Consider the following 72,089-nt stretch of genomic DNA (forward strand, 5'->3'; position numbering starts at 1 on the left):
AACCAACATGTCGTTCTACCCCATTTACCAGAGGCTCACTATTACGACCCCGACAACATGCGTACCGAACAACGAGAAGCTTTCTACGCTTGGTACCAGATTCACGCCTCGGACCCTTTCGACTTTCAGGAAGAAATGCTAAAGTATTGTCGTTCCGACGTGGACATTTTACGGCGTTGCTGTGGAAAATTTCGAGAACTGTTCATGGAACACGGAGGGGTTGATCCTTTGAAAGAAGCTTGCACCATTGCCAAAGCGTGTTCCTTAGTGTATCGACAACGATTCATGCCTGAAAAGACCGTGGCTGTCATCAGTCCTCAAACGACCCACTTTGTCAAACGTCAATACTCGGTCAAAGCCCTACGCTGGTTACATTACTTGTGCGACAAGGAAGACAAGTGGATTCAGCATGCCCGCAACGGAGGAGGCGAAAAGACCATCGGAACGTATTCGGTCGATGGCTGGGACTTAGAAAACCCCAAGATCGTGTACGAGTTTAACGGTTGCTTATTTCACGGATGTCCCGTCTGTTACCCTGACCGTGGCACTAAAAATCAGTTTTTGCAACGAACCATGGAAGACTTGTACCAGGACACTTGTCAGCGACGCCTAAAGTTAGAACAGCAAGGATACCAAGTGGTGGAAATGTGGGAACACGAGTACGATCACCGTATGAAAACCGATCCCGAGTTTAAACGCCTCGTGGAAAGTTACCAGTTCATGGACCCGCTGAACCCGAGGGATAGTTTGTACGGAGGAAGGACCAATGCCACCTGTTTGCTGTACCAAGCCGACGAAGAGAAAGGAGAAGAAATCAAATACTTGGACGTGTGTTCGCTGTATCCCTACGTGTGCAAATATTGTCGCTTTCCTGTAGGGCACCCGCAATTGCTGACGGAACACATCGACCTGAAAAACATTCGACAATACGAAGGCTTGATCAAGTGCAAAGTTTTGCCTCCCACGAACCTATACCATCCCGTCTTACCTCACCATTGTCAAGGCAAACTGATGTTTCCCTTGTGCCGTACTTGTGCCGAAACGTGCAACCAAGACCAACCTTGCCATCACAGCCAGGAAGAACGGGCCTTGACGGGAACTTGGGTCAGCGTAGAATTGTTCAAAGCTCTGGACATGGGATACCAACTGTTAGAAGTGTACGAAATTTGCCACTTTCCCAAGACACAACAGTACTGCAAGGGTGACCCCACGCAGAAAGGCATTTTCGCAGACTACGTGGATGCCTTTTTGAAACTGAAGCAAGAAGCCAGCGGCTATCCTTCCTGGTGTCACACTCCCGAAGACCAAATACAATTCAAAGAGAAATACTACGAACAAGAAGGTATCACTTTAGACCACATCGAGAAAAACGAAGGCAGGCGATCGTTTGCCAAAGTGATGTTAAATTGCTTGTGGGGTAAAATGGCACAACGACCGTGTTTACCCAAGACGGAATATTTGACAGAACCTTCCCGCTACTTCCAGATGATTCACGACAAAACCAAATACATGAAACACGTGGACGTCGTTCGAGAGAATTTGATCTTGGTCAATTACGAAGAAGATCTGGACTTTGTACAAGACGACCCTTTTGGAAATGTCATCATTGCGGCTTACGTGACAGCCCATGCTCGCTTAAAATTGTACGAAGCTTTAGAACTGTTAGGGGAACGCGTCCTGTACTTTGACACGGACAGTTGCATTTACATCCATCACCCGATTCAACATCACCCTAACATCGAAGGAGACCGTTTAGGAGCCTGGACAGACGAACATCCCGACGACAAGATTCTAAGTTTCGTCAGTGGCGGTCCCAAAAATTACGGCTACGAATACCGGGACAAACAAGGAGAAGTGCACACGACGTGCAAAGTGAAAGGACTGACTCTGAATTATCGTACCAGTCGAGTGGTCAACTTTGGGGTATTGAAAGAAGCCTTGCAATCGGGAGAGGATGGAAACTTTAAAGTGACCACTCACCAACCGAACAAGATTGTACGTTTACCCACTCACCACATCGTCAGTCGACCTTTGGAAAAAGTTTATCAAATCGTGTACCAGAAGCGAGTTCGACTTCCCAATCATTTCACCTTACCGTATGGACACGTTGGTATAAAACATTGGTTGTAAGAGTATAGTTACCCCACCAGAAAGATGACTTCGCCACAGCAAGAATCGAGTGAGAAACCCGATGAGAACTCCAAGTTCAAACCCTACCATTTTTCAGTCTTCTTACCTGACTATTGTGATTGTGCCCGTCGATTGGACACGTTTCAGAAATGGTCTACGGATAGGGAAGGATTACCTTCTTCGCATGTTTTAGCTAGAACAGGATTTGTCTACTTGGGACCTGAGTCAGGATTGGGATACGAGGTACAGTGTTTCGCTTGCGGACTGAAGTTACGAATGGATCTATGTATCTATAAAGATTCAGCTATTCTGGAACATACTCGATGGTCTCCGCACTGCCCTTACCTTTCTATGGCCTTTCCACCCATCACACTACGGTACAATGTTGACGGTACCTTAGAGACGGTACCTTCCAGAACAGGACACAAAAAACGTAAAAAAGGAAAGATGTACAAGCTGGAGACTGCATTGCGACTAGTATAAAAAGGGGGCTATGGTCAAGATCGATAGTTCATTGTGACTACCAAGACCGAGCAAACAAGATGAATACTTTGAAAGAGACATCGTTCCAGTTTGGGGATTGTAAAAAAGTTGTATCTTCCTCTAGTGTGACTAATATTGGATGGATAAGACCCAGGCATTGCGACGGAAAATGTCCGGAAGGAAACTGCGATTGTCCATGTGGTTACCATTGTAATTGCGTAACGGAGTTTGCAGACGAGTGCGATTGTGAGCCTTGCGATGGGACCGATGCTGTACCTTGTGACCTGAGCGATGCCGTAAAGCATCATGGGAACTTTAGTGCCCCTACCCCTATCATGGAAAGTGATGCTGTGCGTGTCAAACCTGTGGGATGCGAAAGCGATGCTGCTCGTCCTCTTGGACATTTTACTGGGTTTCGTTTTAAAGGGGAATGTCCACCTTCACGTCTACCCCCTTACGGCCCTGAGCAAACTCCTGCCCATGTCACTCAACCCTCATCGAAACGAACCTGTGAAAGACGAATATTCGTTTCCTGTGCGTTCGTCGGAATACTGCGACTTTGAAAATCGTCTTCAATCGTTCAAAGGAAAATGGCCAAAGTATCTGGGAGGACCGACCCCCGAAGAATTAGCCAGAGCCGGATTTTTCTACTTGGGCGAAGGAGTTAAAGTCAGGTGCTTCAGTTGCGATGTGACACTTCACCACTGGGAACCGCAAGATTCGGCCTACGTAGAACATGCTCGATGGTCACCGAATTGTCATTACTTACCCTTAGTGGGACCGAGACATTGAAGTAACTTCTTACCATAATAATCTGTTCATGGATACTTTACAAGAGAACATTCGTGCTTTGCCTGTGGAGTTGAGAGAACGCATTTACCGAGAGCTGGTCAAAATACAAGTGAAACGTAAAGAACAATTGCATCCGTTACGTCACCGGTGTTTGAACCACTGGTACCTGAAGGCTATACAAGGATTGATTCAATTGAAAGTGTTCCATTGGACAGACATTGATCAACGATCCTCTAGTTTTAAAAAGGATTGGTTTGGTATGGACGATTGTAGTTACATCATTGTAAACGTACTGCATCGAATTCCAGAGGAAGAGTTAACGAATTACCAACATCTTCAACACAATGTCAACTTGGTGAAAGAGGAAACTTCTGAACGAATTGTAATGTGTAGATTAGTGACTCAACGATTTAAATTCGACACTGAAGTGAAACCATGTTTGTGCAAAGAGTACATTTCTTGTGTCAGACCAAAGAGGAATTAGTATGACCTATTCATGGATACTTTGCTAGAGAACATTCGTGTTTTGCCTGTGGAGTTGAGAGAACGCATTTACCGAGAACTGATCAAAATACAAGTGAAACGCAAACTCAAAGTGATTCATCCGTTTTTAAATTATGCTCTGTTCCAAAGTACAAGAAGACTGATTATGAGTGGATATTACATTAGGCACAAAGTTAAACGAGGCTATTGGCTACCACCCAGCGATTCCAAAAACAGTGTATATACTTATGGATACTTTACAAGAGTACATTTTGGGCTTGCCTGAGGAGTTGAGAGAAAGGATTTACCGAGAGTTGGTGAAAATACAAGTGAAACGTAAAGAACAATTGCATCCGTTACGTCACCAGATCTTTAACCACTGGTACCTGAATGGTATAAGAGGACTGATTCGTCAGAAATTTTTTCACTGGTCAGACCTTGTTGAATACTTTCAGTATATGAATGATGATGATGGGCTAGACGTTCGTAATTTTGGTTACTTGGAGATTCACTTACTGCAACGTATTGAGGAAGACGAGTTAAAGGATTACCAACATTTGTTACATGGAATCTGCTTAGAAAAAGACGAAACATCTAGACAAACTCTGGCGTTTCAGTTACAGTATGTAACATTTAAATTCCCTACTGGAGATCGAACGTGTTTGGTTAGAAATTACCTTTATTGCTTCCGAAACAAAGACACTATAAAATCAAGTTGCCATGCCACGGATTATGTCACATATCATTCAACAGATTCCGTGGAAGGAACTCAATGACCATATTCAAACCGTGGATCATTACCATCAATTATTACAAGAACTGTATCCGTTCAATTTGGGACGACAAGTGGTGTGTGTCTTAGTGACTTGTTTTTTGGGATTTCGTTTACCAGCCGATTCTTTGTGGACTCTTTACGATCAGTACTTACCACCTCCATGGCCTTAAATGGTCACGAAAAACTCCTTTTGCTCAAAGCCTTGCGTTTTCATCTGGATACTTCTCGACCTCAACAGGAAAAAAAGATTCGTCAACTTTTAGCTACCCAAGACGTGTATGACGATGTGTGTGTAGCTTGTGACTTACATCCCCATTGGACAGATGTCCGTGCCTGGAAAGAATGGGATTTTGAGGCTTGGACCCAAGAAGTGGCCCAGTATGCACGAGAGTTGTTCAAGGAAAAAAGTTACTTTTCAACCCGTGTTAGTGACGGTGCCAGAAGAACCCGTCACCCAGGACAGGACTGTCGTGGACAGACCTGAAAGACCCTTTCGGGAGGACACTTGTGTGACCTTACCCCCTACTATAGAACTGGTTAGAACATTACCCAAAACATGTGGTTGTTGTACAGACACTTGTGTTTATTCCACATTCATCGTTATCATGTGCCTTTTATCCTTGTACTTAAGCCTTTGGCTTTTATGTATGTTTGTCTTTCGTATTCATGTTTGAAAAAAACATTCAATAAACGTGTTCTGAAAAAGTATATAAACTCTTGTCTTGTTTGTTTTTCGTGTCACAAGTGACATTTCTCACACCATGGCTACCTCTACTGTCTCTGCTCCCTCTTCCTCTACTGTCAAAGTCATCGACGAACACTTAGATCGTGCCAGTTGGGAGGCTTTGTATCTTCGCCATCCCTTTAACATGCTAATTGCTGGACCTAGCGGTTCAGGCAAAACCGAATTCGTCAAACGTTTGATCGAACATAAACATCATTTGATCGATCGACCCCCTCAACGGATCGTGTGGTGTTACAAAGAGTGGCAATCGGCGTACAGCCTCTTGCGAGAAAGTCAAGGCGATTCCATCGTGTTTGTGGAAGGCATTCCTAAAGAAGACGACGGCATCGTCTCTGACTCCCGTCTAACCCATTTGGTCATTTTCGACGACATGTTAGGAGAAGACGAAGAAGAAATTAAATTGTGGTTCACGCGCAAAGGGCATCACCGTAATGCCAGTGTCGTTTACATCACCCAAAATTTGTTTCAACAAAGTAAAGCCCATCGCACCATCAGTCTCAATGCGCATTACGTGGTCTTGTTTAAAAGCCCTCGAGATAAATCGCAAGTGCAAGTCTTAGCCAAACAGTTAGGAACGCCTTGGCTGACTCAGGCGTACGACGATGCCACTCAAACGCCACACGCCTATTTACTCGTCGATTTGAAACCAACGACCCCCGAGGATTTGCGATTTCGTACCCACTTGTTTCACCACTGGTGCCAAGACGGAGGGCCTGTCCTGTACACGTCTCCGTCCTCGACTTCATTTCACTCCCCATGAAAAAATCTATAAAAACCTCAGACCCTTTTTCGTCTGTCTCACACAGTGTGAACATGACGTCCCTTCAGTCGCATCTTCCCGTCAAATTGATTCGTGCCTTGTATGGCATCAGTCGAGAAAAAGATCCACAAACACGAGCCCGTGTCTTAGAAACAGAGAAAAAGTTCTCAGAAAAAGAAAAATCCACAGAAGAAGAAAACTAGTCGCAAGAGAGGCACTTCGGCCAGGACGCAACCTTACACTCGCAAGCCACGACCTGCCACAGCGTCTCCGGCAGCCTCACGTTTGTCCACTTCTCCGTTGATGTCACCAGGAACTGAAGAGTACTTGGAGACGTTGATTACACCAAGAACTTCTCCGTTGATGACCCCCAAAAGAACTTCCCCAGTGGCAGGACCTTCCAATTTAGCGGCAGTGGCTGCTGCTCACAAAGTACCTTCTCCCAAAATCAAAGTTCAAGAAAGATCGGGCATGTTACAAAGTTTACTGGATTTGTCCAAGCAAGAACTGGCTCGATTTAGTCCGTTACGTACCCCTGCACGACGTGTCATGCCTGTCCTCAAACTGATAAAACGTAAAGACAATCAGTGGCGACGCGTTCCAGTATAAAAAAGGCCTGTGACCCAGTAGGATATCAGTGTTTTTTTCGGTGCTCCTGAAGACTCAAAGATGTCACCCTCCAGAAAACCCCAAGGAAAGAAAAGGAAAGGACTGCCACCACGTTTAGCCAAACATGGGGACATGTTATCTGTCCTGTCCAAAGCTTCTCCACCCCTACGAAAAAAACTCATTCAAACAGCCTCCAAAGAGGTCATCGATACCGTGTGCGAATGTTGTTTGAACGTTTTGAAAGGCACGATCCCTTTGTCCAAACACCAGAAACAATGCTTAAGCAAACATCGTCACGTTCTTCGCCAAATGGTTCGAAAGAAAATTCCCATTCGTCAAAAAAAGAAGATGTTAGTGCAACGTGGAGGCATTTTGCCCCTCTTGTTAGGTCCCATACTGAAAGGAGTCTTGGGAACCATGTTGGGAGGACTGATGGGAGCAAGATAAAAAGGCCCTCGGAAGTCCCAAAATCTCAGAATCGACCCCTGACAACCCCATGGAAGGACGAAAACTAGCTTTAGTGCCTTACAAACGATGGATGGAATACCATCGTTGGCAAGAACAACGCACCCCGCATTTACCTCCCAATCCCAATTTGAGCGAGATGTCCCAGTTACAACACGAATTGCAATCCTTGATGGATCGTCAAGATTTGTCCGAAACAGAAAAATCGCAAAAGTACGGTCAACTCTTGCAAAGACTGCAACTCTTTCACCAGAAAGCTTTAGACGAAACAGCTCTACCCACTTTGAAAGATTTTAACACCTTGATGAAAAGTCCAGCACCATCACCAGTACCAGTACCAGTACCACCAGTACCCGTGACCAAGACAGAAAAAGGAAAAGAAGAAGAAGAAGAAGGGTTTCAAACTCCACCAGAAAAAGTACGCAAGTTAACAACACCACCTACCTCCAGAATTGGATGGATTAAAAAGATGATGGCCACCCCTTCTTCCTCACAAGAGAAAAAGAAAGTGAAGACAGAAGTGAAGACAGAAGTGAAACAAGAACCGATATCCCCCGCTCAGACATCCTCCTCGTCTTCGACACCTATTGCTGGCCTCACACGCAAAGCCTTGCAATCCAAGAAAATACCCCAAGAGAAAAAGAGTAGCCTCTTCCAAGAGTGGGTACCTTATTAACACACCAACACAAAAAATGGAAAAAGTCTTAGCTAGCATTTACTACGATCCCTCGCATCCTGCAGGTTACGCAGGAGTTCAAAAATTGTATCGTGCTGCCAAAACGCGACTGAAAAGTCTCCGTTTACCTCAAGTGCAACGATGGTTACAAGAACAAGCTACCTACACTTTGCACAAACCCATTCGACGCAAGTTTGCCAGAAGTCGCACCCGAGTGGAAGGCATCGATCATCAATGGCAAGCCGATTTAGCCGATGTCTCTCATTTGGCCAGCTACAATCGTGGTTACAAATATTTGTTTTGTGTCATCGACGTCTTTTCCAAATTTGCCTGGGTCGTGCCCTTGACTTCCAAATCGAGCAGCGAGTTAGTGCGAGCCCTGCAACGGGTGTTGAAACAAAGCGGTCGTCGCCCTCTTCGATGGCAAACGGACAAAGGCACCGAATTTCTGAACCAAGCTTTCCAAAAAGAATTAAAGAAACGTGACATTCATTTTTTTACCACCGAGAATCCCGAAACCAAAGCCAGCATCGTGGAACGTTTTCAACGCACTTTGAAAGAACGCATGTGGAAATATTTTACGCATCACCACACTCTGAAGTACATCGACATCTTACCGCACCTGGTGCAAGCGTACAACCAATCTTACCATCGAAGCATCGGACGTGCCCCGCAAGACGTGACTCCCGACAACGAAGTGCTGGTGTTTGAGCGTCTGTTCGGTACGTCCCCGACGAGGGCTGTCCCCAAGAAAAGTGGAGAGTTGACCGTAGGAGATTGGGTGCGCATTGGCAAAACCAAACGCACTTTCGACAAAGGTTACTTACCTAACTGGACGACCGAATTGTTTCGCGTCACTGGACGAGTGCATGGCCGTCATCCTGCTGTCTATAAATTGGAAGACATGAACGGAGAAGTACTCAAAGGAACGTTTTATTTGCCCGAGTTACAACGTGTCACCAAAAAAGAAGACGACGTGTACGACATCGAAAGCATTCTCGAACGCAGAACCCGTAAAGTGGGCAAACGACGTGTCAAAGAAGTCAAAGTACGTTGGAAAGGATATCCACCCAGTTTCGATTCTTGGATCGACGCTTCGCAAGTCATCGACTATAAAAAGAAGAAGTGACCATCATGCCCTTTCACACATCAGACGCAGCTACGTCGACCAGTCCTTCTTCCCCTAGTTCTTCTGTGCAAGATTTACAAAAACAACCCTTGTGGGTGTGGTGTGGAGAACGTGTGCCTAAAACGCAAATCGTCTTTTTCTGCCAAATCTTCGTGGTGTATTGTGTCATCGGGGCAGCCATCGCCAATTTGAGTTTGCAACAAGGAGACAAACAATTGTGGACCATTTTATTGAGCAGTTGCATCGGTTACCTGCTTCCCAATCCCTCCCTGAAATTCTCCTCAAACGGGAACGTTGTGTCCAGTGTCAGTGCCAGTCACCACTCCAGCAACCACAACCAGAACCCCATTTTGGGCGGAGACACGCCTCTGACGTCCACTAACCCCTCGGACAGCCACAGAACTCTGGAATTATGAGTCACCAAAACCAATTTTACTTAACTTTACCCAGTGACAGTTCCATGGAGGTGTTTCCCAACAACACGTTGTGCTGTTACACGGCCAAATTACCTCAAGCCATCCCCTTAGATCACGAAGCCCATTGGGAAGTGGCTTTAGTGGAAATGATTCACCCAACCCAAGTCCACAATATCATTGCCCAGCAAAATTGGTTTAAGGTGGAAGTTCATGACAAACAATTGCAAGAGGAGTTGGATAAGACTAGTAGCACATATACCAATAAAACCTATGATGACAAACTTAAAACGTGGACCTACAACTTGTCCATTCTCCCAGGCTATTATTTCAGTGGTCATCATTTGGTCAGCGCCATAGCCTCCAGGTTTAATGGCGTGTTCCATAAAGCTTTGAGTAATGTCCAAAAAAGTGTCACCCTGGAATACCACAAAATAGCTCGTCGCTTTCTGATGAAATTTTCTGAGGGGTCCAAAAAATTCATATCTTTCATATTTTGTCCTGAATTGTTTGACATATTGGGCGGTGACACGGAGCTGAGGAAGATAGGAGAACAAAAAAAAAGCCCCGAATTGCCAGTCATTTTCGACAACGATATTTTTGCGAGGTATTTTCGTTTCCCGGTAGAACTGAACCAAGGACTGAATTTGATCTTTGTGTATTCCGATGTGGTGGAATACAACGTGGTGGGACACACCTCCGTACCGTTACTGCGTGTCATTCCTTTCAAAGTGGATTCTGCCACAAACGCTGACGAGGAAGGTGGAAACACTTACCACGTCCACCGCGAATTTGTCCATCCTCACTATTTGCCTGTCAGCAAGTCGTATTTGGACACGGTCAACATTACTATAAAAGGAGATTTGGGACAAAATATTCCATTCACCAAAGGAAAAGTCACGGTGAAACTCCATTTTCGAAAACGGTTTTCTCACGACTCGTAAGTAAGTAAGTCATGTATCCAGTGTACCGAGGGGTTGCACGACAGCGAGGACACGGTTTAGGAGACATGTTAAAATCGGCCTTTCGTTCGGTGGCCCCGGTGTTGAAACCGATGGTGACACGCGGATTGCACGCCTTGAAAGATGCGGCACTGACGCAAGGCAAAGAATTTCTCCAAAATGTCATCATCGACAAACAAAACCCTAAAGAAGCCTTCATGAGGGCAGGCAAAAATGTCTTGCTGCAAACGGGCAAAGACATTTTGGGCCGACGAGAGACACCTATAAATGCCCTGCACGCTACCGAGTCAAGCATTCAGCAAGGACAAGGCAGAAAGAGACGACGAAGAAGAAAACACCCTTTCACCAGACTTCAAGCGAGAAAGGCCAAGAAAAGAAGAACCGTTCGAGACTTAGACGTTTTCGATTATTGAAACACAAAACAAAATGATGCACCGAGAGTCTTGCGCCTGTTCCAAGACGGAACTGGATCTGTTTGCCATGCCCCCCACCATGATGACCATGCAAGAATCCCAATGGGTGGAATTTAATCCCATCTCCTCATTGACCGATTCCGCTCCCATCGAGTTTGAAATCAAAGGACAGCCCGAAGATTACATCGATCTGAATAGCAGTTACTTGTACTTGAAAGTCCAAGTTCTAAAAAAAGATGATAAAGGAGTAGAAGACGATGATAATATAGCTCCCGTCAACAATTTCATGCATTCCTTGTTCAGCTCAGTGGATTTGTACTTGAATAACAAACTGGTCAGCAGCAGCATGGATACTTACCCTTACCGTGCCTACCTGGAAAATCTCTTGACGTACGGAACAGATGCCAAGATAAGTCATCTCAATGCCTGTGTGCTGTGGGTAGATGACACACCGGACAAGTTCGACACAATAGATATAAGCAATTCCGGCTTTGAGGCAAGAGAAGAGAAAATCTTAAACAAGAAAAGTTTAGAACTGATGGATCGTTTGCATTTGGACATGTGGTTGCAAGAGAAATATTTGCTGAACGGAGTGAATGTCCGCTTGAGACTGAATCGCAGCAGTTCCACTTTCCATTTGCAGGCTGCTGATCTTACTAAGGCTCCTAAAAGCACAATTTTAGAGGCCAAACTCTACGTACGACGCGTAGAAGTGTTACCCAAAGTGGCAAACGACATCAGTCAGACGTTGAGCAGAACGACCGCCAAGTATCCCATCCGACGCGTGGAAGTGAAAACGTTCACCATTCCCGCTAACCTTCAATCCATAACCCAAGATCATCTGTTTCAAGGACAGCTACCCAAGCGTTTAATCCTTGGTATGGTCGAGAATGAAGCCTTCAACGGAGCCATCGCTAAAAATCCTTTCAACTTTCAACACTTCGGCGTGTCCAAAATCGAAGTCAGTCGCGATGGCAAGACCTTGTGTACCCGACCCTTTGAACCTAAGTTTGGTGACGAGAAGAATTACTTGAGATCGTACTTGTCCCTGTACGAAGCCACCGGCCAGTTAGGAACCAACACCAGTCACGGTATTTCGTACGACGAATATGACGGAGGCTATACTTTGTGGGCTTTCGATTTCACTCCAGACCAAGGCAGCGACGAGGGACATTTCCACCCTATAAAATCTGGCCAGATTCGTGTGGAACTTCAGTTTGCAAAGCCACTGGACAAGACAGTGAACGTCATCCTGTATGCATAATTCGATAATACCATAGAAATCAACAGTTTGAGAGAAGTCATTCTAGATTATTAGAAAGCCATGGAAGACTGTTGTCCCTCTTTACCTAGTGGAGAAACTTTGGAGATGGAATGTAAGGAGACCATGGAAGGAGAAGAATCTCAAGACAAAGACGAAGAAGATATCATGATGAAGTCGAGATGGCCAGAACAAGAAGCCCATTTAGTCTGCTGTTTTGCCAAACACTTGGTCGACAAAATGACGGAATTGATCAAGAAAAATTGCTATGGATGTCAAAACGATCATCCCAGTCAAATTCAACACGATAAATGCCTGATGTTGAGTCAAGAAGAAAAATTGGACGAGTATCTGGACGAAGCTTGGAGCCTCATCTCGAACAAAGACGTGTTGCACCAGTGGTATAAAGACTTGCGTGAACATTCTTGTCCAGCATTAACCACTCAAGAGATCCATCGTATCGAAGCTCTCCTGAATCAGAGTGAGGAAACAGAACGAATAACCGTTTATTCGTCAGACATTTTCAAGCAAAAAGTCAGGATCGAATTGACGACTTATTATTACCTGTGAAGAAAAAACACAAAACAATGGATACCTGGGAACTTTATTACCTTTTGAACCACAGTTCGTATACGGCTTCTTGGAATCCCGTCGTCTGTGCTAAAGATGAACTCCCTCATCGCAAACCTAAAGACCATCAAGCTTACGTGATCAACACGGACGACAGTCATCTCCCAGGAACCCTCTGGGTAGCCGTTTACTTTCCTCAAGAAGGATGTGTGGAATATTTCGATTCGTACGGATTGCCCCCTTTGGAAGACGATATCATTGACTTTATGAGAAGAAATGCTCAAACCACCCGATTCAATAACGTGAAATTACAAGGCACAGATTCCTTGGTGTGTGGACAGTACTGTGTGTATTTTCTGCATCATCGCAGCCTGGGCTATTCCTTAGAACATTTAGTGACTCATTTCGATCCTCGTTCTTCTGCTAGAAACGATGTGAAAGTAGATCGATGGTTTTGTGACCATTATGCTTATCTTTTGTCTCAAGCTAGGAAACGTAGTGTCCATCAATGGCCTAATGATTTCCAACAGTGGAAATCACAATTTCATTCACAACGTTGTCAGCCTTGTTTAAAGTAGATTGTATTTTGAAGAAAAAAATGTTTGTGATTTGAAAAAAAATTGTTTGATGTTATAGTGTTGGATTATTGTTAAAAATGTTGTTGTTGTTTAGTGTTAAGTGATTTTTGAATAAAAAATGTTGTGTTTAGAAAAAAATGCCTTTGTCTTTTGTTTAGCTATAAGAATGTTGGATTGATGCTCTTTCATTTCTTACTATCCCTCTCATGAACGTTGCGGCTCGAAAACCGTGTGGGGGATGTTTTCCTTCACGTCCGCGCTTTAACTTTAAGAACCGGGTTGTTCCCAGTCTAACCATCCATTGTCGACTCATCCTCCTACGAAGATGTGCTCCAAACTAGCTAAGCTCAACGAAGCCTACGTGAATTTGCATAGGGTCAGACACAGTCTGATACCGAAGCCAGAAGAAATAGAGAATGTGAGAATGTTAAAAATCACTGAAGACCTGATAGAAGAGCTCTTCAGAGAAGAAATGAACAGGGAGAAAGAAGAATGGACAGAGAAGTACAGACTTCAGAGACAGCAGCAACAGCAGCAACAGCAGCAACAACAGCAACAGCAGCAGCAACCTGAAGCTGACAGAGGCTTTGTCGATTGCCGTATCGACACCAAAGAATTCTTCTTCTGTTTCCGAAGAAGCAGACCTATTGCCAGAAAGTCTATCCTCAGAGGACATCGCATTCTTAGAAACTAAAAAAGAATGCCATAGCAAAAAAAAAAAACAGCCCTTTTCAGGGCTACCCAATACTCTATAAAAGAAATAACGATCCATTTGCCAATGTGTGTAGGTAGAGTAGTGTGAAAATAAACACTAACTCTTTCTTAAAAAATGTGAGGGTATGAGTTTGTGTGATTGTGTTTGTAAGTGATAAAGTAGGTTGGTGTGGATAGTAGATTAAAATGATGTTTTTTTTTTGGGCTGTTTGAGGTGTATATTTTGGGTTAGATTGGATTGCTTTGCGTATGTGGATAGTCTATTGAAGTGATGGGTAGCATAAAAAAGTGAGCGAGTGTTTCTTTTAGGTCCGCGCGTTGTTGTTTCTTGGTCATGATCTAGGTAAGATGAATTTTATGTTTTTAGGGGATGTTTTCCTTCACGTCCGCGCTTTCAGTATAAATTGAAACTCGTTCGGCAGTCCAGCTACCCTTGTTGATTGATCAACACCAAAAATGAACACGAGACTGGAGAAACTGTTGGAACTTCATGTGCATCTGGAATATGCCAGGCGCATATTAAATGAACTGGCCGCTGAAGCCATTGTCGAGGAGGGAAGGATAAGAGAGGAGGAAGGAAGAAAAAAAGAAGAGGAGGAAAGAAGATATAAAGAAGAGGAGGAGGAAAAGGAGAGAAGAAAAAATTTCAGAATCCCAGAGAGTGAAAATTGGGATTCTGAAGCGACATATCCTGCCTCTGCTCTCTCCCCCCAAAAGGTAAAAAGTAACTGGGGGATAAGATGTGTATGTGGCGCCAGGCCTGGAAGGTGCCACCATTAACCAGGTGTCCATGAAGTTCCAAACAAAACAGCCCTTTTCAGGGCTACCCAATACTCTAGAAAAGAAATAACTATTAATTTGCCAATGTGTGTAGGTAGAGTAGTGTGAAAATAAACACTAACTCTTTATTAATAGTGGAAGTGTATGTGTTTGTAAGAGCTCAGGTATGTTTGTGTGAATAGTAGATTATGGGTTCCTTAGCAAATGTGAAGAGTATAGTTAGGGTTATATTATATGAAATGAGAAAGTAGGGGGATGTTTTCCTTCACGTCCGCGCGATGTTTGGTCATCATCTAGGTAAGATCCATTTTATGTTTTAGGGGGATGTTTTCCTTCACGTTCGCGCTTTTCGTATAAGAACCCACAGTATTAGTTGTTCAAACCATTCTGCAAAGAATACAAAGAAGATGGCGTCAAACCAAATGGACAAATTACAAACCTTGCAAGACGTTTTAGACAACTTAGGAATAATGGAACAGATGCTATTAAGACTCGTTGAAGACCATTATTCCTATAGTCCCCATCGTGTAAAGATGGAAATTAACAATTTAAGGAAAGCAAAGGACAAGATTAGTGGTGTCATGAAAGAGATCAAGGAGGAGAAGGAGGATGAAGAGGAAAAGATAAGAATAAGAACATGGAACGAAAAAATTGAAAAAGAAGAGGAAAATGAGAAGAGGAAGAAAGAAGAAGAAGAGGAAGAGAAGAAAGAAGAGAAGGAGAAAAAAAAGAAGAGAAAGAGTGTTGGAGATAAAATAAGAACTTGGTGGAGGAAAAGAAGAAATTAGAAGAAGAAGAAAACCCAAAGGCCCTTTTCAGGGCCAGCCATATTTCTCGAAAAGAGATAGTCTTTGAATTGCCTACCCCTTTTTTAAATTTAAATTTAAATTTAAATTTAAAAAAAACTTTTAAAAAAAAAAAAAAAATCCCATGTTAAATTCCCCTTGTACGTATAGTATCCCACGATTTATTCCCATGTTAATTCCCCTTGTACGTAGAGTGTCCCACGATTTATTCCCATGTTAATTCCCCTTGTACGTAAAGTGTCCCACGATTTTTCTCCATGTTAAATTTCCATTGTACGTAAAGTGTCCCAAGGGTGTTTTTAATGCTAATTCCCATTGTACGTAAAGTGTCCCCCTTTACTACTGACACTTGCGGATCAAGGGATAGTGGGTTATCTGAGGATCAGAAACGACACTTGCGGATCAAAAGCATCAGTTGGAGTATAAGGGGAATTGAACAACAGCCCATAGGTTAAAGATGAGTACTGTTTGACACTATTGGTGGTGTCAGGAGAATAGTAATGTAAACAAAGTAACGTGATTTACTCTTATAAACGTTTTACAAATATATTGTGGATTGAGTGTTGGGTGGTTTATCATGCTGATTAATTTGTCAGACAAACACTCCCTATCCTATTTCCATGCCAACTGGTCCACTGCCACGCTACTCTGGTGGCATAACACCATGGGAGAACATGACACAATAAGATAAGAGAAGGAAAAAAAAATGAAATTAAACAAAATAACACAGCGATAGGCCTGAAGTATACAAAAGAACATTCGATCTCAGGACAGTCTTATTTTTTTGCGTTTGAACATAGGCCATCCTCTATGTCCTCTGATTAGAACCTAAGGCAACCGTAAACACGGATGATTGTGAATGTTGTGATCAAAGAAGATATAAACGTTCTTTTTCTTTATATATTTATTACTTTAAACGTTTTAACATAAAGTAATGGTCATGACAATGGAAGAATAACTTCATTACATTTTCTTGGTTTAACCATTTATGGCTCTTTGTTTTGATATGGTTGTGTGTTAAGAAATCTCTCTTACAAGCCACTCTAGTTGAAACGAGCCTAACAGCAAAATCCAGAAACAAGTCTGGGTGCATAATGAAAACAGAAATTCCATTGTTCTCTTGTCTTGCAACCCCTGGAAATGTCCTCTTTCATGATTCATTCTAGGAATCTCACAATCTCATTGAAATTCTGTTTTCGTTATCAAAACTAGATTCATTAACAGCTTTTCAATGGCCATTCTTGTGAGAATCAGACTCATATGCAGTTTTTCTCTTGGCACCAGAAAAGGTACGCATTGTTGCCATTAAACGACTACACATGTGATAATCGCTGCAGAAGGAAAGTTTAGGTGTACTTGACTCACAAAGATTCATCTGATTTTTATGATGATTGGCATGTGGGCATGTATTCCACCAATAAATAAAAGAAGGTCCAAAACCTTAGGGACTATTTTTTCTAAGCGTGGGATATAATAAAATCTAATTGTTTCAAACATCACTGAAAGATATAAAATACAATTGGACTAGCAGTGTGTTTAGTACTTATCAACACAACGTGTTTGTGCACTCGTGCTTGTAATTAGACTTCTGATTAAAATGATCATTAGGTGCTGGCAGCTGATTATCGGTTAGCTTAATCTCTTTTTTTCTGCTGAAATCTCCCTTTACAGTATCTAGAACTTTGCTTGATAACCCTCACACGACTCGATTGTCACTTGAGTTTTAGAAATAGATCAAATAAAAGAGAAATTTGCCGACATGAAAACTCGTGTACCGAAGACTTGGCTATTGGAAATGTCATGCGTCTAGATTAAAAGTATGCATATTTTGTCACAGACTTCAGCATCCTGTAGAACCCTGTCTGCGATCAATTATGGTTTTTGTATCTCCATTATCTTTATATCTGTTTAAATTCAAACCCGTTAAGAATTTCTTGGGTGAAGCGAAATGCTAGAAACAATGAAATAATTAAAACCGTAAACACGTTTACATGCCTGAATTTCATCTCCTACTGGAGTGCATTGAGTGAAACGAAAGCTATGAATTGTGGATGTAATTCAGACCAGTTTACAGATTGCTCTATTACTGACACATGTTTATGCTAAAATATCAGGACTTATTCTAGGAGCAGGTATGTATGAAGTGGGTGAAGGATATTTTGTTTGAAGGAAGTACCATAGTGAAGTAAATGTTCTGATTCTCTTGCATTGCTTAATAAGGTGCTTTTTTGTATATGTATGTGTATTTCTGTGTTGTAGTTGTCCCTACCTACAGTAGCGCGTATTCCAGTCAATCACTTTCATCACTGTTATTAACTGCTGCTCCTGATTGAGGTCAGCCTCTTGCAACATTGTTGTAAGTGGCTGTCACCCTTATCCAATTCCGCTTGTCGCTATACAGGCCCAATCCCTTGTCGTTTTGTTAAATTCCCTTCGTCCCTAGACAGACCCAGCCATGTTCAAGACCTTTTTGTCCCTAGACTAGCCCATGTAAAATTTCCATTGTCCCTAGACAGGCTCACCCCTATTGAAATTCCGTTTTGACCCTGGGTACATCCTCTCCCTTTTTAACATTGTCCCCATTGTCCCGCGAGTGCACCCCTATACTACTACCGGCCCATAATACAATAACATATACAAAGGCAACACATATCACCGAAAGCACACATACATATTATGTTTATATTAAATAGAGTATGTATTGTCTCGATTATGCAGCAGATGGTACAGAAAGATGCATTAATGTGAATAAGAAATAATTCTGTCTTGACATAAAGCCACATAATTGTTCTAGAGATGAAATATTATACTAAGATTTGTCTAAATACTTTTCTCTTAAATCATGTTAACGTTTACAATCGAAAACTTAACTAACTTTGAAGTCTTTTTCAAATTATATATATATATATATATATATATATATATATATATATATATATATATATATATATATATATATATATATATATATATATATATAATTATTTGCACTAGCAAGGATATTTGTGATGAGAGGTGAATGGGTCTTGTTATGCAATTGAAACAAAGCAATATTGACCATTGGGGGGCCAGCTGAACCCAGGAATGAGGTCACATGACTCGTTTAGCCAATGGAAGATAGTTAAGGAGTATGAATATATGGGTCAGCATCCTTAGCGTCACTTGCAAAGAATTCTTGGAGATACGGGTAGTATATTTAGAGATCATAAATTTTACATTTTTCTTTTTTTTCCTTTCGATCCTTTTAATTGCTCTTGTTTTATTGCACAATTATTTCTCATAATTCTGAGGATCATTTTCTTGCTCGCACTTTGGAAAGAAGAAGGTTAGTAGAATTTTCTTTATGTACATAGCCATCGTTTAAATTTTGGAAAGACAATGACAAAAGCAATCATTATTGGCCATTCACTTTGTAAATGGTTAGATCGGTATTTGAGGTCCGGGACGGATCTTAGACTAAGTCCGTCTTTTAATGTAACGGAAGTTTGTAATGTAAACATGAAGGGTATCGGGGGGCGCACAATCGATAAGTTTTTGCGCCTTGACATGAATGAAGTCCGCTTAAGAAACCCCGATATTGTAATTCTTCTGATTGGGGACAACGATGTAAACGCAGAGACATCGCCAGAGGTAATTGCACATAAGATGGTCGCATTGGCTACGCTTTTACATAAGAAATATAAGGTTAAACAGATCATTCTGTGTCAGCTTATGCCTAGATTCCCGGCAACGTTACACCAAGTTGGGGTCGCGGGAATACTAAACCATAACAATGAAGCAGCCGATAAAAACTATAAGGAGATGTACTGTCACTTAGCAAAGGAGGTCAATGATATTGTGCGATCTGAAGTGTCTGCTTATCCTTATTTAACATTTTGGAACCATAATAGCAAATTTGCCTTCGATAGGCCTCATGTGAGGGAGAAGTTTCACTCAGATGGCATTCATTTGTCCCCTAAAGGACAGTGGCACCTTTATAAGTCACTTCGGGGAGCTCTTCTCAATGCATGTTATAAAATAACGCACAATCATTCAACGATAACTAGGCTAGGTTAGCTCTTGTACTAATTTTGCTTTCAATTTTATTTGTATCTGCCCACAAAGGGAGATATCAGGCCAGGTCCCGTACCTGTTCCTTTGTTTTTCGTAAACAACCTTAGTGTCTGCCATTGTGGAGGCACTGGGTCAGGTCCCGTACCTGATCCTTTTGGGACTTGTTCCTGGCAAGCCACTCTGTTCTACATAATAGGGGTTCCCCTTAATATATTTGTTGCCCCCCCCCCCCCGTTAAATGATTATATACCAAATCCTTGTTCGTAAGTATTAATTATTTCACAAGGGGTCCTTTTTGAGTGGCTTCCTGGAACATGTTTCAATATCTTTTGTTATCTGCTCACTTTGGGAGATAACAGGCCAGGTCCCGTACCTGTCCTCTTTTTTTTTTGCACTTTTGCATCAGCGGGTTGGCCTGATAACAGGTCTGGTTGCATACCAGACCGCCACCTTCTATACATAAGCCATTTTTCTAAGGACAAAGGGTTTATATATATATATATATATATATATATATATATATATATATATATATATATATATATATATATATATATATATATGTATATATATGTATGTATATTTGTGTCTATCAATGAAGAAATTATATCAGGTAACCTTACATGCATTGGTTTGCCAATGATAATATGTTTGTGCATTTTTCATTAAATAATAACATGCCTTGTGCATAGGACCATACGTGGTAGTCCATTTTACTTCTTTCTTACTATTTACTATTATGTTTAATACATTCATTTTTCTAACCTAACCAGATCATGCCACCCAAGCGCAAAGCATCAGCAGGGGTTGAACAGGCTGTAAAGAGGGTTCAGTCATCTGGTTCACGGATTAGAGCAGTTGATCGCCAAAACAGCAGCATGGAACGGGAGCAACACATGCAGATACAGTAGACCAAGCTACCATTGACCGGATAGCACAGCAGGTAGTACAGCACATTACACCTGTGATCACTGCGCAAGTGGACAGAAAGCTGGACCACATCTTGGAGATACTGCATGGGACCACTAGTCCACAACAACCTGCCATGTTGTCGCAGGAAACAGAGCAAGGGCCATCTGCCTCCTCAAGAGCCCAAACAGAAAGAAATGTTGAAACATCCGTTGGGGGAAGCATTGCACAGGCTACCTCAGCCTTAACTGGAGTCTGTCATACAGGTATAGGTACTCTGAGTGATTTATTAGCACCTATTAACATATTAGATACACACAGTCAGTCCAACTTTGTAAGCACATCAATTGATATAACTGCCTCTATAACTGATAAAATTAAGCAGCAGATTTGTGCTGGGACATACATAGATTTTCAAAATCTCCTTTCGACATCCATGGACAATACATATAGATTACAGTGCAATATCACTTCAAACACATCTGAATTTAACCTAGTCCCCATGGCCAGGAAGTCCCCACTCTCGATCAATCAGTGGTTGACAGCATGGAACAGATTTGCTACAGTAATATGCATGAAATCCCCTAGGTTGAGCACAGTGTTATCTCACCACATGGAAATCGTCATGAAGTTGTCTGAGCGCAGGGCTCATTGGAGATACTATGATGAGCAGTTTCGTCGCATGATAGAGAGGGGAGAGGCAAAGTGGGTTCCACCCACCTTGAACTTTACATGCGATCTGTTCTGGACAGCATTGGTGACAGGACTGCCACCAGCACTGCCACATTACCGTCTGCAGTCTCAAAATCAAATCCCCCAAAAGGGGCCTGCTTTAACTACCATAAGGGGCTGCAGTGTTTGGCAGGGCTAGCTTGTAAATACCAGCATAATTGTTTCAATTGCTTGGAAGCCCATCCGTTCAGCAAATGCAAACTGCCCATTCAACACCCATTCAAATTGTTGCCAAAATATGCCCCAAAACAAGCTAGAACTGACAGCATGCAGCCCTTTCGTGGTAGCTACAAACCTACTCAGTCCCAAGGACCTACATCAAACTCCCTTCAACACCGCCAGCAAGGAAAAGGGGAACTGCGAAAACAGTAAGCTTCCTACTCCTGTTAAAGCTGAAAGGTTACAACATTGGTTGAAAGGGTACAACACTGCCATGATACAAATTTTGATACATGGGTTTACATTTGGATTTAAAGTGGGGCACGAGGGTTCTCTGTCCCCATTTCAATCACATAATCTGAAATCAGCCATACAAAATCCACAGATCGTGCAAGACAAAATAGACAAAGAGCTTGAGGCTGGCAGGTTTGCAGGGCCTTTCAAGAGCCACCCTTTCTCGCTATTTCAGATATCACCACTTGGCTTGGTTCCAAAGAAAACACCTGGTACTTTTCGCATGATTCACCATTTATCACATCCTCCAGGGTTTTCTACAAATGATGGTATATCCCCAGAAAAAAGTGTTGTTCAATATCAAACTGTGGAACATGCTATTGCAATCATTAAAAAACTTGGTAGAGGGTGTGTTATGGCAAAAACAGACATAGCTAGTGCCTTCAGAATTGTTCCACTCTGCCTGACTCAGTATCATATGTTTGGTTTCTCTTGGAATGACCTATATTATTATGACAAGTGCCTTCCCATGGGCTGTAGCTCCAGTTGTAAAATCTTTGAATATTTAAGCACTGCATTACAGTGGGTGGCGGGACACAAATTGGGCATTGGTCACATGGTACATGTTTTAGATGACTTTCTTCTGTTGGAATCAAACTATAACACCTGTAAGGAGAAATTAGACCAATTCTTAATTCTTTGTGCAGATATTGGGGTTCCCATGTCTGAGGAAAAAACATTTCTTCCCAGTACAACATTGACCTTTTTGGGCTATGAACTGGATACAATCAAGATGGAGGTAAGACTTCCCATAGATAAACTCCAGAACTGCTACAGTCTGATAACACTCTGCCAACAAAAAACAAAAATGACGCTCCTTAATCTCCAATCCATAATTGGTACACTCAATTTTGCATGTGCAGTTGTCCTGCCAGGCAGAGCTTTCTTGAGAAGGTTGATTGATCGGACAGTGGGTGTGTCAAAACCACATCACTTCATACGCATTACGAAGGACGTTCGGGCTGATCTGCAGCTGTGGTACACATTCCTAAGAGAATTCAATGGTAAATCTTTATTCCTCCCTGATCGCTGGCTGCACTCTGATGCCATTCATTTGCACACTGATGCATCAAGCACAGTTGGCTATGGCGGTGTACTAGCCAGCAAATGGTTCTATGGCACATGGAATAAAGAATGGCAAGCGCTAGATATCACAGTCCTTGAGCTATATCCAATTGTTCTAGCCATCAAAATTTGGGCTCCTCAACTTGCAAACAATTGCATTTACTTTCACACTGACAACAAGGCATTGGTTGATATTGTAAATAAGCAAACCTCAAAGAACCCTTCCATTATGTACCTTGTTAGAGACCTGGTCCTTGCATGCCTCAGATACAACATACTATTTCAAACCTGTCACATCCCGGGAAAGAAAAATGTTCTGGCTGATGCTCTTTCTCGATTGCAGGAGCACAGATTCCGGACCTTGGCTCCACATGCAGACCCAGAACCAGTGTCAATACCGGCACTTCCCAACTTGATTCACTAACAAACACACTTGATACGCTACTGGATAGTACATTGACACGAATGTCAAAAGCAGCCTACCGACGCAGCTGGAACTTATATCGAGCTTTCACTGCAGAATATACATTGGAAACCTCAATCCCAGTCTCTCAGGCTAATATGGCACTTTTCATCTCTTATCTGGTGAACAAGCACTATGCCTCAACAACAATATCCTCATATGTATCTGCCATTGGGTTTGTACACAAAATCAATAATTATACAGACCCTACAAACTCTTTTCTAATACAGAAACTGCCGCAAGCATGCCACAGAAATAAAGTTTCTTGTGATGTGAGATTGCCAATTGATAAGTGTATGTTAGAAAAACTTATCCACGCTACAACTTGCACTATAACTTCTTGGTACAAACAACTACTATTTCGAGCTATGTTTTCCTTGGCATTCCATGCCTTCCTGAGAATTGGGGAGATCACAGTGCAGTCCCTTAGCCGCCATAACCCTAATCTGTTGCACATTGATCAGTTGGCTCTTGATCACCATTCCATCACTCTGATATTTAACACCTTCAAACACAGTCAGGGTCAGAAGTTCACTTTAAAAATTAAAAAAAAACAATAATACTGCAGTGTGTCCGGTCTCAAATCTCCAGCGATACATCCAAAAGCGAGGTATGGGTCCAGGCCCAATATTCATGTATCTTTCAAACACACCTATAACTCGGGCAGAATTCAATGCACAGCTAAAACTCGCTCTGCAGTTCTGCAGATTTGATCCAAAATGCTTCAAGAGTCATAGCTTTAGAATCGGAGCAGCAACAACTGCTGCTGCGCAGGGCTTGTCCGATAGTCAGATTCGTGAATTAGGGCGATGGAAATCGGATGCTTTCAAACGATATATTAGATGTTCTGAACGTCACTCCAACCTCTAATTTCTTTTGGGGTTTCAGTTAAGTTTGCACACAAAGAGGTATGAGGTGTTCTCAGTTACATTTTGTTTAAAATCCATCTTCAAGTAAATTTTCCATCATAATCATAACCTGGATAAATATCAGGTTCACCACTAATCCCAACATTATATATAGATATGTTATGTCACATTATTTTCATGTCACATAAATACTTGCGCAAACATTTCTTTCCATTTCAGGTCTAGTGAGTTCACAGACCTGAACACTCTGTATAATCACATCAGAATAGCAAGTGGGTTCACTGCTGATAAATATGACAGGAAAAGTACACACGATGAAACCTCAGCTGAAGTCAAGAACAATATAACTTAAACATGAATATAACAGCATTGATATTTGTTCACTAGGTGCAATCTTCACAGTTGGCACTTCTATCATTCTCATGTGGGAGTCACAAATGTCGGGGAGCAGGCTGAGAAAGGCACGGTTGATGCGGGCCACTGTCCATTTTGGGGCTGCACAGGCCCCATGCAAAGTGGGTGACTTGCATGGTTCCTGTGTTATGGCGGTCTCAGCTCCCAAATGGATTGTTTTTTGGTTTGATGGTTACAAATTTACATTCAGGTCTGAATTTAAACTATGTGGTATATCACATACTATGTTAAAGTAATTTTGTAAATAACCTTATGCATGTTAGATCATATGAATATATTATTATTTTCAATACAATTGTCACTTATGTGGCCTGCATCAACAAATCGTTTTCAGTGTTATTCATTATGTTCAAATTCTTACTTTCCTCCTTAATTTTGTTATCCTCTCACACACACTTCATCACAAAACTATTTGCACTAGTGCAAGGATATTTGTGATGAGAGGTGAATGGGTCTTGTTATGCAATTGAAACAAAGCAATATTGACCATTGGGGGGCCAGCTGAACCCAGGAATGAGGTCACATGACTCGTTTAGCCAATGGAAGATAGTTAAGGAGTATGAATATATGGGTCAGCATCCTTAGCGTCACTTGCAAAGAATTCTTGGAGATACGGGTAGTATATTTAGAGATCATAAATTTTACATTTTCCACCACCACCCCACCAACCGCCTTGGGTTATAGCTCCCTAGGTGGTAGTTAAATTTGATAAAATAATTGTAGACAGGTTATATTATTTGACGTAACTGGTTTTAGCGTCATATGAATTTTTCAGCAGTAGGCGGTCTCAGCTCCCAAATGGATTGTTTTTTGGTTTGATGGTTACAAATTTACATTCAGGTCTGAATTTAAACTATGTAGTTTATCACATACTATGTTAAAGTAATTTTGTAAATAACCTTATGCATGTTAGATCATATGAATATATTATTATTTTCAATACAATTGTCACTTATGTGGCCTGCATCAACAAATCGTTTTCAGTGTTATTCATTATGTTCAAATTCTTACTTTCCTCCTTAATTTTGTTATCCTCTCACACACACTTCATCACAAATATATATATATATATATATATATATATATATATATATATATATATATATATATATATATATATATATATATATATATATATATATATAAATCCGTTTGAAATGTCAAGTTAGTAACTGTCATTCGGAGAGGATAGGTGTAAATATTTACGTGATATATGCACAAATTCCTTGCTAAAACAAATCGTTTACATTAAAATGGTAGGAAACAATATTGCAGTGGTACATTCCGGTTTGCAGATTGGGTTAAAGATTGGCACCTTTAAGTTTGACCTCAGAAAAATACACTGACTTTAATCTGGCAAATTTTCAACATCCCCCAACTTCAAAAAGATTTTTTTAACCTTAAATAATACTTGCTGTACGGCATTTATATTTTCAGGCTTGCAAAGTGTTCCATATATTACATGACACATCGAGTGTGGAAGTAGGTGGAATAAGGGTACATTTGTTCCCGAGATGGAACTGTGTAGTTCCGAGTTTCGTCTAACCGTCCCATGTCAAGTAATAGTAAACTTGCTGGTATCTGTCGTGAGGTTTAGAGGTATACATAGTGGGTGCAAGATACGAAGATAAGACTATAGCTGGTTACCCTACTTTATTTCGTCATAAAAAGAGATTGCATCAAAATTATCAATTCCGAATAACACGTGAACCAACACAGAATCAATTAACATAAATGTTGCTTCGACTAAGGCATTATGGTGCTGGTCAGTGAGGTGTGGGACATTTTCGCTTGCTGGTACAAGACATGTACAATGTTTGAGGCACTCATCAGTGAGGTATGAGGCATTTTCGCTAATACAGTAATGTGATCTTGTTCAGGCGCATGTCTATGAGATACATGCGATGTTTCTCAGGCACTGGTCACTGATGTGTGAAACATTTTCACTGATCCAGTATATGTGATAATTTCCAGGCAATGATCACTTGCATGTGGATAATTTTCACTAGTACAGTATTAGACATGTATAACAGTTGGATGTCAAGATGGTAAATGATATATTAAAGTGTCCATAGGTTAGACATGTATAACAGTTGGATGTCAAGATGGTAAATGATATATTAAAGTGTGATTTTTTCAAGACACTGGTTTATGATGTGTAATACATTTCCATTGAAATAATGCTTGCGATATTTCCTGCCATTTACAATGAGTGGTTGAACATGGCACTATGAATCTTTGGCGGCATATTACACTCTTCAAGGAGTGGTGGAACATATTCACTAATACAGCACATGCTACATTTTGTAGGCACTTCTCACCTAGATGTGGAAATGTATTTCGTGTAGATATGACATATTTGTAGAAGGGTTTGATGTTGTTCTTTGTTGTATATTAATCATAGTAACAGTGGAGTTCACCTTTACCAAACATGAAACAAATTGCGAAGTTAATTATGTATGTCCCCAGTGATGACCACAATGATCTTCAACTCAGTATCAACATATATTTGTAATTATCCATTAAGGAAACCTGTTGCTTCAACACTTGTAAGGCATGATGATTAAGTTTAGTGCTAGGTACAAGAAAATCAGTTTATTATAAACATGTGAGGAAAATAAGGTTAATGGTTGAAATGTTGATATTATATCACACTCAACACATTACGTGCTAATTAAACAGCTTAGAGAACGTAATGAAAGTCATATTAATGAAAAATCTTACATATCAGATAATCGTAAAAGACTTGATACATTTGTTTTCCTGATAATGACAGTATATAAAGCTATTATACATAAATGAAATATTTCATTTTTATCTATGAAACATAAAACATAAAAGTAGGTGGCATTGAATTTATCACTGTCTTAACGATGGGTACTGAATCTATAGTATCGAGGGAAAAACTAGTGCAAGAGGAGGCGCGTTCTATTATTAATGGTCTAGTTTTGGAGGGGTTCATACGAGATAATCATTTTCGGTCTTGTTTGATTTAATTCTCTAACCCTAACGTTTTCACTTTCATTGGACAGAAGTATTTACAAAAAACAAAGACAACTAGAAATGATGGAGTAAATCAATGTTTTGACCTCAGTACACTGGGCAGTGACTGAAGACTTATTTTCGGAAGTTTTTCATATCATTCATATTCACAATTTATGGATCAGAGCCCATAATGACTCCATGTGTCTATACCATTTTAATTTTTTTTGTTTATGTGCTAAGTAGGTATTTTGTAATCGTATGATGTTGCGTTTCAACAACTATTTAACAAGATGAGTTATGTTTGTCTTTGATATATTTTGATACACATAACTAGGCTTCCCTGGTCTTTTTCTTTTATCTGCCACTGCTTCTATTTGTCCATCTTTTACTAAAATACCCTCAACTACTGTCAGGAAGTCTGGATTAGATGCGAGTCGGTGACCTTTGGCTTCTAAATGGTCTAGTAGCTCCTGAAAAAACATGGGAAACAAATAGAGTTACCATGGTTACTAGAGCATATAAAGCCGTTTGTGTATTCACTTTATCAATACACATGTGCTCTGAGAGCATCACAATAACTTATTATTTTAGATGTGTCAGACTGAAGCATGATTTGAATAGTTTCACCTTTATGTGTTAATTTCAGATGATTTGTAAATTTGTGGTCCGGAGACTACTTATCCGTTCTTCCAAAGAATGCGTTAGACATGATCGAAAACCAAACCAGGAGCATAAATACTGTGCATGGACATCATGAAAGACATATCATTTCATCAATCAGTTACCAACTGTAGAAACGTTGGATAGATCTAATTGTCATATAACATATTTATGTAATGCATAGAGATAAAACTACAATTGTGTCCAGTAAGAAAGTTTAATAAGGTGTAAGGGATACATTAGAACCATCAGACCATGACGTGTTCCTGTGCCATATCAAACAAGGACAGTTTTCCACAACCATGAAGAGAACATGCATTGCACACATATTTGATGCTTTGAAAATAATTGTAGTTAAATATTTTGAATGGAATGCAAAATAAAGATTTATAAACGCTGAAACTCATGCATTTTAGGTTATCCACATTCGGGGCAAGCATATAAATACCTCCTGTCTGGATGAATAGTTTGGAAATATTGTTTAAACATCTGTAACATGTGCCTTATTGACTGTAAAATTACATGAACACACAAAATAGATAACTCATGTCCAGTCAATCTCTTTTTTTTCTAAAAAAGTAAAATTCCATTTTTTGTTGTTGAATATCATATCTTATATTTAATCAATTCAGATTACGTTAAAATTTGCGGTACAAGACATCAACCACGTACAAGGAGAAATTGTGACGCCATTATGATATCAGCTTTTTCTCGCGTTGATGTGTGTCAGTAGGAAAATGCTCTTCCTCCTTTTCTATTTCAATATATTTTGAATTTGTGTTAAAACGAAAATAGCACTTTTGAAAGAATTTTGGTCTGTTAATAGTGCCTGCTTTCTGTCTCTTATTACTGTTTCAGTGCTTCTGCTGTTGATTCACCTGAAACACTCAATTTGCGACACCAGAACCACCATTAACAATGTCCACTATTAAAATTATTATGTCTTTTTCTTTTTGTTCTCTATTAATTTTACTTCCTCAGAATCGCGCAGTATTTCCCGATACTGCAGCGCTTCATTGTGCACGAAACATGTGTCTAAAATAGTATTGTATAGTAGGAACTACGTTTGATTGTAAACAAGCAATGTACGTTCATTTAGCAGACACAAGAGCTTTTAGTTTAATAGTTTTGTCTGTGTAAGAACTAAAATTCTTACCAATTTTGGCCTAAATTTGACAGAATGTACTTTTCACGAATTTTTTAATTCACGATATCTACAATATATTTTCCATTATAAAGACTCTAGCTTGGACATTAAATGAGCTCCACACTTCCACAAAAGGAGTCACCTTTTCATTGCACGACAGAAAGTCAGGCTGTCATTTAAAAATCACCAAGGAAAGACTTGTGATTACCTTCGACACACCATTTTCAAAGTTCAGTTCATTAGGAATCAATGTATGACTGATTCGTTGGGAACCCATGGCTTCCTCCAGCGTCTGATTTAGCCATAATACACGTACCAGAATCTGGAAAATGGAATGCAGGCATATTAAAGTCTTCCAGTATCTAAATACTATCATGGATTAGAATTATCACAACATAAAAGTTTTCCGAACTAATTAGATGTGATGGGTTATTACTTTGATTCACTTCTATTAAACACTATTACTATTTTTGACATTAATACTGGCCGCCATGTATAGCCTATCGTGCTGAAAAATGGCGTTAAACCCCACAACAACAACAACAACTATTTTTGATTCACGTGTAATAATAAATATTACATCATTCCTCCTAATATGAAAACTCGATTTTTTCCATTGTCAATTGTTTCTCTCGGAAAACAAATTATAAGATGCAATAAATTAATTTCAGCATTAGGATAGCGCATCAAAATATCGAGGTTTTCAATAAAATACAATGTAACAATTACAATTGTAAGAACGACTATGGGACAAACCATGAGGAAACAATGTATCAGTGTATTTCAGCATATGTTTGTTGTACTCAATGAATATTGCTAAACCTACAATTGATTCTGTTATTGCATATTATTTAATAAATATTGCATGGTACAGACCGGGGACCTTATGACAATTAATGGAAAGACCCGTTACGCTAAAATGTACATGACCTGTAGAAAAGTTTATGTCCAGATATGCCTTTCTATGAGACAGTTACTTGCAGTAAGTCATATCAACACCAGAAAATTATCTTTGCGTTAAATTGAAACAATGTCTTGACATTTGTGCAATTTATGGCATCAAAGAAGAAAAGGAAGTAGCCATGCAATGACTAAACTGCCCGTACCAGCATATGACTGATACACATAAACAGAGCATGTAAAGAGTGTGTCTCGTGTATAGAAATGGACTGGGCCGTCCATATAATATTTTATGGGCTGCCTATTTTACAAGTGATCAAGAAATAACAAAACTGTATGACGTATATTGGATGGGAGCGTATAATCTGTGACCACTAGACCTAATGTAAAAATATATGCTGTTGCCAGATATAATACAAACTATAAACTGTCTCAGCTGGAAGTAACACACACACACACACACACACACACACACACACACACACACACACACACACACATATATATATATATATATATATATATATATATATATATATATATATATATATATCAGTATTAATTAATAAATGCTGACAGATTAGGAAATATGCTTTTGTATCTGATAAATGGGGACTGTAGATCACAATATGACAATAATTTGAAAAAGACATTTTGAGCCTACCTGCAAGACAATATTAATTATTTTGGCTCCCCCTGCGGCTCCAACCACCAGCTCCACGTTACCTTCCTTGTCTGTTAATATCACAGGAGCAATGGAAGACAGTGGCTTCTTCAAGGGTTCAACTTTGTTTGCTTCAAATTTCTGGAAAAGATATTATAATGTGGATACCGTTTTTGGATTCATATGTGCGGCTCCACATAGAGTGCTTGTAAAATTTAGAAATAAGAGCCATCTCCACGGTTTGACTTGGCAGATACCCATGCCTTTTATATTACTCTATCATCCCCTATGCCCACCTCTAAAGCAAAGGATATCATGATCAAAAGGTCGGTGATCCAAAATCTACCGTATAGTTTTTTAAGTCTTCAGCTTTGGCTACACATACAGTGTTGGACCAAGAAGTATTAATATATTCAGCAGTAATTTACATTTGTTTAAACAGACGACATTTCATCACAACCGCCAAACCCAACTCAGAAAGGCACGACTGGAAATAACTAGAAACTACACACTCCAGCATATGGTTACCACATGGTTAAAGAGTTATCGTGATTTTGTCATTAAGGAATTGATTTGGCAGTTGACCAACAAATTGAAGGACAGCTTATCCTCACACAATGTCCTCGTGATCAACGCTAGAGTTTGGGGATGAAAAGGAAGTGTTTGATCGTAAAGATACAAAAACATGAACACTGGGTCCTTTTGATTTAAAAGTCTAGGTTTAATGTTTTCTCTGATAAAGCTAACAAAATACTAAGCTGTGTCCTACCCTCACTTATGTCTCACAATATTTGGTTTTCCTATGTTCAAATGAGCAGCAGTGTTTGACTGGCAAAGTCTCTCTTCACAAACACCGAATAAATCCTATTAAGTTTTACAGTAAATTCGACAAGATCAATGCATCCTGTCTTGGTCATACATCCCTGTATATGGACGATTGGAAAGATAAGTACACGGTTGCAGCTGCCGTTGAAACACCTCATGACATCATCTTGAGCCAGCTACCGCATCAATGCCTCAGTCAAAAAAATTACAACCATTCTAAAATCTCTAAGCTGTAACCGTTTAAAATATATCTAATAATCTTTTCGAACTCCATTTTCACACAGATAACTTCGCAGACTTTGAAATTAAATTTGCTCCTCAGTAATATCCGTATCTAGAGAAAGTATTATGGACTGTTGGATGCAAGGTCACATTGACATTGAAAGAAAATGTAAGGGTTAATAAAGCATCCAAAGTTTCACTACAGCATTCTGTTGCCGAGTGGACGCCATTTAATGACTTCAAAAATGGCATAAATCGGGAGTTCTATATATCTGGAAAAGTTATATGGAATGAAACTTCCACCAAGACATTTAAATAGCTTCCTCTATGTGGATCGATTCGGATTGCTGACTGCCAGCTAGAACTGCTCAAGTCTGGATCTAATGTTATTTTAATATTAGGAATGTTTGCCACATGAATCACATACATCGCCTAACCACACCCATGGTGACTCTATGACTAATTTACAGATACCCATGTTGTCATCATTATCATTTTTATCAACACTCTTTTGATAATGAAATTCAGAAAACGACAATCCTTACTAGTTTTATAACAAGGACCTCATTCATCCCAGGAATTACGGATTTGCAATAGCAGTTAGTGACATTTACTTTAGTAGGGTTTACATTAGTGTTTACAAGAGAGTAATTCAAGGTCAATGATGTTGATATAAATGTTTGCGATGCTGTTGCTCATACTTGTGTCGAACACATTTTTTCCAAAAACGTGATCGCTGATCTCGATGAGCAGATGGTCACTCGTGAGACTGATTATAAAATAAATTATTATTATTTATTATTATTATTATTATTATTATTATTATGCAGTTATATTGTAATTTTTATGAACAATAAAATAGTTACTATGTGAGACATTTTTGTTCGTTTCAGTGAGAACATTTGTGGAAATTCTGAGTCATGGAAGACTATTTCTGCTGTGTCTGAACCATCATCTGTTGCCAGAAACGGGAGATTACGTTCAGCTACGAAAGTTGTCAAATAGTAATTCGGCAGTGTACTTTCACCTACATTTGATGTAGATTACACGAACATGGATTTCATTGATGGTGCAGTGGCTATGATTTATGAGATGGGGAATTCATGTGCATGCCCCTTTGACCTTCATTTCAATCCCGTTGCCATCCATTACTGACTTTCATGTGATATTTACGTTTCTTAGATAACTGGTGTTTTAGCTTTGGCATGCTTAGACATCTCGACTAAATTCAGACACTGAAGTCAAAGGTCCCACTTTTATGCCACTTGAGCTCTTGAGTAATAAAATCATGAGCATTAACATCTTTAACCCCTTTAAAGTTTCTTTTGCACTCTTATAGTATAATAAACCAAAACTTCAAACAATGAAGCCGACTGACAGTGCCGAAATGATCAAAGGGTGAAATTAGCAATCACGTGATCAGTCACATGATTTCAAGCATTATTATCATACATATATTATACTGGACCAAAATGTCAAAAGATCGGAAACATTAAAGATTTCACCAATATCTTTGCGTACACTAGAGATTTCACGGAGTGACGGCAGACATCCCTTAATTTCGGGAGAAAACTTTCCCTTGTGAAAGGCTCACATATACGAAGCTTCAGAATATCAAATCCAACCATGGCAAATGCCGTAAATAGAACTAAATTAAGTGTTGAAGTAACATTATCCCAAAAGGATGCCTGACGCATACAGACTTTATGCACGGATGAACCTCAATTAGAATTCATACCATTCCATTCTCCAAAGATGGCCGAACGCATTTTTTTTCTCGAATTTCTCGACTTCCTTCCAAAGGCGACTTAAGTTTTTTGTGAGGCCTAGGTTAAGAAACTTTATGATGAATACCACCAAAGAAAACCTTGGATATTCTGAAGGAATGTAGCTTAAATAAAAAACAATTCGGGCATATAGTTCAAGGAATTTAAATTGTTTAGCTTTATCTTTTTATAATTTATATACTTTGTACAGATTTGTAATCTCTTTTCTTGTATCTTTTATAATACAGCACTTCCTATTTACATTAATTTAAAACGGTTTCTCTTGCTAAAGGATCATTGTGATGAATAACAGTCTGATGTGCAAATACTCACCATGGGACTATGGTGAAGAATAACAGTAGAATAACGTATGTACTCACGATGGGACTATGGTGATGAATTACAGCTAGATGTAGTAAATACTCACCATGGGAATATGGTAATGAATTACAGCTAGATGTAATAAATATTCACCATGGGAATATGGTAATGAATTACAGCTAGATGTAATAAATATTCACCATGGGAATATGGTAATGAGTTACAGCTAGATGTAGTAAATACTCACCATGGAACTATGGTGATGAATTACAGCTAGATGTAGTAAATATTCACCATGGGAATATGGTAATGAATTACAGCTAGATGTAGTAAATACTCACCATGGGAATATGGTAATGAATTACAGCTAGATGTAGTAAATACTCACCATGGAACTATGGTGATGAATTACAGCTAGATGTAGTAAATATTCACCATGGGAATATGGTAATGAATTACAGCTAGATGTAGTAAATACTCACCATGGAACTATGGTGATGAATTACAGCTAGATGTAGCGAATACCCACGACGGGACTATGGTGTTGAATTACAGCTTGATGTAGTATTTACTCACCATAGGACTATTTTTATCTTCTCTGAATGTGAAATCTGCCATTGCATTATTCCAGATAATTCCAGTAGAATTAGAGATAACTAAAGACCCGAAACTGAAATGAAATCAAGAATAAATTTACACAAAACCTCCACAAAAAATGAATAAGTACATTCAAAATTCCAATGCATGAGTGAATGTACTGTGCCTTTTGACTGGTCAAATGTCCAAGTTTGTTGTAGGTTTAATAATAGTATGGCATCACAACGTTTCCCGGGTTGACGTGCCATACAAATATCACATTTTCTGCTATTTTTGGACAAAAATCTCTAGAGTGTTTTTGAATTGTCTTCCGATTGAAGATCGTAATATATTAAATGAGTTCTCGCCATCACAAATACAATTTTTACAGACAGGTAACTTTTAAAACTTGCTCCTCCACTGACACGTGTCGGGTAAAACTTTCTCCTCCATTGGCATTCAGCTTGGAAAACTTGCTACTCCATTAACACATAGCTGATAACACTTTCTCCTTTGGTGACACGTAGCTGGCAACACTTGCTCTCCCACTGACATATCAAGGAACAAATCAACACCACTTCCAACTACCTTCTCTCCAGTCGACCTTCCGGACATGTTTGCAAATTTCTTCCCTGACAAAGTACAACATTAGAGATAAGTTTGACACCACAATTGCAATTGACTCGTCGTCACCATACAGTTGATATACAGAATTTGAGCGGCAACCATTAGCAGCATTTGAACCTGTCTCTATGGATTTCGTACGCACAATCATGACGAAGTAATGTGAACTTGATCCAATTCTACCATCACTGCTGCTTGAGTGCTTAGATCCAGTATTGCCTTCACTAACTGATGTTGTTAATACCTCTCTCTCATCCGGGGAATTCCCATCATTTTTCAAAACTGCCATTGTAAAGCCTCTGCTGAAGAAACCAACACTAAACCATAACAATTTGAAGAACTACCGCCCAATTTCTAATCTCCCATTCATATAAAAAATCTTAGAAAAGGTTGTTCCATCCCAGCTTGTATGTTATCTAAATTCAAACAGTCTTTTTAGCTATGTACAATCGGCATATCGCCCTTTCCACAGTACTGAAACGACTCTTCGAAAAGTAGTTAACTACATTCTCTCTGCGTTGGATAGCGGAAAGATTACAGGCCTCACCCTCCTTGATTTGTCTGCAGCATTTGACACAATAGACCATGCCATATTACTTTACCGTCTCCAGCATGTATTTGGCATTCATGATACAGCCTTACTGTGGTTCAAGTCCTACTTGGTCAACAGGACACACATTTTATCTGTAAATGGAATACACTCCAGTCCAGTTATCTATGTTGTGGTGTTCCACAGAGGTCTGTTGTTGGACCTGTTCTCTTCATTCTGTACACTCATTCGCTCTCAAGTGTCATAGATCATCATCCAGTGTCTCACCAATTGTACGCTGATGTCACCCAAATATACAAATCTAGCCACCCAACTGAAGTTGATGCTACCATCCAAGGTGGAGAGAGGTGCATTTCTGATGTGAAATCATGGATGACATGTAACAAGCTGCAGATGAATGATGATAAAACTGAAGCCGTTCTGATCACAAAACAAAGACTTTCTCATTCACATCCTTTACCTCAAACAATAAATATCAGCAACGCCAACATTAAATTCACACAGGTGTTACTCTGGACAGTACTCTCGCATTGCACCAACATGTCATAAATATATGCAAGGCTGCATATTTTGAGCTGAGACGCATCAGCTCAATTCGCAAATATCTTTCAGTTGATGCCACTAAAACACTTGTTTGTTCATTAGTTCTTTCAAGACTCGACTATTGCAACTCAATTCTATCTGGTTCATCTCAATATCTACTCCAGAAATTTCAAAAGGTTCAAAACACAGCTGCTCGGATCATACTTAGAGTACCACTATCAAAGCACACCTCCCCGCTGTTCGGTACCCTACACTGGCTATCCATTAGATCCAGAATCAAACACAAAATTTATTCTCTCTGCTACGTTTCACTGTCGGACTCTAGTCCAACATACCTCTCCGACCTCACCCATGTGTATACACCAGCTAGAAACTTACGCTCCTCTTCTGACAATCGTATACTCATTATTCCCACTATGAAAACAAAGTCACATGGACAGAGTTCTTTTGCATACCAGGGCCCAGCAACGTGGAATGAATTGCCCACTGAACTTAGACACAAAGACACAGTGATCACACTCAAGAGTGCTCTCAAAACTCACTTATTTCGACTGCAAGAATAAATTTAAAGACCTAATAATGTTTCCTACCTGAAATATTCTCAGCATGGTTTTTATTTTTTAATGTGTTTCTAATTTTATGGTGTTTGGTTTTGTAATAATATTGTTATATGTTTTTTATCTTATAGGTGTTGTCTAATGTTGTAAAGCGTTTAGAGCTTATAAAGATTATGCGCTATACAACGTCCTCATTATTATTATTATTAGTATTATTATTTAGCTGATACAGCTTGGTCCCGAATGACATGTAGTTAATTAAACGTGCGTCTGTACGTACGTGCAGCTGGTAAAAATTGCTAGTCTACTGATAGGTAACTGGCTAAACGTTTGCTCTTCAACTGACACATAGCTGGTAAAACCTACTCCATTGTTGACATGTAGCTGGGAAACCTTAATGTGCTACAATAAAACCAGCTTCAACATCATCAGAGCCGCAAGTATCAGACTATCACCTAATATACCATAGCATTTGTTGCAATATACAGTATCGTATGTTAAACCATATCTTTCTACCTGAAACTTTAAATACTAAGTTATTATTAATAATTCCATGTATTTAGTTGAGACATACATCTTATTTACTATATCTAGTCTTTAACCTGAACTAAAACTCAACGCATTTGTACATCTGACCTATTTGTGTATATTGTCTGATAGAAAATGTTACACCTGTTTATTATAAACCTCATCAGAGATTTCCAATTGTATAATTGTATTAAAAGCGAGACCGTACACAGAGAAGACTCTAATAAATGTAAAATTTGCAACAATACAATCGTCAGTTTGCTAATGCTCAGGAAATCATCAATTATATGGAAACTAAGCTGTACTTTTGCTGACATACACTTTCAACATCATACCATATGTTAGTATGTGTGTGATATGGATTTGTAACGTAGCTTTAACAATTTTTCAGTCTCATCTCGCTACGATGTCTGCAGTGTGGCAGTTTATAGTGATATCTAGCAATGGGATATCATGTCGCAGACATGTATCATGATGTCCCACCCAGTCACATTATCCTGACGATAGGCTGACCAGTCTTAATACTAACCTCTTAATGTTGAGCGCCTAGTGAGGCAGCTGTTATTACCAATTTTTATTAGTCTTTGGTATGACTCGGCCGGGGTTCGAACCAAGGTGGACTCTCTAACACTAGGCCACCAGAGCGTTCCCATATGTAGGTAAATAAATATCTGTAAAGTATAGACAATTAAAGTAAATTTGGGTGATTTATAAACGAATATGGATGTCATATAGTGAAACAAACTATTCATTTCAATTGACTTACTAGTAATTAATAGAGGAGGTGACAGACACTGCGTCTCCAGAAGGACTAAGAACCGACACATGAGATGTTCCAAATGACTGGACAGCCTCGGCCGTGAGGTTGGTGTAATATGAAATGTTGTGGGTCATATCAGGGTCAATTTTACTCCTTATATAAGCTGCATAATCTTCGGACTTCATCTTCTCAAGACGCTGAGGACGATGAAAAAGAAGAAAATAAAAAGACGACTAATTTTAACGAAGAAATCCTGAAAATGTTATTTAGCACAAGATATTCTGATGTTGCTAGGTTGATAAATCTGTAAACTATTTTTTCCAGTACAACATAAAGCAATTATACTTCAGGATGTTGCCAAAGATATCTTGATGTGATATAAGGGAAAAGGGTGATGTAAAATGCACCTAATGTATTTCAGACTCATTTCACAAAATTATATTCAGTTTTATGGAACACGAGTCCCTAGAATGGTTTGAAACCCTACAGGCTGAAATGAATTTCGAGAAATCCACAATAAGTCTCTTTCTTCTGTCCTTTTCTTTCTATTACTGAGTATTGTTAAATCTCTGATATATTTGAGAAAGGCAAACATACCTAATTTTGTAACAATAATGTGTATTTGTATGTTTGAGGTAATAATATTGACATGATGCCTCAAACGTATAAGTGCAGTACAAAATTTTCTGTCATGATCATTGACCTCATATCATCGATATAAGATCACCGAACGTCTTTGAAACAATGTCAAGAGATACCCAGATGCCAAGTTTTATTACATTTATAAATAATATCTTTTGAGAAAAAGTGCTGGTTAATGATGGTCCTCATTTAAAATGTAGTATCTCTAGGGTATTTTTCCAGCTAGTTATCCTACCCTGCACCAAATAACCATTTTGATACGAACATCCAAAAACAATAAACCCAACCATTCCACCCCATGAAAGAACATTCTGCAAATATTTCTTCACCTCAGAACAATTTGCGTCTGTACTGATCACAAATGCAAACATGTCCCAGCTATCACTCAAATGTCAAAATTTAATTATCATAATCTTATAAATGGTTTATAATGGATTTTACATTTCTAGTATCGAATTTCTAGCAAAATTAAATAAATTAAAATCCTCGAACTGTAAATATATAACGAGCTGAATGGCTTGCATGTGAAATAGTTATTTTTTGTCAAGTAGTGTGTTATCTCTTTAAAACGGCGTCACGGCTTCATTAACAGGATTGTTAATGTAAGTTGCAGTACAAGGATGATGTGCACTGCTTATTGTTTAAAAATCTAAATTTCATTTTTCAATTGCCAATTGTTTTAAATACCTGAACAAAAATCATCAATGTTTGCTTGTTTACTTTGCTTACTTAGTTTTGGGTGTAAATTAGCCGAGCATGTATTGTAAAATTATCTTTCATGAAGGTAGATCCTAGACTTATCTTTCATGAGGGTAGATCTTAGTAACCAGCGTAATACATTTAAGTGTCTTCTTACATGGCTGGTGAACATAATCATTCTCATTCTAATATCTGTGAAATAATGACGTTGATATCTTGAATAAATACAAATTTTAGTGCTTTCTCCTGATATATTCAGATGTATCCACATACTGAGTTTGATAGAGGTCCGCCCATATTTGCTTGTTTTACTGTGTTCACACTCCAGTACACATAAAACCCTGCGTCAAGACCATTGACCTTAAAATAATTATCAGGGTGGCTGTCGGAATGACTGTCAAGGCAGTTCTTTGAGGCTGGATCAATATATTTTAATATAGGAATAATACAGATTGCAAGAAAGAAGTTTTCATTTTAAAAAATAATGTGGTGTGGAAATCCGTTCAAGGGAAGTAACTGTACCTAGAACGTTTTAAAGTTGGGAAAGTCAGATTGGCAGTATTTTATTTTGGACCAACTACATATAGTCAGAAGTACTGATGTTAAAACCAAATGTCGATACGACCATCATTTCAATAGAAATAGCAAATAATGTTTTCAAGAAGGTCGAAATTACTTTATGGAGGTCTGACTGGCCATGGTGGTAGTATTAAATGTCAATTCAACGCCATTTTATTTTAAAAGCATGACAAAATAATTTAATGAAAACCTTGTGATGACGACAAGCGACAATACAGATTTTCAACCTGGCCACTATATCATCCATGTTGGATGTCATGTCCTAGAGTAACCTTATTCCCTTAGGATAAACAGGATCTTGAGATGAACAAAGACAAACACTGATAGCAAGCTTTGATTTACAAATGGTCGAACGAAGAAGGATTGACTAATGACCTTTACATCAATTCTTCTGTATGTAATAATATAAGCGTTGTTTGTCTCGTAGTAAACCGACTCTTCTATTTGTGCTCATGTCAAATAATATTTATGAATTTGATACATTTTAAATATTTTGCTTGCCAATAAAGTCCATAAAAACCTATATTTTCCTAGCAAATGAACGAGTCAAGCACAATATATGGTTGAATATATGTTCAAATTGTAAAAAGAAAATAAACAACCGAACACAAAACTGACAGTAAATATAAAAAGCGTACAAAATGTTCTGAATTTCCAGCCATTCTTTTTCAGTAGTATCAGAAATGTATGATATATATTTAGCACACACCACCTCTCTTGCCTACAGATAATTTTTCCATACCGTCTGTATCTGTACGAAGTCGGGATCTCCCAAATAAAGCTTGTCAGCGTGAGCAAACTTAATGGCCTCTATCATCGTGTGGAATAACTCTGCTTCCTTCTCAGTAGATGAAATGTTGACGGCTGTTATATTAAATCCTGACAGTAAAGAGCACAATTTACTTAAAATGATCTTGAAAAAGTCAAACTGTACTGTACAGTCCATTCCCAGAAAGCTATAGGGATGTTAACAAACGTCAGTGAAGAACATATGTAGTAACTCTAGCATTTAATTTTACTTACAATGTTTCTCCAATTATAGCCAATGATTATTACCTGGTGAAAATCTTGCCCACAATGCGCCAGTTTATCAAATGCCATATAAGGTTTTCGTCAGAAAAAAAAGATGACCCGAATTTCATGAAGTTTAGGACTTGATTATCATCGAGTAAATTACTTAACATTGAAGAATTAACGGGTATGGTCTTCATAATCAAAGAACGGACAAAGGAACCTCTGTAGTCATGCAGCTGGATATTCCAGATTCTTACCAATTGCATTCAAGCACTTTAGTTCAGATCTCCATTCTTTTATTGGATCTGACATGAAACGGGTGGTCCATACTTTGTTTCTGGTATTAAGCATTCGCCGAATTCCGAGAGGTCATTGAAACCTTAGGTCGAACTGCAAGGGTTGCAATGCACTTATAGTATATGGTGAACATTGATACCAGTAGAGAAAAATAAAACCGTACAAGATTACTAATCTGATATAAAAAAGCAAAAAATCAAACAAAATAAATACACTTTCAAATTTTCAGCGGCAATATACAGTATCTTAGTTAAGGAGGCAATCCGGTACGTTGATTCTACATACTGCATATCTGAGGTGGCTTGATTCCTGATCAACGGATGTGACAATTCGATGTTATATATTAGCTTCTCGTAAGAGAGCCAACTTATAGATTAATTGAAAAATAACCACTTTTTGAATCGTTCAGCATAAAATCTATTATTTCTGAGGAATAATCCAGCCACCAGATGTCTTGAAATGAGTATATCAAATGATAGATTCTGAATCATAGATTGATTGAAACACACATGAGAATACAGACTGGTTACGGTAGACGAGGTGAAAATCCACTTTGCTTACATCTTTATTTATATCGCTCTCATTGAATACAATGTATTAAATGGGTATGAGAAGATCATATTTACATCCTCATTGTAGAACATTACAGGTTACATATTTTAAGTCAAAACACACACTATGCCGAATTCATATTGATACGGTTACGTCGATACACCTCATAAAACAGTGCTGTATACAACTGTTTTTGTACGAATGAGTGTTACAACTGAATGCCCTCTCTGGTCTAAATATGGATCTTGATGGCCACATTGCACAGAGCCACATTGCACAGAGTCCATTGTACATGGTGTGCACAGTGCATATGTTTAAAACTGGTTAAATTTGCAGAAAGCACAACCTCAAGATTTAAGAATGCCAAATACGTCTAGGGACAGTCTTAATGTTTGCCCCGAAGTTCTTCGAAGATTTGTTTTTAAAATCCAATATCCAATAAACCAAACATGAGCTCCACCAACAATTCCATTTTAGAAAACCGCCACATCAAGGCATCTTTGATAATACAATTTCATAATGTATGCATGTATGTAAAACTTACCTTCTAAAATATTTAGAATAAGTCCTAGAACTGGCCCCCCACTGGGTGCCCCCGTGGTATAAAGATTATAACCTCCAATATCAAACTTTGCAGCTGGATAATCATTTGTCTTGTTGTACATCGTAAAATCCATAGCCTGAAATATCCCTCCTGTAAAATGAAACAACATTCAGAAAAATGAAAAGAAAAGACATGTCTATAAAATCGGATCATCTTCGGCCCTTTTCCATCATAAAGTGGAAGCTATGTGACTCGTACCAGGACGAGATAAAGATGTTCCGAATGGGATCCAAATAGTGGCCATTTCGACTGCCCTCAAGCTCATGGTTGTTATTAGGTATAACAATTGACGTCGCATCGAGTCGATGTTGTGTCACCACTAATAGTAACCTAAATATTAGTTTGAGACAAATGAAACCGATTTCGTTATCTTCTTTTTATTTTACGTTAAAAAGGCACAGGAATTAATAAAAATTAAAAGTTAATGAATTTCATTGATAGCTGAAACTTCATCGAGTGTTGTTTCCAGCGCCAATCATTTTATAAGTATCTGTTCTTCACACATCTAGACGGATATTCGTCCAGTAAAAATACCATCAATTTGGGAATTATCAAAATGATACATAAAAACCTTTTCTAATACCAAGTTCTGACCTCGTTTCAAATTTTAGCAGTTATTCAACTGGCATCAGAAGGTGATGAGGGTGTTCCGATTGAGGGAAATAGGATGAATTCCTTAACTTATATAGCAAGTTTCAAATAAACAAAAGCATTGCATCACAAGTGTGTTCTAGAAATATGAAGGAGTGTGTCAATAATAACTCAGTTCAGTTTTATTACTCAGATTCTTTGCATCACAAGTATGGCAAAAAATACAAATCGCTGCAGAAACATGCCGTAGTATTCTGGCAGACTTTTGGTCCCCACTTGTGGCACTTGATTTGTTTACATCAAACGTGAAGCAACTACGCTTGAAACTTATGGCAATATTTTCATTTCTGCAATGGTAGAAATAGTACAATAAGAAAGTTTATCAAACCTTCAGTGAACATTATGACGGAATTATTGTTCACTTAATAATGATTTTCGTAACTTTGAAAAGAACCCAGCGAATTGCCTTTGATTGCTGCTCGCGAAGGCGGAAATATATATATATATATATATATATATATATATATATATATATATATATATATATATATATATATATATATAAGTATTCAGCTCGTTTGATAAATTTCATTTGAAATGATAGATCATACAAAAGTCTCCATTTGCTAGATGTGTCTTACCTGCCTGATTAATTTCTTTCACCAGATTATGTACTATTTCATCCCTTGTGTAAATAAAGTCTGGCCCATGTTCTGCTATGCCCCTCAACAGACAACCCAGCTTTGGCATCCTTAACGTCTCTCCCTCTCTCAATACACGGCCATCTTTGCAAAAGATCTCACTGATATGACACAATTTCAAACATGTTACATACCATCAACATTATATTACACAATAGTATTTCAGTTGGCAAGGAGGTTACATAGTTCTCCATTGCTGAATTAATTAGTCTAATGAAACATAAAATTGCGCACTCCATAAGTTTGTTTCATAATGGTATTTTTCTCAACCACACGCAGATGCAGTTAAGATAGTTGTAGTGTTGCAGTAGACCCCAATGTGATATTATGACGGCCTAACGAATCAATATTCCGACCTGGCATTGTCAACATGGCAATCGAAACTAACAAGCTACCCTTAGCAAAATACTTCAAACGTTGTGAGGGCAAGATCCAAGATTCCCAATTCCCAATGTCCAAACTAGCTTGCCCCTTGGTAAGGCTGCGACGTTTACTAAAATTATTAAACATATATATGGTGTGCAATAAACGTGACGATGATGTCGTTTCATCGAACTAATACGAAATTTAGATTTTCCCAAGCAGCATATTAGTCTAACAACTGGCATCTGTTTAACTGTAAATCGCTGACAACCTACAGGCCGTACTTAGCACAACCTACGATTGTGATTTTGATCCACTACCTCGACGTAATTCGGCTTTTAAGACAACTTAATATATATATATATATATATATATATATATATATATATATATATATATATATATATATATATATATATATATATATATATAACAATTTAGGCAAAATAAATTTTGGGTCCTTATGCTACTGTATATAGATAATTCAACTAAACATGCTACATGCATATATACAGAACTTAATTTAGGCTGGGCCATTGACACAAATTTATCATTGTTGGCGAAATAAAATTGCATTCATTGTGCTTGTAAGGTGCATTAAGAAGATCACATACAATAAAGATAAAAGATGGTTGATTTTAGATTGATTTAGTTGAGCGCATTCCATGCTGGTTTTCTGAATATAATAAAATGAACAAAATTTCATAGGATGACAGAAATATAGCAATGATTCTGATTAGTTTGTACACCAAATGAGAACACATGATCAGTTGCAAGAACAAACTTAAAGACCTAATAAAGTTTCCTACCTGAAATATTCTAAGCATGTTTTTTTATTTATTTCTTGAATGTTTTTTCTAATTTCATTTTGTTTGTTTTTGTAATAATATTATTATGTTTCTTATCTTATAAGTGTTGTCTAATGTTGTAAAGCGCATAGAGCTTCTAAAGATTAGGCGCTATACAAAGTCCTCATTATTAGTATTATGCCTAGAAAAATGTTAAAGAGAAGAGAAAATCTTCATAAAACAATGCCGCATTTATTTCAGAAGTAGCGTACAAGGAGGACAAATTGTAGAATTAGATCTTTAAACAAATTCTAGAGAGGAACTTAATTCGTGTTACGGAAGACTGATCATATGTATTTGAAGTTTACATAACAAGAAGTAGGTAGGGATATCGATGACCCCTTTTTCCCCTTCTAAACGAACGCACGTGCTGCCCCTGTAGGGGCTTTTGGATGCCACTTATTCCATTTCTGAAACAAGCACGACATACGCTTCTGTTGCTTGGTATGATCTATAATGGCAAAGAAATTTTCAGAAATATCAAACAGTATTTCCGTAAAAGAAATTGTTACATACCAAAGGTTCTCTACATGTACACCTTTTTCAAAGGTAAATATTATAGTTTCAATAGCATTTTTTCCCAGCATTATCAGTACATTTATTGTTGATAAGTATTGTGTGGTGCAACCAATTCTCGCCAACGTTTTTGTCTAACCATGCCACATTCTATGTGAAACTGATACAAACTTTAAGAAAATAATTAACAGAAACCCCCATCTAAAAATCATCTTTAGTAGACCCGTAGGAATATATGATTTTAAATGGAACTGGTTTGTCCGGCTTTACTGCCAGATACGTGCCCGCTATGTTCATTTATACGCCTACTAATTTTGTAAGCGTTTACAGGCAATACATTAATCTGTTTACACGTATAAGCGTTATGGTCTTGTCCATAGACATATCTGGTCTAAGATGGCTGGACGCATTATATAGGTAACCGTTCTGGGATAACGGGGTAATATTCCGAAACAATTCGGGGATGGCCGTCACTGCCAAAATCACATCATGGCGAATTTTCTGAATTCTGGCGTAGGAAATGCACCGTCTGACTGATTCTCCAACTTTGTCAGACGCCGTATGAAATTTGTTTCGGTAAAGTCATCATGTATTGAAAAACTTGCACAGTATGAAGACACGAATAGGAAAGTCATCTAACTCGTCTAGGTCAGCATCTGCTAACACAAGCCCTAAAATAACCGTTATTTGCTCTACAAAGACTTATCAAATTCCAGAAAGACTAAAATCAATTGTTGTTATTCATTGTGATTTTCGAAGTTTTAAAAATGTCTTGAAATCATTACGAGTTGATGTGAAGAAGGCCTTTGAAAAACTTGTTGACGGCCTTTGAAAAGCTTGTTGAAGGCCTTTGAAAAGCTTGCTGAAGGCCTTATGAAAACTTGCTGAAGGCTTTTGTAATACTGTCTTAATGCTATAAATGTCGCTGATGCTTATAGTAGACAAGAGGTCACACGATGCTTTATTCATGACTTGAGAGAGTTATATCCCTTGAACCGAATTACCTTAATTGCCATAATTTTATTTAAAGTACAGATACAATGACAAATTTCCACCTACATTAAATGTTGTTATCTATGATCAATAGCGGCAATTATTTGGAGCTAAGTTGACACCCTGATGAAGCACATGATGTTGAAACTGTTTTAATGGAGTATAAATACACCAATAACTGAAATGGATAGGATATGCCTAAGTTGTGATTACCAGGGTGCTGTTTGTCAGTCGATGCAATATGGTCAAAATAAAGTTGATATCTTTGGAATCTGACCCTTACATATGCTATAAACATTCCATCTCAAAAGATCAGGGAGAAATTAATTTAGGAAGAGTGTCTCAGAAATGGCATACCACAGCATGTATAGTTTAATACAAAGCGGCACAAAATATGCTTGTAATTTTCACATTTTTGTAACTAATAACATATACCAGACATAGAATAATTTTAAAGTATTTTTAAAAAAAAATATTCACGATGAACAGAAAGCAATTTACAATAATTATGCAGTAGATAAACATTTAAACAAACAATGTATTGATAAACACTACAGTTTTTTTTCATAATTGAACGTTGAAATAATTTTTCTTTTCAGTGAAACAATTTGTTCTCAGTTACTCAGGCAACAACTCCTCGCCATCTTCGGTTGAAAGCGAACTTATTAACAAAAATCGTTCTCGTGCTCCCCCATTACAACGCTGTTTATGGGGACCATATAAACTGTAATGACCCGCGTTATAAGTGTGAGAACATTGTACTGATTGATATTGCAGACGGCTGTACAATAGTTGTGCATGCAGCCTATAAATAAGATCTTTAATGATGTGAAATCCCATTATAATTAAGTACCATCAGTTGGGATCTAAAATCAAGTTTTATAATGTATCAATGATAAAAAGGCAAACAATTTAACAGGGTTCATAACTAAATCCGTGTTATAAGTGGGACATCGGTGTACTGAGGGATGTTATATTGAGAAACCATTGTACTACAAAAAGAATTGTAACTGTGTTCTTCATCTCCTCTCCACTCTCACTACCTATAGCTTATTATAGCCGATACTTTGAATTGTACTGTATTGTTCCATGTGACAGTCGCACTCATCACCTTAAGACCAATATCGTAAACAAAAATAAATAGTACTTTTGCTATTGGGACATTGGTATCCTAATAAAGTGCGTAAACTTAACCGATCAAATAGACAGATAGATAATGCTAGAACTATATACCTTACCACGTTCATAGCCAGTATGAAAAGAAAATACAAGTACACTTTTTCACATACCAGAAGTGTGGAATATCTTCTACATTGATCACTCTTGCAACAATAGCTAAGGCTCTTGCAGTGGAATTCCCCAAGGGGTGTCCATCTTCTGCCATTTTAATAGCGGGCTCAAACAGGGTCTTCCATGGTAGCTTCCCATACATCTGATGGGCCTTGCTGTACGCCAAAAGTTCTCGAGGGACTCCAATCATTTTAGATCCTGGGATGAGTAAGTTAAATGGAATCAAATGATTTTAGATCATGGGATGAGTAAGTTAAAGGGACTTCAATCATTTCAAATCCTGGGATGGGTAAATTAAAGCCGGCTTCAAATTGTGCGGTTCTGTTTGTCAATAATGGAGCGGACATTTTTTAATGGTTGCGTTTGATTGGCTGGGTGTGGAAACCTACAGGCGCTGGTACTATAAAAAGGGTATTTAATATGAAAGCACACATAGATTGGTTCCAAAACTTATTTTTTTTTTAAAACTAGTTGCCGGTGAACTTATCTCTGAGTAATTCCGCGACACTTTTTATTAAAAAATTAAAAGGTTTCCATTTATTACATTTTAAAACTAAAACGTGTTATTATAACTTTTCCTGACATATTGACATGATCCTAAGTATCATAAGCACAATCATGAAAAATCTCATTTTGAGAAACAGAATGGGAATTTTAGAAAAACTGTGCCAGACCCGTTATTCTTCCGAAACCGTTTCCAAGACAAATTGTACATATTAATCAAATCATGTTGTTTGATAAAAGCTTTTATCTATAATTTTGCAATAATTATACAAACGTTTTTATCACCACCTCCATATGTCATTTGTGTTTGGTGTTCTAACATTTATAAAAACGACTAAGAACTCAAACTATGTTTAATGGTCATTAAATCATGGTTAAATCAATTCTGGCAGACGAAACTTAAAACTTTTAAGATTATATTTAGATGTCATTTACTCAACCCTAATCTTCATTGTCATCCACATATTGTATCTCAAGAAAAACTAAAACCTTTATACATTTTAAAATTCTTCCATTGTTTTATAATTTAAATTTTCCGTGAGTACTTTATTCGCATATATTCATGTATTGTTTCAGCAACGATTTCATGAAATTAGTATTATTCCAACACAGAGAGAGAGAGAGAGAGAGAGAGAGAGAACCAATTTGAAAATTTGGAAAGAAAGAATCTCTCAGACTATTTCAATAGAACAATATTCTTTGCCTGAAAATACCTCAGATTAATATTTCTAGAACTTGAAAAAACTATTTAAATGTTTTTGGTTCCACTGGTGCTTTGGACTTGAGTTCAAAGAGGTATCTGGTGTAACGTGTGCGATACGTGGCGCTAATCGAGCAGCCAGAATAATCACCGAGAATATTACAGCAATGTTAGGTGTATGCTGTACTCCTAAACAACGTGATTTTGTTTCGAAACGGTGACCTTTGAAATAAGTACCATGCCCTTCTGTAATCATTTTGACAATTTGTATTTTTTTACATTTTTATCCGAAATTAGTGTTGAATCAGGGTTTATAATGCATAATTCTAATATCTGAATGGGAAACAAGTCTGAAAATTGCCCAATTAATTCCGTATTAGGGAAGCAATAATAAACATTGATGCTGTCATGGAGGCCGCCATGATGTGTTTCTATAGTTTTTATTCTTTCTGTTCGATTTCATAACCAAAAACGGGGCCCTGGGTGCCAAGTGTCCTAAGGGGTTCGCTTAACAGATCACTGACATCTCACCACTGTCCACATTTGCTCGAATCTCCGGGTTAACCAACTTCGTTATTTGAGAAAACTTGCTTGTAGTTTCCCTTGGGTTGGTGGTTTTTCCAGGAGTTTTCCCGAGTTCTTCTTCCACCAAATATACTGGCCGCCATATACAGTATAACACTATGTACTAAATTAGGTGTGACAAGAAACGTGGAAGTTAATGGATAAAACTAAAGTAGGTTTGACAAGAAATATGGCAATGAATGCATAGAGCTAAAGTAAGTATGACAAAAATAATGAAATGATTAGTTACATCTAAAATAGATGTGACAAGAGATATGAACAATTGGATACAGCTAACGTAGGTGTGACAAGAAAGAAGGAAATGACCCGATACGGCTAACATAGGCGTGACACCTCCTGAAAGACATTTAGATGGTTTTGTTGTAGATGAGAAAACGAGAAGAGATTTTGGAGAAGGCTGAGATTGATTTTTCATGTAGCTTTGATACTGTTGGGTTCATAGACTCTGCAGTACAGGTCCTTTAGTATTCACTCCAAAGTAATCATTTTATTATATTCAATCATTTCTCAATGCTTTCAGTACATTGAATTATTTCCAACTTTCAAAACAAATTGCTTTAATAAGTCAATTAAATGACTAAATCATTGTCAGAATTGAATATCATCAACTGTAGATTTTCTTCCTGCAACAGCCAAAGGAAAATATGACAGATTTTTGAAGAAGTCTATCTCAGCACGTGTCTGTGAATTGCCTCTAAATATACTTACCCACGCTGTATCCTGAAACATTTGAGAACATGTCTGCAGTGGCGGCTGTAGGTGCTACCTCCCTCCCATCAATGGCAACAGCCTTTTTACTTAACTTATCATATATCACCATAAAACAACCTGAAAAAGAAAGTACTGGACATATTGCGAGTACTGGACATATTGTGAGCATGATAAACAGGCGTTTATTGATTTATCTCTCTATCTATCCTGCGGTATGTCCTTGAGCAAGGCACTTTCGTACAATTATCATTGGCGTTCAATAACACACTTGTGTTGCTGTGCCGTAAAAGTCCAATCCACCAAAGAAAACTATTATCACGAGGTCACTATTGGTCAATAGCATAATATTATGATGAGGTCACTATTGTTCAATAGTATAATATACAACAACGTAAAGTATGTCGACTCCATTATGCAAGATATTGTACTTAAGTAAAACTAGAGATTGATAAATTTCAGGTGTAATATAGGCTTTATTTACTAAATTCTCAATTTACATATTGGCTAGCTGGTGATATAAGACTTCGCGTTCCAAAAACGTTATTAGTCAAGGCAATATGCTTGTATTTGCATTCTTCATCCAGATTGTAGTAAGGAAAGCAATTGTCTGAGTGTAAACTGTAAAACGTCCACGTCAATGGGTCTCTGGCAATACTAAAGACACTTCAGATTTGACATCATAAACAGCCATATTGGGTCGTATGCTGACAAATTTACTTTTATTTTACATGGTGTTTCGAATTTGAAATACGTACATAAATAGAAAGGCCCAAATAGACCTACTGCCAGTATCTTTATCTGCTATTTAGCTTATATTTTGCACATTAAACTTTGTTGTAAATAACATGTATATGTAGTTTGGTACGGAGAAAAGGTCAGGTTGTCCATCATCAAAGTAAGATCGACACAACATTGTCTGCTGATTAACTTTGTCGGAAGGGTCTGAATGAGTAACTAAATGGCTCATAGTCGGAAGGGTCTATAGGAGTAGCGAAATGGCTCATTTATTTCAGATGAATAGTTTGAAATATTTGGATATTGTATCTATGTATCTATCTCTCTCTCTCTCTCTCTCTCTCTCTCTCTCTCTCTCTATATATATATATATATATATATATATATATATATATATATATATATATATAGTACATATTAGATTCATAAACGAGAGAATAATGTAATTCTTCACAATTATTATGTAAGTATAGTAAATTCTGAAACAATTCCATTTTGAACAACTCCTACGGTGAAAGGTCTCTTCAATCTTTCTTTTAGGCAATTAGTGAGAGAACTGATTTCCCCATACGTTTCTTTATCTTTATTTTCTTTTAATTTGCATAATCTGATGTGGTCAACTCGAACTATGTTATCTCACCTCCTCCAATACCCATGCTGTGTGGAGTCAACACTCCATTGCACAGTAACGCTGCTATGGCTGCGTCAACGGCTGAACCACCTTTCGCCAATATGTCTCTGAAATGGGACGAACATATACTCATAGTTTATCTGTGTACTTGTAAAACTGTTCGCCACTGCCAATCCCATAGCATTTATATGTTATCTACTCACCCGTCCCCATTCATTCCTTTTTGTCCCATCCATCGCCTTAAAATGGGTTAGGGGTTGTAATCCAAATCAATCGCACATATTACGTATCTTTCTGCAAAGACTTCATATGCAGATATGTTCCACAAATATTAACAATGTCACAGTTATAACACCTGAGCTGAATGGAACTCTTTGAGACCCCCCCCCCCAAGGACCCCAAGGGAATGAAAAAAAAATATCCCTTGAACAGGGTCACCTGATAAACTAGTAAAGGTTGGTGAATTCCATACAGCATTTAGGGTACAAGACAGACTGAAGAATGTTATCACGTTATCACAGACGCTTTTAAATATTCGATGATAAGCTTTTGAAGGTGAAAACAAAATTGCGAATGTTTTATGTCAGTACAGTTAACAGATAAATACACAAATCTCTCTATAGGCCATCGCTCGGGGACATCACAACACTTTCAGGTCATTCTTAGCTGGTCTTGTTTTTTGTGTTTGTTTTACAAATATTTCTCCAAAGATAATGATTACACATAAAAAACACAAACACCACTTTCCATAATATGTACTTGATGGTCAACATAGGCAAATTCCACGAGAGATGCTATAAATTGTTTTGTATCTATCTAAGTACTTCATAGTAGCAAGTACATCTCGGGAGCATCTGACCCAGTCACGCATGAGTTATCCAACCATCTTATAATAGCCGAACAATTTAACAGTCAAAGGCGGCTGAATTATTCTCGGAAAAAGAGAGACCGTTTAATGAAATACTATCAATGTTTGCATGTTACAAATATTGAAAATATAGAAGTATGTGTGAGGCGAATACTACCACACTTTACTCGTGTTGAGAAAATTATTCTTGGGCCAAATACTAAACAAAGTTCATCAATCCAGGTGTTATTAATATAACATTATAATGGGCGAAATACTGACAATTGTTCCTCAATCCATGCGTTGAAAATACGTAATTATGCATGGTTCACATACTGCCATAGTTGTCTCAGTCCAAGTTTTGAGAATATAGAATTATGCATGGGTCAATGAGGCATCTGATAGAAAATATTCTCTTTCACGGCAGCCGGTCTCACTGATGCATAGCTCTCAGATCTGGCGATAAATCCATGGGAGACATAATAGATGGGATCACGAATGCAGACAACATGGTGGGTTCTCAAATTAATTTGTTTCCCCTTTACGTATAATTATTCTTTAATTTGATTATAAATCTGAGTAGTTATTACGACCGGTTATCCATTTTCTTGTGCTATCTCTGAGAACATTTTCGAAATGCAAAGATTCTGAGCATTCATTTCTAGTCAAGTAGAGTCATCTGGTAGAATGTACATAACTGTTGTCACAAAGTTGTACATCAAATCTCATGCACGTTGTACCCAATATGATTTTTCGTCACGACAAATAGACCTTCCATATATTCATGCTTAGAGAGGTTTTCTCAGATATTAACAAATAATTTAAAAAAAAAAACAGAAGTGATGAAATGTATTAATTGCTTTCTTAGATTTTTAAAATACATAGAAGTGAAAAAGAGGGATGCCCGTTTTAGTTGAACAACCCACTGTCTCGTCTGCATTCTTGATTACTTTCATACATAGCTTGAAGGGATCCTCTCGTGATTTCGTTAATATTGCAAAGCACTATGAATGAGAGATTTGTGATTATGCTCTTTTGCAATCTGGACATCCATCATCAGATAAAATATGTATCATATAATGGACTTCAGCCAAATGTATAATTAACATATTGAAGGACCCAGGTAGCCGGGTTGTCTAAAGCCCCGGATGGCCGAATGGTTTAAGGCGTTCGCCTTTGCAGATTAGACACACACACATACACACACACGCACACACACACACACACACACACACACACGTATCACCTTTATCTACGTGATATTAAATCTCGGTGCGACCAACGTGGCTAAGTCAGAAAGCTTGCCAGTAGCTTTCCACTGGTCTGTGGTTCTTCCCAGGTTTTCCTCCGCCAAATATACTGGCCGCCATGAATAGCACATCATATACTGAAAACTGGCATTAGACTCAACAAGCCAGTCTTTAGCTAGTATGGCACGTGCTTGACGCTTTGTAGTTCTGCACTGCTTCTGTAATACTGCAGATATTTTAACCAACTTAAACACAACTATAACACGAATTAAAGCGCTTTGTAAGCCGTTTTTAATGATCATTATTATCAACATATGACACTTTCAAAAGTATCTTCTTTCATTTTCTACAAAACTTGTATAAGGCAATTTACTGTACTGAGTCACTATACTGTACCACACATTGTACTGTATCACCATACTGTACTCTATAATGTAACACGCTAGATCTGGGAGCGAACGTTTTGTGCGGTTTTCTAACATGATATATTACATTTATCATACATCAGATACGTCCTTAAGCGACACATTTGAGTAAATTATTTCAATATTTGTTGCCGTCTTTATTCGTTGTAGTAATTTACTTTTTGGCTAAATTTAGTTCATATTAAACATGTCCAATCATATGCGCCAATTAGCATATCCAGATAACATTTAAAATGGCAGCGCATATCCAGATAACATTTAAAATGGCAGCGCATATCCTAATAAAGTCAACTAATCTTTCTTACCTGCCGACGTCCGAGCAAGCTTCATGGTCAGTCACAACTGCCCCAATTGGGACCTGTTGAAGTTCTTCATGTGCATTTTGTCCTGATTCAGTTGTCTGTGCATGTTGACCTACAGCCAGCCCAGTAGCAAGTCCTATAGCACATATAATCAGAAAGGTTGTGATGGTCGCGATGATTACAAACCTCATTTTGATGATGGGTTCCCTTTGGACTTTTAATTGATAGGACCTCCACGTTGTATCCTGATAAAATACTGAAGAAGGAGCTCAACTATTATTTCAGTATGACATTAATGTAGAGTTACAAGCATGGAAAAATTGCATATAACTTTACACTTGAAAGTTGGACATTCCCATACCCTACAAAGTATATTGGAACATTGAAAGTTAAACTTGGTCACCTAAGATCGACAACAAAAGCTTCACAAAATAAAGGTTAGAAAACATCAATTCTCTTGACAATTTTTCCGACAAGGCTGATTTACCATTATTCATGCAGGCAGGCGTGTATATGAGACTTCATTGATATCCGTGTATCTTTTCTATTACCGATCAATATGTGAAATTTTATATATTTTCTAAACTCCAAACTCGTATTTTGTAATGGATCCAATTCATCCAACATAAAGATTGCGCGATTCTCTTATATGCCATTGTCAAAGCTTTATGTAAATCTTGAAAATAAATCTTCCTAAAAGCAATAAAGGTTCCCTTGGAAATTGGTGCGACCGATATTTAGCTTAAACAGAATTCTCTGTATTTAAATATTGATGAGGTCAAAGTGCAATGTTTTTCGTCTGCAAGCATTTTGTTTGCATTAACGCAGTTGATATCAGGTAATATCTTCCAAATTTATTATCAAATACAGTCATCCCTCAACATTGGGAACGATTTATAGTCCGTTTGTACCGTTACTACAGAAACAAGATGGGTATTGATATTTTCTCTCAGATTTTTCTATTTCCGGAGATTTGATAACTAATGAAGAGTTTTGGTTGTCTTTAAAACAAAAGTAGCATTAAAACCTAAACAAGCAATAAAACAATTTTTGCGTTCAACCTGTTAGCTTTTGCGTAGGATGACAAAGAGGAAATCTATTGTTTAGCCACTTCTGGAAAATTCACTTGCAACATAAGAATCCCCTTCATCCCCGTCATTTCTTTCTAATGTAGGGACCCCGGGTGGCCGAGTGGTCTAAAGCGCTCTCCGTTACGGATCACTGCCATCTAGGATTCGGCCATTGTGGGTATGTGAGAAAGCTTGCCAGTAGCTTCTCGTGGTTCTTCCCGGGGTTTTCCCGGGTTCTTCCTCCACCATTAATACTGGTCGCCATGCATAGCCTATCGTGTGCTGAGAATGGCGTTAAATCTCACAAAGACATCAACAGCAATCTTTCCAATGTAACTATGACAATAACTCTAATTTAGCACATTCTATGCTGATATTCATATAATTGTGTCTAAGCTTTGACTTTGCATAAGTCAGATATTATTGGTGATTTTGAGCTAATAGCTAATGTTCTGGATTTCTTTAACCATATATGTATACAAAAGTGAAGGAAATGCGCAAGGAACCTAAATATGTCCATACAGGGAAAGAAACAAGGTGAACCATCGTTATACAAAATGAACATCAAAGATGCATTAATTACTAATTATGTTCTGGATTATATAAATTAAGTAAATAAATAAATTATCTGGTAGATTCTTCAAGAGATGTAGCAAAGTATTGCCCTTTCTTTTGCAAAGAGAGGGAAGACGAGATTTCTTTCGTACGTATGCACCAACCGTATAAATTAATTTGTCGCATGGAATCATAGCTATTTATTTATTTTGGAACTTCATTTCGATGAACGCACAAAAAGCCATGGTGTATTCTCACGCTAAGGAGTTTTCTTCACCCTTGGGCTACAAGTACGTATTGAATAAGACCAGTGTGTGTGTGTGTGTGTGCGTGTGTGTTTGTGCGTGTGTGTGTTTGTGGGTGTGTGTATGTGTGTGTGCGATTTTGGATTTTTTTAAATGTAGTTTTAACAATTTTTCAGTCATATCGCTACGATGTCTAGCACTGGGGCGTCATGCTCTAACCACTAGGCCAGCGGAGCGGTGAGGACCGTTGAAGTTGGTTCGGTTCTTCCAATTTTATTGGAACATGGTAATATTTCATGCTCTGGCATCATAACTGGAGTAATGCTGTCTGTCTTAACAAGAATATCCACCCTCGATAACCACCATATAGCCTTTAACCGCCAGGAAAACTAGTATTGACATAATTGTTTGTTTTTACGATCATAGCACGAAAAGTATGCAAATATAATTTGAAACTGCTGATCTTTTAGATCTTGTACGAACAAAAGGAGGGAGAGAATGCTATTTACAATAATTAATCGCTGCAGAAAATCTCGTATAAAGCACGTCATGAAATAATTATGTATCCGAGCAAGCCCAAATTATGTGCTTTTACGACTCTATTTTCATAAACTAATTAAAGGAGAAAAGCAAAACCAACAAGTTTTGTAAAACGTAACAAACAATTTACTTATCAATGTTATAAAATGAACATTCGATAAGAACTTACAGTATACTGAACTAAATACAAATTAATCCTGAAAGTTCCATTAAAGTCCAAAAGAAATTTAATGTTCCGTATAATTTCAGACCCTAGAATATACTGGTCCGCCAATACTCCTGACGTGTCAAACTGGCGTTGTCGAGAACACGTGTGAGTACTTGACAAGAGACGGATACTAAGATTTTACCAAGTATCATGTTGATAAAAGAAAAGTTGATAGTTAGCAAGGTATAGACTGAAACAATTAAATGCCAATGACTGGACATGGCTGTTAATGAAACAACGGATTACACTAAAAGTTTACCTTTTTGCACCATCGACCTTCCACGAGTTGAGAATGAAACGAGAAGGCCTGATTCAGCTTTGGGTAAACACTACAGTACACAAAATTATATTCCGTCTGCTTTGTCGCACGATGAATCACACCATATTTTTCGAATATCAAGTATTTAAAGTTCGGGGAATATATATATATATATATATATATATATATATATATATATATATATATATATATAGTATTTAAAGTTCGGGGAATATATATATATTGTACGTACCTTTAAACTTCAACTTCAAACTCCAGAGTCAGATCATCAGATCATCAGAATATTCTGTGTCAGTTAAACAGACGTGTGCTTGTCAAACAAGCTCATCCAGATATTGTGTATCTTATGTTGCCGAGACAGTGAACGTTATATACAATTCTTGTATCCTTGTGAAAGTTACGAAAGTCGTTTACGTATTTATTGTAAGCTCGATCGCTTGACATGCTGTTTACCTTTGACCAGCAATTCACCTATTCCGATCACATGAATTTCATGGTCAGAGAGTGTCACAGAGAGAGAGAGAGAGAGAGAGAGAGATAAAAGAAGGCATCAACTGCGAAGTTCGCATCATCGTACCCTATTATAAAAGCGACGATCCTCTTCCAATATGTTTATGGAACATAGCGATTATGAATCATCATGATCGGTGCATCACCTTTAATTGAAAATATATTTTTAGAATATTTTTTAAATCATTGTTTCTATTCCAACTTTTTCAGTCATATTGTCATCAAGCCTCAGCTGAAATGAGACTTCCCCAAATATGCTACATTCGTTGGCCCTTTAATTTAAACGAGACTTTCCCAAATATGCTACATTCCTTGACTCCTCTAGTTTTCAGATTCATGTTTCGCAAATACAGTGGCCACACATGTACACCTCAAAATTACAAACGCTGAAAAACATACTGGGCACATTAAATGTGAATGATTTCTAGTGCCAGCCGGAGAACATATATTTCCCTTGTGTAAAGTATAGGGTTTAATGGCGTGTCAGTACAGGACTGACTACATATTGCCAATTTGGTGAACAGAATAATGGATCCATATGAGCCAGCAATCTTCAATGACCATTATGAGCCAGTGCTTTCTGTTTTTCGCATTTCAATTATTTCAAAGCGCTATTTACTGCTGACTGACTTCACAACCTTTTATTATTGGCATATCGCATGTGTTTACTGTAATGCGTTATTAAATCAGCAACTAGTGCACATGAACTGATTCCTATCCAATTATTCAAAAGAAGGAGCTGGTTCCCCGTGGACGAGACCCAGATTTTAGAATAAAGTTTTCAACCAGTTTCAGATGAATACGGTATTTGGCAATAAAAGACGTTTCAGATTCAACGAGTCCGCAAACGTATTGTAGTATGTGACATAAGTACATTTGTCATATATTTAATAGTGAGATACTGAAATCTATCAGTGCGAGAAAAACGATATCTCCACAGTGGCAATATCACTTTTGGAACTACTTTCTTTATTCTATTAGAAAATATTTCATTTTTCTTCTTCTGCTCTCTCTCTCTCCCTCTCTCTCCATTTCTATCCCTCTCAACATCAGAATTCACAGATCGTAAATTGTGCCAACTGTGAATTCTATAGTGTACATCTATGTTGTGAAGAAACAACTTAATATAATATTTGCATAATTTACACATCTTTTACACGTAGTGTCAAATACGATGGAAGACGATTTTATTTCAAATATGGAAATTTTGTACTTGTGCGTTGATACTGTGAAATTTTGTTTTAAGTTGTGAAACTGTAAATATAAGTAAATGCGGAAATAGTCAATAGTTCATGACCACGATAATAGGCGCAGTAAGTGCATTTCAGGCTTGTACCAACATGGGGTTACAACAATGCTGGTTTCAGGATTTAGTGTAAGATTAAGCAATAGATCTTTGCCCCTGAGAACACCTTTATAAGATTGAAATTCCTACTTTCAATCGGCCACTTGATCTAAAAATAGAGCCATTATCTTGTTTATGAAAATTGAACTATTGACTGCTTCCTTATGGTGTTTACTTGTCCTAATCAAATTGGAGAGAATGATTTCCCTTTAAATCGGCAACTTGTATCTAAAAATAAAGCCATTGTCTTCTTTAGGGAAAATGAACTATTGGTTGCTTCCTTAGGGTGTTTACTTGTTCTAATCAAATTGGAGAGAATACGTGTAACGTACCTACCATCGAGAATGATATCTAGTTTTCCCTGCAAAACCAATAAGAGGAAGATCATGTTTGTTTTTACCTCTCCCATGTTTCTTTATAAATCATGGTATATCTGGAGAAAATTTAAAAAAATTGTATGCCAAAATGCAAACCAATGACAAAAACCTGGCTTTTTCCCTCTTTTTATGGGTATTTCTTTGAAAAAGTATGTTTTTCTCTGATATAACAGCTTTTTCTTGGACAAAAGCACAATGATTAGGAACAATTGGCATATCAATAAAAAAACCGGTGGTGGATGTTTGTTTTTTCTTTTAAAGAAATATTACGTGTTTGTGACAAAACCAGGTTTCGTATTACTGCGCATTGGCTTGCAATAAATTGTTGCACTTGGGGGATGGGGATTATACATTTGACTCCATGAATAGGGGTGGCGGTAAGTGTGAATGTTACCTTGTGCATGTCGTCATTTTGGTTTTCTCATAATCAAAAGCAGAAAATACCAAAACAGATAGAAAGCAGAATGGATTGAAAACTTAATAAAATATTTAGATATAAAGATATTCTAAAGTTTTAAAAAATGAAGTTTCATTTTCTTCTTTTTATTGCTGCACAAGCCAAAAAGCAGCTCTTTTAATAGTTTATAATTCAAATTTGGAATTTTTGAATTTCAAGGCCTAATGATGGCAAAGAAAACTAAAACAAAAATAAATGAGTTAAGACGATGATTTGGCCCAAGTAGATTCTCTTTTTATCAAACCACTTGTTCATTTAACAGTGGCAGAAACTCGTGCAATGATCTATATTGGGTTAGAGTATGTACAATGATTCTGCCCAATATGAGTCCTAACAAGTCCTAGCATCTCTTTTAAGCGTGACAGAAAAAAAACTCACATAAAAATCACACAAAGGAAATGATACAAAGGTGACAAAAGAAAGATTGAAATTGGTAACAAAAATGAATATAAGATTCATTATAAATATAAAAGTTCCTGCTTATCCTACTAAAAGAATTACAAAATATCAAATAAAACTTAGTATCAACAACTATTCAATATTGTAGTCAAAGAAAGAATACAGTGGAATTCAAGTCGAATAAACGACGAGACAATTGAAATCTAAAATCCTAGTGCCTTAACTGGGAAAGACTATTTGCACGGTTGTGTACCTCATCAGGAAAGACTGCATGCCAGACGGCCATGATTATATTTTACGTTAAGCTTTATGTACCTCTGCCGCATACCTGATCAGTAAAACATATTCATTTGTTGCCGCTGATTAACTTTAAGTCCCGGTTTTACAAGCTAATGTTATCAATGTCCTTCACCTTTAGAAAAAGAAATTTTCCTATAAATATTGAGAGAATCATCGTATCATCGTATCATAGTATCATCGTCTAATCGTAAATCTGCATACAAATTCTTCTTTCTTATTTAAGATATCGAAGCATACATGTAAAATGTACATTTGCACAGCAAATCTGAGTAACTTAATTCTTTCGCAGTTCACGATAACAAAGTATACACTAAAGTAATAATAAAAAACAACCAGAAAAGCAGTTTATGATTCGATCGTCAATCGTTTGCTTGACATTTCAATGTTTCCCCTCGCACAATGTGATTAATGTCCTTGAAGAGGATGTTTCGTTGCGTACGATATGATTGTCTATTGAAACTAAAGTCTTGACTATTAAAATAAAATTGAATTCTTTTTTTTTTCTCTTGGGAAAACCACCAAATCACTTCCAATTTGGATGCGTTCCTAACTAACCGCTCGCCGTATGGTATAGTCTTTCTTGTTGTGGGTACATGACGCCTAGCGAATAGTCTTTACAAAAGTTAAAACACGGTGTCCATGCGAATAGACACTTCCTTATTTCTAACTGATTGCAGTATCTATATTGCATTATGGCAATTGCAGACAGGTAAAACTGTTTTATAAACTGCTTCTAGAACAACCAATTTAGTTTTGTTTGTTTTTAAAACCAGATATATGTCTCTGCTAAAACTTGAATAAAAGTATTAAAAAAATCACGCTGAGAACTATTTTGAAACAACCGATATAAACATATAGGAGAACACATGCACATATGGTTTTAAACGATAGTAGTCGTGTATATGGATGTCCGCAGGAACTTTTTCTTGAGAGTGGTGGTAGGCAATAATACCGGGAATTGGGTGGAGGCACGGCCAATTGCAAAGGGAAATATTTATATACTGCACAATGTATTTTTAAACAATTCAGGGGTAGGGTGGGGTTGGGTACCCCCCACCCCCACCCAGCGGTCACACATGGCCTTTTATTCAACCCATTGTAGCTACTGCAATTGGAACATCGGTCGGTTAATTCCAACACATCGATAAATAACCTCAAATGTTGTTGCACGAATGCTTATATATGTATGCGATGTGTTTGGTGGTTGGATCGGACGAAACGCACCAAAAGAGACTGAGACAATTAAAGCTGAAAATGTTCCACTTGTAAATTATGAACGATGTTTCTTTCTCAACTTGATGTTATCCGATGGGAACATCTCTCAACCATTTCCATCAGACCTTGAAATAACATATGACGTAGTTGTATGAATGCACATGGCCTTGTATAGAAGCCACATTGTCTTCTGTTACTGCAATTAGAACATCGGTCTGCCATTTTCTTCAAAACGAGAAATGACCTAAAAAGTAGTTGCTGGATCATATATAAATTTGATGGATTTGGTGAATCGATCCACACGTAATACACCATAAATGCTGCATTCTGGTATTTGGAACAAGGTGGAAGAAATAGATTAGTTTGGAGGCTCTTTAGTAGTCAAGTGGTGATACCAAAAGTTCATTAAGACATGTCCAATGTACCCGCATTGCGTGACCAGGATTAGTTCATATAATTACACTGATATAAGGCATCTAAACGACATGGCTCAGAACTTCTTGAGAGAGATCAGTACCATTGTTTAGTAAGACAGTGCCTCTCTGAAGCTGTATTTTCCAATTACATTCTCGCCTTTTGTGATTATTAACACTGAAACGCAATCTGTTTGTGCTATAAAACATAGTACTGGTCCTATCAAAATTTTTAATAAGAGTGCGCTATTATTTAAACTAACAGCTGAGTACCCGACACAACAAATGTGGAACATAACACTTGTCATTGTTTCTTTAGTGTGTGCATATATATGCATTTTGAACACTACCCAAAGACAAAATGTTACAAGTTATACAGGCCGAAGATACCATTGTTTTGTGTCTCTCAGTCATATCGCTATGATGTCTGCAGTGTGGCAGTTTATAGTATGTCTAGCACTGGGGCATCATGCCGCAAACATGTAGCATCATGTCCCACCTAGTCACATTATCCTGACACCAGACCGACCAGTCCTAAAACTAACCTCTTAATGTTGAGCACAAAGTGAGGCAGCTGCATGTACCATTTTCATAAGTCTTTGGTATGACTCGGCCGGGGATCGAACCCGCGGCCTTCCACATCCAAGGCGGACGATCTAACCACAAGGACACCTGAGACGTGCATACCATTGTTTTAATACCATTCATTAGTCAACGTTTCTGTGTAAAATTTGTCAGTTTCAAGTTCAAAATTTATATGAAAATTTCATTTTTTTAAAAAATTGTTTTCTCAATTTACATGTTTTCTTAAAATGCAATTAAAATTAATTCATAATGGTTTTATATTTCACACATAATTTCAGATAGAACTTATCATGTATTATCATTATGCTTTTAATGCATTGAAAAATTACTATAATTTAGGAAGATATAGCTAATTTAGTTTTTTGTTTCGTAAGAGCACATAGGCGAAAACTTGAACCCTGTGCAACACCAGCACTACAGACTTTATGACAGCTGTCACACATCTTGTTTGCTATGGAACTCAAAACACTTCGTGTGTAAATATGAAATAAGTGTGGCATGCAAATGTGTGCGTGTGTGAGTCTGTTGGATTTTTAAGGTAGCTTTATAAAAATTCAGTCATGTCGCTACGATGTCTGCAGAGCGGCAGCTTATAGTGTTTAGCACTAGGCATCAAGCCGCAGACATGTAGCATCATTTCCCACCACTCACATTATTTCGACACCAGGCTGGTCAGTCCTAACACTAATCTATCAATGCTGATCGCCTAACTATGCAACTGTTAGTACCAGTTTTATAAGACTTTGGCATTACTCGGCTGGGGGCATGCTAATATAATAGTTTCAATAAAATTAGCTATAAATAATTTGGCCTGATAGGTCAAAGCTATTTTTAAAGCATTTTTACCTCACATTTTGGTGTTGATGCAACAGTTAAATTTAGGCATTCGTGCCTTCCTTTAAAGATGATTGTGTATATTTTCAAATTTGACAATTGTGGCGTGGCAGGCTGCGTGTATTTCGACGACAGTGCACAGTGAGTAATGATGCATTTATGATAATCCGGAACTGAAATATGTGACCGTGCTTTGTTCACAGTCAAGTCTCTTAAACAGTGCCGGCTAACGTATGAAAAACTTTCACCGTGAGTTCATCTTTTAATGAGTTTTAGATTAACATAATTTCTTACGATTTGGACGACAACCTGAACAGATCAGTGCTAAGAAGCAAATATAGTGACCTTTTAGGAAATATAATTATGATCTACTCCATAATTCCATGTGAACGAAAACAGATCAGAATAAAGTTCTCAATAGCTCAATAGCGACGAATTTTATCCCGAGCCAGGATTAGTTATTGCGACTTCACAAGCCTTACACAGCTTATATTTAAATTCGGGGATAAAGTCAGCAAGATTAATCCCTGAATCTTCATTTGAAAAGTTTCTCTTTAATAATTGCAATAGTCCACGAACAGTATGTCTAAAACCCAGTTCAAAGGGGCTAAAATCCAATAATTATTGAGCTGATTCCCTAAGGGCAAATGAACATCCTTAGGAAAACAAATGCACAGACGTCTAGACACTATATTGGTCATGTTCATAGGTGTCCGCATGGGGGAGGCAATCAATAACCCACAGTGTGGATATGGCAAGGTCACAATCAAAGGAACATTTCTTCTCAATTTTGGAATATATTTTTCTTCTTCTGGTCTTTGTTTAGTTTCTTAACAAAAGAAGCACACTGGATGAATTATATAATTTTTATCTACTTCATTAACACTCCACCGACCCCCACATCGCTTGCATCATGAGATAACTAAAGCAAATTGACTAACATTTAGTGCTGACAGAGCTAGAGCACCTTTAAAATGGTCTTAATTTGTCTAAACACTCAAGACATTTGTCAGACGAATGAAATTAGAGTTCTTACTCAACGAATGTGTCAAAGGTTTGGCAATTATATACAAATTTGAAATATAAATTTGATATAATAATATCGCATTGGTTTCTTTTTACTAATAGGTAATTAGTCTTCAGAGATAGCCTTGACCTTAACTTCTATAGGTGAAACTCGACCTTGTCCCACAATATGTCCTAAAATGTGCCAAAGTATGGAAAAATTCACTTTTACCTAAATTAACTGTCAGATTTGCATCAATCAAAGATCGAAGAAATTCCGAATGATTTCCAAGTGATTTTCCCAGGTGTCCTTGTACATCATGACGTACTCGATGTACGCGTCACTCTTATCTAGACTAGCTGCTACCACGTTCATCAGTCGCTGGAATGTTGCCGGAGAAGTTTTCATTCTAAATGGTAGCACTTTATACTCCTAACCATTTAACAAATATGACAAGCTCTACAGTATTTAGAAACCTCACTTTTAATATTCGGCCATAAAACTGATTCAAGATCTTGTGATGGGCGACTAAGAATTTCCTGCCGATACTACCTCGGAACAACATCTAGATAGCTCACTGACCAGTCATCACCAGCCGGAACATCGGGTGGTCTCCATTGCCAAATTAAGACCCCCATTTTTCATAACGTAACAAACTGGGAACTGTATGGCTCCGTTTTCATTCATAGCTCTCGGAAACAAACAAGAGATCTTAGAATCTTGCTGTTTTTCGATAACGAGCGATAGTTTTTTTTTGTTAACCTAATTGGAATAGAGAGAATTAGTAGTAGAAAGATGATTATTGTGATCAATACCAAGAGAAAGGCAACCATGTCAAACGACTGACCAATGAATGTATCAGCTAAAGAAATAACGACATGGTCTGTCCAGTTTCTTTTCTACAATTCCTACACCTTGGTCGATATGCTTAAGGTACCAACTAATAACCCTTCAAGATATATTCCACAGGATCGGCATAATCAGTGCTGTTTAGTACTAAAAGTGACGAGTATATTTCACGAACTTTGCCAATAAATAAACTTTGTAAGAATAAAGTACTATGATGTCTAAACCAATGAGTAGTATTTATCTCCTTTTGAAAAGGAAGGACTAGCATAATGTTTATGGTAACATGACAAGGGAGAGTGCTCTTCCTGGCAGCTCTAGTTTATTTGATCTACATTTCGTATCCATATCCTCTCCCGGCAACTTCACCCCCTCCCCTGTTTTCATCTCTATCTCTGTGTGCATTTTACTTTGTATTTCACCTCTCTCTGAATTTGTATTTCAATTTCCCCTCTCTCAGTCTCTGTCTTTTTCTACACGTGCATTTGCATCATTTCTTTCTTAAACTAAAGCTTTCTTAATTCCAATTCCATCAGGTTCATTTTGCTTTAATTCCTTCAATTCCCTATCAAAACAAGATCTTGACTTATCATTCAAACTCAAAGAAACATTATCAAAAATTACCTTTCCCATCAAATACTGAATAAAATAGTCTTTATTCTTGATTCGCTACTTCCGTTTTCGATTCAGAAAGATCATAATATATAAAGTGAAAATTCAAAAGATATTTACGTATTGTGAATGAAACCCAAATCGATCCTAAATGTCCTATTACAAGCCCAAACTATAGAATAATACGAATGAATTCCAATACTCTTGAATGTCCTGATTTCACATAATAATGCAGTCCATAATCTATTTGAAAATGAGTACACAGTAATTCCAAAATAATGTGTTAATCCAAAGTCAAGCAGCACGTATAACTTCCAATGAATAATTGAAATAAATAATTTTTCGCGAATGATATCTGATCACATTTGCAAGCTCTGATAACAAATAGATTGCATAGACTGATCTATATAACAGGAATGACTTATTTCTTTATGAAATCCTAATTTTATATACATTTTCACTTGTCCTATAAAGCAATAAAATATATTTTTTTTTATTTCCAAGTTTAACTGTACGAGATACCTTGAATTATTGCTACATAAACAACTTGTTTACATAAGTAATCAATGTAAACCTCATGTATGCATTATCTAAAGTACAACTTACAGTCATGGACAAAAGTTAAGCAGACATAAATATACATAAGTATAAGTGCTCATATTTTTTACATGTTCTCTGAGCTACAAAATAAAAAGACTGCGATGCAGTCAGTTTAGAGGGATCAGAAAATAGTTTGAGTCTCAATTGTGACGTATGATGAGTCATTTGTTCTAGTGTACAGTGAATTATTGAGTGATTTTATCTTGTGCACAGTGAAATATTATGGATGAATTGAGTCCTTTGGCCTCGTGTACAGTGAATTATTTGAGTCATTGAATCATGTGTATATTGAAGTGATATCAGTCAGATCTTGTGTACAAGGCTTAAGTACTTTTTAATTTGAAAAAGAAAGCTACTTAAAGTTCTTCGGTCAGGTACCATCGCGTACTATGCCCCGGAAATAGATATTCTTGGTTCGGTTTTGTGGGAATTAACGCCATTTCTAGGCACATGGAGAAATAGCCATGCAAGACATCAAGAAGAACCTTCGACCCATGTGAAGCTACTGACAATCTTTCTCAAATACGTACGTTGGTTAAGTCGAGACTCGAACTCACGCTGACAGATGTTTGATTGATCTGTATATGTGAGCTACTTAGAAGACCATTAGGCCACCGAAGGACCCCTAAAATGACAATAACAAATTCTGTATTTATATCAGGATACAAGTTAATGGGTACGTATGTATGTAATTAACGATCAAAATTCTATCGAATATGCAAGAAACAGTGTCCCAGCTAATAGATAACTTATTTATTATAGTTTCAATTTCTTTTGGCTACAAAGAAAACAAGGCAGAAAACGAGATGCTTGCGTTTGTTGTGCTTATGGGTGTATTTATACTGAGTTTCGAAACCAGCCACTCTAATCAATATGGTCATCATTTCTGCAATCAAATAACGACATTCACCCTGTTTCTGTCTGGTACTGTTTTTGTATTGATTTATAAATATATATCCATTTATACAACACTTTCACTATGTGCGTATTGAAAATAAATGTAGACCGGATATTGCGTGATATCACTGAAGGTTTAATTACTATAATCGTTTACAAGGAAACCAAACGATTTTAGGCTTTTGGATCTCAAACTTTAGAACTCTGCCTAGAATATTTTTTGTCTGTTATGTTTTCTTCACAGGGACCTTTGTCACTTTGCTTCGAATGTTGTACCATTCGAGGCACTTAATTCTCTCTGAAGAAAAGGACATATACGCAACACCTTTGCACTTTAATCAAAGGATGTTCACACTCATCTCGACAAGACCAATTGGCGACTGTTTATAAACTTGCCCTAACTAGGATCTGGAAAAAATATGGAAAAAGCGTTATAGGATAATACTGCTATTATCTTGCTGGAAATAACTAAGGAAACAGTGTAGATAGTTATCTACAAAAAAATCTAAATGCATAGTGGATTTAGAACTTAAAAATTTACTATTCCATTAATTAATTATACATTATATAGACAAAGGGATGCAACTATTACAGATTAACTCCAATTTCTACCTGTTATGTAGCCATCGTTATACCCGGATAATCTATTTTTATTTTCGCTGCCTTGTGCTAAGATGTCCTCCAGACAATCCAGTTAAATTCTATAAACAATTATATCTTGAACGTAATCATCCACATTTCTGTTTTAGTGGTTCAGTAAGTTAAAATATGTTGTGTGGTGTATACAACATTTTGTTGAAACTGATGCATTTATTGTTGTTGTTGTTGTTGTAGGGTTTAACGCCATTTTTCAGCACACGATAGGCTATACATGGCGGCCAGTATTAATGGTGGAGGAAGAACCCTGGAAAACCCCAGAAAGAACCACCGACCCACGAAAAGCTACTGGCAAGCTTTCTCACATACCCACATTGGCTGAATCCGAGACTCGAACCCAGATGCATTTATTAATATGTTTGCAATTATCGTGCCATTCATTATTGTCGCACGTGACTTCGATCGGTAAGATTCGACATATATGTATGCATGAAAGTGATGAAACCAAAACGCTGGAAAAGGACGATCCGACAATGGAACGCACATAATTTAGTTCACGGCAGCGAAAAAGTTAATATTAGGATTTTGTCTATTTCACAAAGCCATCCTACGCCTTCAATCCATTCAGCATACGAGGTGAATACCGTGGTAGATGTAAACGTTGATGACATTTTGTCGTTCAAAATCTAGTCACAACGGTTAAAGATTTCAAAAGTTACCATGCATATCGTAGAGCATTCGCGAATCCGGTAAGGCAAGAGCTTCTTTATTGTGAGTCATTTGCATGCATCTTTCTCACCCAACTGCTAAATGTCACATTAAGATATATTTCTCACCACGTATCTTGTCTAGATGTTGATAAAGCGAACATATAAGACTTTAACTTCACGTCGATATTAGTTGGAACGCTGTGTTGACTTCCTCGCCACTCTACTTCACTTATCTAACGATGTTTTCGCACAAAAGGAGCTGACAAAGAACTAGACACAAGAATCGCCTTTTAACGTTTAGTGCATTCTACTATCTCGTTGCTATGAGGTTCGAGAAAGTGAATGAGAAGGGGCATTATCGCCAGAGAATTAGCAGTGGCGGTTGCCGGCAAAGATAGTTCATATGGTCTTATTTTCGCAGGCAGGTAGGGAAGAGAGAGAGAGAGAGAGAGAGGACCACATTTTCTCCTTTCCCAGGTCTTCCGTCAATAGTCAGTGATCTCACAGTCAGCAACGCCGTCCGGCGATCCACCTCTGGCGACTACTCACTTTTTGTCAGAAGTGGATAGACCATTCTCGTAAAATGATAAGCAATCCAAACCGTGTCAAAGGTTCCGAGTTCCTTCATTTTCCTCGCCCTACGTCCAATCAATCTCATGAAGGGAAGCTGTTTTTACGCAAGAAAATCTAGTTTTCCTGCAGGTAAAAAACCATACGAATATGCTGTCCACTCCAGAACACTTCTGGTTGCGTTGTTTTTAAATTTGTCTTTTTAAAGTTCAGGAAATAAATCCACTTAATATACTTTAAGTTTATCATCTTTTGTAAAATATGTTTGCAAATAAAATGAAATACTATATAGTCCAACAGTACACAGTGATATTTCCACTGTCTGCGAATATAGCATCCTTTAATGTTTAACTTTAACATGTAAAATTATCAGTACCATAAATGTAGTAAACAATACGGATCTGGTTTTTCAGCACATCTCAAGGCAGTTTCCCACTTGATTTTCTTTTAGCAAAAACGTGCCGTTATTAAAATATGTTTGACTATTTACGGCCATATTCAACTATTTCATCAAGAAGTAAAGCTACATTTCTACATAATGTCGCTAAAAGACTAATCTACTGCTTGATAATTAACCTAATTAAATTGCTCAGTGTTATACAGATATATAAAATATATTTGACAAATTTAAAACGCAAGGATATTTTTCAAGGATCATCATTATTAAGAGCAAATAGATAAACTGTTGGCTGAGATTTTTAATTCTTTATTAGATTTAAGCAGTATAATGGAAAACATCCAGGTTCTAGTGCATCCATTTTTTATTTATTGCAAATTGACATAATAAGATTATTTCCGTTTTTATGTTACTCATGCCATGCTATTTATGTGTGTGTTTGTGTGTGTGTGTGTTTGTGATTTGGATTTTTAAAGTAGCTTTAACAATTTTTCAGTCATATCGCTACAAAATCTGCAGTGTGGCAGTTTATATTGATGTCTAGCACTGGGTCATCGTGCCGCAGACACGTAGCATGATGTCCCACCCAGACACATTATGGTGACACCAGCCCGACCAGTCCTAAAACTAACCTCTTAATGCTGAGCGCCAAGCGAGGTAGCTGTTAGTACCATTTTTGTAAGTCTTTGGTATGACTCGGTCTGGGATTGAACCAACGACCTGCCGCATCCGAGGTGGACGCTCTAACCACTAGGCCACCGGAGTGGTGCTATCTATATTTAATACATAATACATAATATAAATTGAACTATCTATATTCAATACATACTACATGATATAAATTGATCTATATTTAATACATAATACATACTATAAATTGAATTATCTATATTTAATACATAATACATAATATAAATTGAACTATCTATATTTAATTTATATTATATACATAGCCATGACTGTGGTCAATTGCAGACTTTTGGCCCGCCTGATTATTGTAATTGCTAAGGTTGTGGCTATATGATTGTGTGCTATTTTTCAAATCGATTTTCACTTTAATTAAAGTTCAAGGCCGGACATTGATTACGAATTAGTGCAATTGTTCCATTATAAATTATTATTAGTTTTCCAGAACATTCTGTTTTGTCATACGTCATGTGGCGGTTTGAATAAAAATGTTTTAGTACAAAACTATTCTTACTGTTGCGTTCAGTCTGTGGAATCATTTACTGATGCGTTCAGATGTAATTAGAAAACAATCGGTTAAAAATAAATTTCATTGGAATCACAAAGTGCCTATTGAACTATTTGACTAAAGCATTACTTTGGAATTATTGTGAATTCATTCAAAGACATTCTGGATTATATCACTGTGATACTTTCAAGAATATTGATTCATCAGCACGATACAGATTATTGGAATTCATTCGGAACATTATAATATTGTTCACTTGTGATACAATACTTAAAAATTTCTGAGATTAAGGTCTCAATACGGTGCCTTTTGAATTTTCACTGTATAATCTAGGGAAATAAATTATTTGTTATATTTTACTAAACTTGCTGGTCTCGTTTTTTTCTGTTTGAATCGTAACATAAACTGAGGGATCGATGGGATCTGAATTTTTTAAAAATATTTCAGACATATGAAAACATTGTTCTTAAACTTTAAATTGATGATGCTTCGGAATTGTCATTGTCACTGTTATATATTTAAATTTCACACCTTTTGAAAATCTTTGGTGAAACCGGCATGCGTTCACAACGTCATCTAATGTAGTTAACTTTGTTTCATGTCCAACCCGGCAAGGTTAGAGACATTGAAAAAATGACGAAATTTTTTGATATAAATTAAGAGGGATCATTTATTTTAATTATACATTGGAACTACTAAGTGCTTAATTACTTGTTTTGGAACAAAAAACACTATTTTATGATTATTTTGAATTCATTCTAAGACATTTTGGATTATATCATTGTGATACATCCATACTATTGCTACATAAGCACAT

The 72,089-nt window shown here is 37.6% G+C and overlaps 3 protein-coding genes across 5 annotated transcripts; 2 read left to right on the forward strand and 1 right to left on the reverse strand.

Annotated features, from left to right (window-relative positions):
- Positions 1–18,968: 18,968 nt before the first annotated feature.
- On the forward strand, positions 18,969–25,476 carry LOC149783768 (uncharacterized). Of its 3 annotated transcripts, XM_089932003.1 has the most exons (4): positions 18,969–19,174; positions 20,371–20,772; positions 22,339–22,430; positions 24,308–25,476. In XM_089932003.1, the coding sequence occupies exons 2-4, from the start codon at positions 20,643–20,645 to the stop codon at positions 24,311–24,313; spliced, it is 228 nt and encodes a 75-aa protein (XP_089788129.1). In that variant the 5' UTR covers positions 18,969–19,174; positions 20,371–20,642; the 3' UTR covers positions 24,314–25,476. The 3 variants fall into 3 exon arrangements, with proteins under 3 accessions (XP_089788129.1, XP_089788127.1, XP_089788128.1); XM_089932001.1 differs by lacking the exon at positions 24,308–25,476 and having other exon boundaries at positions 22,339–23,180; XM_089932002.1 differs by lacking the exons at positions 18,969–19,174; positions 20,371–20,772 and having other exon boundaries at positions 22,034–22,430.
- Positions 23,177–25,476, forward strand: LOC149783769 (uncharacterized). Its single transcript, XM_089933323.1, has 2 exons — positions 23,177–23,682; positions 23,780–25,476. Exons 1-2 carry the CDS (start codon positions 23,222–23,224, stop codon positions 24,087–24,089), a joined length of 771 nt encoding a protein of 256 aa, XP_089789449.1. The 5' UTR covers positions 23,177–23,221; the 3' UTR covers positions 24,090–25,476.
- A 2,289-nt stretch (positions 25,477–27,765) lies between these two features.
- LOC149783770 (glutathione hydrolase 1 proenzyme-like) lies at positions 27,766–54,700 on the reverse strand. The gene is made up of 12 exons (XM_089932905.1): positions 54,513–54,700; positions 51,695–51,792; positions 50,317–50,436; positions 47,819–48,017; positions 43,750–43,910; positions 42,458–42,607; positions 40,793–40,929; positions 38,137–38,327; positions 34,577–34,662; positions 30,859–30,989; positions 29,503–29,616; positions 27,766–27,957 (listed from the first exon to the last, which is right to left on the reverse strand). Exons 1-12 carry the CDS (start codon positions 54,698–54,700, stop codon positions 27,766–27,768), a joined length of 1,767 nt encoding a protein of 588 aa, XP_089789031.1.
- Positions 54,701–72,089: the final 17,389 nt, after the last annotated feature.

This window comes from Sinohyriopsis cumingii, chromosome 14 (genome assembly GCF_028554795.1).
Source record: "Sinohyriopsis cumingii isolate HCF-2022 chromosome 14, ASM2855479v2, whole genome shotgun sequence".
In the NCBI taxonomy this organism is placed as follows: domain Eukaryota; kingdom Metazoa; phylum Mollusca; class Bivalvia; order Unionida; family Unionidae; genus Sinohyriopsis; species Sinohyriopsis cumingii.

Excerpts from the sequence above, each read along its gene's own strand:
- LOC149783770 (XM_089932905.1), bottom strand. The coding sequence starts at position 54,700 with ATGAGGTTTGTAATCATCGCGACCATCACAACCTTTCTGATTATATGT. Across the intron at positions 48,018-50,316 it reads TGTTTCAGGATACAGCGTGG|GATCTAAAATGATTGGAGTC; the intron begins GTAAGTATATTT and ends TACTCATCCCAG. Across the intron at positions 27,958-29,502 it reads TTGAAAATGGTGTGTCGAAG|GAGCTACTAGACCATTTAGA; the intron begins GTAATCACAAGT and ends ATGTTTTTTCAG.
- LOC149783768 (XM_089932001.1), top strand. The coding sequence starts at position 20,643 with ATGTTGTCGCAGGAAACAGAGCAAGGGCCATCTGCCTCCTCAAGAGCC. Across the intron at positions 20,773-22,338 it reads AACTGGAGTCTGTCATACAG|ATATTGGGGTTCCCATGTCT; the intron begins GTATAGGTACTC and ends TTCTTTGTGCAG.
- LOC149783769 (XM_089933323.1), top strand. The coding sequence starts at position 23,222 with ATGTCAAAAGCAGCCTACCGACGCAGCTGGAACTTATATCGAGCTTTC. Across the intron at positions 23,683-23,779 it reads AATCTGTTGCACATTGATCA|TACTGCAGTGTGTCCGGTCT; the intron begins GTTGGCTCTTGA and ends AAAAAACAATAA.